Source organism: Nuphar pumila, chromosome 7 (assembly GCF_984573655.1).
Source record: "Nuphar pumila chromosome 7, dmNupPumi1.hap1.1, whole genome shotgun sequence".
Taxonomy (NCBI): domain Eukaryota; kingdom Viridiplantae; phylum Streptophyta; class Magnoliopsida; order Nymphaeales; family Nymphaeaceae; genus Nuphar; species Nuphar pumila.
In genome coordinates this window covers 42,417,654-42,489,742 of record NC_143255.1, presented here as the reverse complement: position 1 = coordinate 42,489,742, position 72,089 = coordinate 42,417,654, and the positions used below count along the sequence as shown (strand labels likewise).

Sequence of the window (72,089 nt, the reverse complement as noted above, 5' to 3'; positions counted from 1 at the left end):
ATTTACCATCGATCTCAAGAACGTAAAGGTTACCCTACAACTTACCCGCTCTAATTTGTCTTCGAGAATATAACTTCACATTTCAGATCGTAGATTAATTTACTAACAGATATAAGGTTGAATTATACTTGAGGAACATATAAAACATTAGACAAGGTGATATGTGTGGATAAGACAACATTTTCAATGTGAGAGATACGGCTAGACATTTCATTTGGGAGTTCGATGGGAGGGTAAGAAGCAAGAACGAGATAGGTAATGTTGGATAATGAGTTAGTCATGTGATGGGCAGCTCCTGAATCAATGATCCAAGATTGAAACATAGATAAACAAGCAGGTTTGGTGAGTTTACTTGCAAGGTTGGCTATACCTAAGTTGGTGATAACCATGATTTTGTCGTATTGCTTTCGAGTGAGTTGAGGTACGATAGATTGTGGGCTCAATTTCTTTTATTGGGAAGATGCAAGGTTGGTGTTGGCTTGAAGGTTGGAACGAGCATTGGGAGAACCCCCTTGGTCGGTTAGGAAAACTGTGAAGGAAGAATAATTTTGCCAACAATTCAGAATTGATTCCCAAACCATTGATAGAAGAGTTGTTGCTGCTACTATTATCGGAAGCCATGATAAGAATGTTTCAGAAATGGTAGTTCAGGTCGAGAGTCGATTCATACTGTTGTGTTGAATTATCGAATCTGGAAAATAATACATATTTAAAAATACAAGACGTCGTCCCTTGATAACGTTATCTCTACCAAATGTGCTAGGTTCTTGATTCTAGCTAAAAGCAGTTCCTAAAAATATGTGACATGATTCATGAAATGTATCTTTCCTGATATACAACAAATGATAAAAGTAAAAAAAATGAATAGTAAATGTGAATGGTAACTTTATTAACTCTCCTAACACGGATCAGGTGCAGCCTACCTCAGACAAGCCTGATTGTGCACCTCCAGCATTATTGTTTAGTGCAAAGAATCAGATTCGGCTCGCCCTTTGCTCAAACACAGATCTGATTCATCAGAATAAGTTCCATTTCCAGATAATCTGAGTGGACTGTGGAGGATCAGCTTTGAATTGGGTTCGATCTTTTTCATTGGATTTATGTTCATATCTGGATTAATACCTGTTTTCTGCTTACAAAATTCATGTGCTCAACCATTTTTCTAGATCCAAATATTGCCATAAAAAATCTAATACCGATCCAGTAAATTTATTTCAGATCTAGAACAGATTACAACTATTGTCATTTAACTCTTAGGCTATGTTCAAGAGCCTTGCAATGGGATAAAAGCATGGTTTCAGTGTGTTGCCAAAATATTGTTTGCCAATGTGTGGTGTTGCAGAGAAGAGTTGCCAGAAATTACATCTAGTCTGCCAACACCATTTCCAACGCATCTGTTCAGCAACGCCGCTGCTCCCAAACAGCAAGAGTGTTGGAGCATGGCGAAAACCACAACACAACCTCCAATTCAAAGCTCCCAAACATAGCTTTAGGGCATTATGCACCACATCATGGCATTGCTGCAGAAACTTTTTCCATCAGAATCATGATGAGTTGTTCACTTCTGCATGTATTTACTTCTTTTCATAGGAATATCTTACGATTATGGAATACTTGGAAAAAAATAATTCCTGACAATTTGCTGCCGCCTGTACAATCGATGAAAATTTCTCCAGAAAATCTCCCTCATCTTTTTATTTTGTCCAACCCAATGTAACTTGATGCTTGGATTCTTCTTTTCTTTATAGGCAAACTGGGGTTAGCCAGACCCACCACTCATGCAATCATACCATTGGGATTTGAACTTGCAACGTCCCAACACAAGGTGACGTGCACTCACTGCTCGTGCCAGACAACCGGAACTGACGCTTGGATTCTTACTTAGCCCAATGTATCACTACCATTACCATTTTTTATATTTGCTTTCAGTAATTTATAAAAAGCTGCCTAACATATTTGGTTTTTATGAAAGCCAGCAGCAATTTTTTTGGGATATACATTCAACCACCTACTTTAGTTCAATGTTTTTTAGGCACCTGACCATAGTGACAAATATCGTCAGATTTATGAAAATCTGGCGATAATATCGCAAGAAATTGCCTAAAAGTTTTAAACTGCAATTTCTCATGAGATTTTCAAAATATCGTGTGATTTATGAAAAAAACATAAATACCATGATTTAAACGCGTTATTTACATTTTAAATGACTATTTATCATGAAAAAAACATGTATTTTTATTTTTAAATATTTTTATTAATATTTTCTTATAAAAAATAATTTTTTTATATTTTTTAGTTTATTTTTTTATTGCCAAGATTTTGCCAAAAAATGCGAGATTTATGAAAAAATTTCAATTTCTTGTGAGTTTTGAAAAACGAGAATTTGCCAAAAAAAAACGTTTGTCACTATGCACCTGACTGAGGCTTAAAATGACATTTCTGTCCTTTTTATAGACCATTTGATCTTGTGCGTCCTCTTATGGTCTTTTATAATAAAAATCAAGAATGAAGGTGTTTTAGTCAAGGTCAACTGAATGATCTTGGGACCAGGGCACAACGAGCCAAGTAGCTCAAGCTCGGCTCAATTACAGCTTTGCTCAAGCTTGTTCATCTAAAAAACGAGTATGTGAAGTTTGTGCTTAGGAAAAAAAAAACTCAATTAGATAAACGATCCTCAGTAAATCAGATTAAGCTGGTTATGTATATGTAACGATACTGTTTAGACCATAGTTATCAGAAGCGCCTCCCTAAAGCGCTTCCCTGAATCAAACTTTTGAAGTGGGACGCACCACTTTTCCCTCAAAAAGGGAAGGTATGGGGGAAATTCACTTCTCAAATCAATTTCCTCTCATACCCTTTTCGTTTCCCACTCGCTTCTCACTTGCTTCAAACCTCATTTTTCCTTGCTTCGCTTTTGCTTTTTGCATTTTTCGTGTTATTATGTATCCTTCGTTTTCTCCTTCACGTTTTCTTTTCGATTCTCACATGCTTTTACAATCACTTTAAAAACGAATTCTGCTTCATGCTTTATACTACTTTTTAACACTCGCTTTCTCTTTACAGGCATCGCTTCCCGCATCTATTTCGTTTCATGGTAACTATGGTTTAGACCATAGTTACTAAGAAAGAAAATGGATACAAGAAGTGATGCGTGAAGTAGTAGAGATGCTAGTGTTAAAAAGTGGTGTAAAGTGAGAAGCAGGATTTGGTTATAAAGCAATTATAAAAGTACATGAGAAACAAAAAGAAAATACATAGAAATCAATATGAAACAAGTAGCAAACAATATAAAATCTACATGCACGCTTGTTATAAAAAAAACTATTTTTTAGAAGAAAAAGGACAAAAAATTGAAAAAGCGAGAAAAATACAAAGGAAGCGAGTGAAAATTCATTTGGGAAGCGAGCTTCCCATTAAAGAGAAGCAAGTTTCTCATACTTTGAAAGTGAGTTTCTCAAAGCTTCTTCTTGTCTTAGGGAAACGAAGAGTTTCTCACTTCTGAAGCACACTTTCGCGCAAACATGCTTTTCTATCTAGTAAGAAGCTTTTGTGAACTATGGTTTAGACAATAAGTGATTTCCTTCTTTGCCGATGAAAGAGAGGTCAGGGGAACGAGGGCCAGACCCTTTCATTTTACATGCTATCAAAATACATAAATAAAAAATAATTCTTCAACTTGGCTTGGCCTTGTAAGTTCCAAGCTAAGCTCAACCGATTAAGCTTAGACTTGGCTCGGGTTGCGTGAAGCCTTACGTCTTTGAAACATGAATTAGAAAATCAAGTGCCTAGATGTAATTACTTGAATGTTAAGTAGTTTATTGTAAATAGTTGATCTGTTTGGGAGCTTTCTTTAAATATCTGATATTTTATTCAAGCTTTTGTGAATTACTATTCTTTTTTTCTAAAAAATCTCAAGGACAGTAGGGCCTATATGGAGCCTCTCGGTATGGTAGCATCTCACTGGAGAAATATATATTACGATAGTATGGCATGCATGTGAGTCGGGCTGGTGGATAGGGATGGCAATGGATCTTGGCGGCGGACAAGGCCAACATATGGAGGATCGGAGGAGCATACACATTGTGTATAACACATATTTGAAGAGATATGATCACATACTTGTCCCTGCCATTGCGCTGATGTGAGAGACGAACAATCTCCTCAGCCGAACTGCTCTTGTTGATGAGTACAAGTGATACAGAGCATATAGAGATTCAGAATTCAGAAGTGGAGTTGGATCTCAATCCAACTCTTCAGACCCGATCTGGGCATCACTACCCAAGGTGATCCACACGCTTGCAGGACGTTCCTTGTCCTAGTGGATCTACCATTTAGCAGACGCTCGTCGTGCCCCTTCTTTTATTGTTTTGATTAAATTGTGGAATCGTATTTTTGGATATTGTATCGGCAATAGTTATGTCATGTATTTTTTTTATTTTTTTTAGGAGCTGGATTCTACGGATCCGGATAGTTCTGGTACCCGGTAGGATTTTTTTGTGGTACTAGAGGATGTATAAGGGCACAAGGGTAGATTTTTATTTTTCTCGCAAATTCGCTTCTCTAATATGTTGGTGCAGGATCCGTTTTGCTGTACGAACCAGATCTAGATCAAGATCTGTTTGCAATAATTGGGTCCTAGTTGGCGCCACATGGGTGTGGTCCATTTTGGACCTCATTCAAATCAATTTGATCAGCCCAAAGTCAAAAATTGGGTTGTTGGAGATTTATTAGATCTTGGCAAAAATGAGGCCCATGCACACTCATTTTTGGTGCACGGCTTGGGAAGGCCCATGGCCTCTTTAATGTGGTCCTTCCCAAGCAAACAATGCCTTTAATTGGGGGAGGTCGACCAAGGCTTGGGGCCTTATTCTTCATTTTGAAAATTCGTGGTCTATGGTGGCTGCTTCTTGTTGAAATTTTGAGTGTGGTTGTTTGGTGGGAGACTCCTTTTGGGTGAAGGTAGAATCGACTATCACCTTGTGAGCGTGGAGAGTAAATTTTTTAGAAGATCAATCTTGTTGTGGTTGTGCCAACCTTGGTTCGTGGTTGCTGATCTTCAAAGCAATTTTTTAAGACGTAGTTCGTGAACCCCTTAGTGTTGGTTGCTTCCCAACGACAGACATTATCCACTTCAAGCCGGATATTGTTCATTGGTTCATCGTTTTTATTCCCTTTGTTACTTTTATCACATGTATCTTGCGATTTTCATTGCACATTGTTGGTAAGTTATAACTGGATCATTGTTGTTTTGTGAATGCATGTTTAGAGGTATTTTATGTCATAGATTATCTATTTTGATCTTAACATTTTTTGGATTGTTGTGTGTGAATGAAACTTGAGTCCATCCAAGAGACGAGAATTTCTGTTACAAGATAACAGAGGCGTCTCTGATAAAACATCAGTGCCGGACTCAATGCTGAACGAATTTTCACGTTCTTTATCTTCCTGAAAAGCTAAAACAATTTTCTATAACTTTGTAGTTGAAAGTTTTTCATGATTCATTCATTTAAACCTCTGAAAGTGACTGTCAAGACGTCAAACTGACAAAAGTCCACTGTCTCTATTCTGCTCCAGAACCTTCGTAGTTGATTTTGGTATTTTTGAAATATTTGGAGATTCTCTACATGAAATTATAATTTTTTTGATTCTGTGGAAAGCTAGAATCTAGATCTACATATCTCATGTTTTGAGTTTTAATTGAATTATTATCTTTGTTTATCAAAAATATCAATTTATGTTGCTAACGATTATTTAAAGTTTTAATTCTTTTGACAATATTTTATATCATTCTGAAAATTCAAAAATTCATAAAAGATTGTAGAAAACTCAAAAAATTCTGAATTTTAGTGTTTTGGAAAGGCCTGGACTAACCTTTGTCTTGTTAGTTGTGAGTTTTTGCAAACTCCAATGTCTAAGGGGTCGAAAATCCCTTCGAACAGTCTATCCATGAAAATGATAGCCTGTTTTGGACTTGTTTAGCAGTCCTGGTTCCGAGTTCGTGGAACGGACATTCCTTCTCCGAATCTGGTTTTTACAAATTTATAGGAAATTTGTGTGAGTTGCGCACAACTTTCATTTGGACCACTTATGTCGAAGTATAATGCTTGGGTCCCGAAAACCTGCTTCTCAGAGTTCTATCCAGACTCTCTATCGTTTAAGCTTTCGCGTGCGTTTGGATCCTGGATCGTGGATCGGTGTGTACCGAGTCCACACCATACCATTGCATCATTTTGTTATCAGAGAGAGGTTTTTTGGATTCTTTAATCCAACATGATTCTTGGTGCAGTGGGAGGTCAATTTTTTGTTTAGGTACCATTCACCATGGCGGTCAAATGGGTGGTCGAGGTCAAAATAATTTTAATAGAGGAAATGATGATCGTGACCATCGATATGAGGTGCGAGATTTGCAAAGACAACTCGCTAAAGCTAATCGCTGAGTTGAAGATTTAACTCATCAAGTGGCAAAAAATGCTAGAGTTAATTATTAGTGAGATGAGCGGAGTTTACACAGTTCTTGAGGAACTCATAAAACTCAATCATATGATTCTGATGATGACTTCAAGTCACACCGACGAAGTCCAGAGAGAAGAGATAACATACAGCCTAGGAGATCCTATTGGGTTTCGGGCTTACGTTTTGATATCCCAGAATTCAAGGGAACTGAAACTCTCAAAGAATTTCTAGATTGGATTAGCGAAGTTTGTGAAATCCTTGAATTTAAGGAAGTCCCCGAAGATCATCGTGTGGGATTGATATCTCTCAAATTAAAGGGTCGAGCTGCAGCTTGGTGGCGATAGCTCAAGCAAACGTGCAGGTATGAGGGTCGTGCCCCGATTAAGCATTGGGAGCACATGAAGCAGAAACTCTATGCTCAATTCTTACCATTGAACTATCATCGAGAACTTTACTAGAAATACCAAAACCTTAAGCAAGGAACTCGTTCGGTGGACCAATACACTGAAGAATTTCATGATCTCGTTGCACAGAACGACATCCGTGAAAGTGAGGAATAATTAGTCTCAAAATATATTGAAGGTCTGAACTTCCAGTTACAAGATATGTTGAATTTCGTAGAGTGTTGGACTGTGTCTGAAGCACATCAAAAGGCACGTCAATGGGAGAGGTTCACTCAGAGAAAGACCTTGGCTAGGCCTAGTCCTGTGACTAGACCAACAACGTAGTCTCCTATGATCTCAAATGCGAAAGTTGTTTCACTCTACCGTCACCCCCAATGCGTCAAACCCACCTAGGGTTATGAGCTAGAATGGCCCGATAGGAAGCCAGACTATAACCTCTAGTTCGAGCACCCCCATCAAGTGCTATACTTGTGGGAAACCCGGTCATAAGTTCACTGAATGTTGTGGCAAGGCTTTATTCGTTGAAGGAATTCAAGAGGAAGAGGATGTCTAATTCAATCTCGAGTTTGACCCCATTTATGATCCGAAGGTTGAATCCTTTGAAGAAGAACCAGAAGAAGAATTTATTGATGAGGAAGTGTTGCTACCTGATAGAGGTAAAACACTCATCACTAGGCGAGTTTGTTTAGCCTCGATACAAGAAATGAGTGATCGATGGCTAAGAACTCACATCTTTGAGTCTATCTGTACTATCAATGGGAAAGTGTGTCAGTTCATCATAGATTCCAGTTGTTGTGAGAACGTAATTTCGGTAGAAGCCATGACCAAGTTAGGTTTGAGTTGTAAGACTCATCTCCGTCCCTATCAGATGTCTTGGCTCCAAAAGAGCATTGATATCCGTGTCGACCGGCAATGCTTGGTGAAATTCTCAATTGTAAACATCTATTTCGATCAAGTCTAGTCTGATGTGCTCCCTATGGATGCTAGTCATATCATTTTGGGAAGACCATGGTAGTATGATTGTTCTGTTATACATAATGGTCGATCTAACTCATACTCGTTCACATTCGAAAGACGAAAGATTCATTTGAAGCCATCCAAAGATTTACCACCTTTGTCTTCGACATCTTCATCTGCTTCATCATCTCGTACTCCTACTACCACCCAAATTTCTCACCCCACTTCATCCCAACCTGCTCCCTCGAAAGTTAAGCTTTCAAGTGCTTTTATTGCTAGACATGAGCTCCAAGAGGCTCTAAGTCAATCTAGCATGTGTTATTTTTTGTTCTCTGTTGATTCTGATTCATCGTGTGGTGAGTCAAAGTCTGACACCATGGATCCTAGAATCACACCCTTGTTAGAGGAATTTCGTGAAGTCTTTCCCAATGAATTACCAGATGGATTACCTCATCTACGAAAAGTCCAAAATCATATTGATTTACACCCTAGCGTGGTATTGCTACATGCCCTGCATTATCGCATGAGTCCTATGGAGTACAAAGAACTTCGTAGACAGATTGAAGAATTTTTGACTAAGGGCCACATTCGTGAAAGTCTTAGTCCATGTGTGGTTCTTGCCCTTCTTGTACCCAAGAAGAATAGAACATGGCAGATGTGCATTGATAGCCGAGCTATCAATAAAATAACCATCAAGTATAGGTTCTCTATTCCATGATTGGATGATCTGTTGGACCAAGTGATTGGTTCAAAGATATTTTCTAAGTTAGATCTGCGTAGCGGATTTCATCAAATACGAGTTAGGCTTGACGATTAATAGAAAACCACATTCAAAACTCATGATGGTCTCTATGAATGGCTCGTAATGCCATTTGGCCTATCCAATGCTCCATCTACCTTCATGAGAATCATGAATCAAATTTTCCAACCTTACATCGGTAAATTTCTGGTCGTTTATTTTGATGACATTCTCATATATAGTCAAACTGAACCTGAATATTTAGAACACTTACGTTTAGTGTTCAACATCCTAAAAAAGGAACAGTTTTATGCATCTATGGATAAGTGTGTCTTCTGGGCCACTGAAGTTTTGTTCCTTGGTTACGTGGTCTCGACGACAGGTATATCTGTTGACCCTTCAAAGGTTCAGTCGATTCGAGATTGGCCGGTGCCAAACTCCATTATTGTCGTTCATAGTTTTCATGGGTTAGCTTCCTTCTATAAGAGGTTCATTTCACATTTTAGCAGTATCGTTGCTCCGTTGACTGATTGTATCAAAGGTAAAACCTTTCAATGGAATCCAGAAGCTCAACAATCATTTGAGCGTTTAAAATCCTTTCTTTGTTAGACGTCAGTGTTAGTCTTGTCTAATTTCGAACTTGCTTTTGAATTGTCATGTGACGCATCTGGAGTAGGTATAGGTGTTGTGTTGAGTCAAGAAGGTAAACTTGTGGCCTACTTTAGCGAGAAGTTGAATGAAGTCAAACTGAAGTATAATACCTATGATAAGGAATTCTATGCTATAGTTAGGGCATTAATACATTGAAGGCATTATTTGGTGCATCGAGAATTTATTCTCCATACTAACTACGAGGCTCTCAAATACATCAATGGTCAGCATAAGTTGAGTGCCTATAGAGCCAAATGGGTCGAATATCTGCAAGAATTTACATTCGTTGTGAAACATAAGGCAGGAAATGATAATGTTGTTTTTCTTCTATCAACCATAAAATCATATGTTTGGGGTTTTAAGGAATTCACATCATTATATGAGTTAGATAGTTATTTCTCAAAAATTATTAATGAAGTGAATAGTCATTCTCATGACAATTTATCCCTGGTTGAAGGATTTTTATTTAAAGGCAATTTGCTTTGTATCTCAGACTGTTTCCTAAGACAACATTTGATTTCTGAGATACATAATGAGGGACATTTTGGTCAAGACAAGATAATACATTTGATGTCTTCAACATATTTCTGGCCTCACATACGAAAGTATATGAATAGATTCGTGGAAAAATGGCATACATGTCATATCGCGAAAGGAAATGTCATAAATGTTGGGTTATATTTGTCGTTGCCTATTCCTGAGAAACCTTGACAAGATATAACCATGGATTTTGTTTTAGGATTACCTAAGACCTCTCATGGTCTAGATTCTGTCTTCGTGGTCATCGATCGATACACAAAAATGGCTTGATTTATTTCATGTAGAAAAACCATAGATGCATCTCATATTGCGGATTTGTTTTTCAAGAAAATTTACAAATTGCATGGCATTCTGAAAACTATCACTTCAGATAGAGATGTTAAATTTGTAGGACATTTTTGACGATAATTATGGAAAAAGTTAGGAACTAATCTACAATTTAGCATTGTGCATCATCCTCAGACCGACGATCAAATTGAAGTTGTTAATCGGTCTTTAGAAAACTTATTGCGAGCTTTAATTAATGATAAACCAATGGCATGATCTCAAATACTTGCAGAAGCTAAATTTGCTTTCAATAAATCTATAAATCATTCTACTGGATTTAACCCTTTTACTATTTTATATGGATTTAATCCTTGTTCTCTGTTGACTTAGCTCCTATTCCTATTGTTGGTCCTGTTTTAAATTCTGTTCAAGATCGTATTTCTTTGTTGCAAGATATTCATGAACATGTACATTTAAATCTTCAAGACAAAATCAGTAAGTATAAAGCAAGCTATGATAAGAAGCATCGACAAGTATTGTTTGAACTTGGAGATCTAGTATGGGTTACTGTTACTAAAGAATGTTTACCTCTTGAATTACATGGTAAGTTGACGCCTAAGCGCATTGACCTTGTGCAGTTACTGACATCATTAATTCTAATGCTTACAGGGTTCAGTTGCAGCCTTAATTCAAAACTTCGAGCGTGTTCAACGTCAAACACTTGGAGCGGTACCGTGGTGATGCTAAAGGCGAGGAGTCGACTTCGAGGATGAAGCCTTTTCAACCTGAGGGGGATGATGCAAAGCATCAAGAGATTCAGAATTCAGAAGTATAGTTGGATCTCAATCTAACTCTCCAGACCCGATCCGAGCATCGCTACCCAATACGATCCACACGCTTGCAGGTCGTTCCTTGTCCTAGTGGATCTACCATTTAGCTGACGCTCGTTGTGCCCCTTCTTTTATTGTTTCGATTCTATTGTGGAATCATATTTTTGGATATTGTATTGGCAATAATTATGTCATGTATTTTTTTTATTTTTTTTAGGAGCTGGATTCTACGGATCCGGATAGTTCTGGTACCCTGTAGGTTTTTTTTGTGGTACTAAAGGGTGTATGAGGGTACAAGGATAGATTTTTATTTTTCTCGCAAATTCGCTTCTCTAATGTGTTGGTGCAGGATCCGTTTTGCTGTACGAACCAAATCAAGATTTGTTTGCAATGGTTGGGTCCTAGTTGGCGCCACATGGGTGTTGTCCATTTTGGACCTCATTCAAATCAATTTGACCAGCCCAAAATAAAAAAATGGGTTGTTGGAGATTTATTAGCTCTTGGCAAAAATAAGGCCCATGCACACTCGTTTTTGGTGCAAGGCTTGGGAAGGCCCATGGCCTCTTTAATGTGGCCCTTCCCAAGCAAACAATGCCTTTAATTGGGGGAGGTCGACCAAGGCTTGGGGCCTTCTTCTTCATTTTAAAAATTCGTGGTCTATGGTGGCTGCTTCTTGTTGGAATTTTGAGTGTGGTTGTTTGGTGGGAGACTCCTTTTGGGTGAAGGTAGAATCGACTATCACCTTGTGAGCTTGGAGAGTAAATTTTTTAGAAGATCAATCTTGTTGTGGTTGTGCCAACCTTGGTTCGTGGTTGCTGATCTTCAAAGCAATTGTTTAAGACGTAGTTTGTGAACCCCTTGGTGTTGGTTGCTTCCCAATGACAGACATTATCCACTTCAAGCCGGATATTGTTCATTGGTTCATCGTTTTTATTCCCTTTGTTACTTTTATCACATGTATCTTGCGATTTTCATTGCACATTGTTGGTAAGTTATAATTGGATCATTGTTGTTTTGTGAATGCATGTTTAGAGGTATTTTATGTCATAGATTATCTATTTTGATCTTAACATTTTTTGGATTGTTGTGTGTGAATGAAACTTGAGTCCATCCAAGAGACTAGAATTTCTGTTACAAGATAACAGATGCGTCTCTGATAAAACATCCGTGTTGGACTCAATGCTGAACGGATTTTCACGTTCTTTATCTTCCTGAAAAGCTAAAACAATTTCCTATAACTTTGTAGTTGAAAGTTTTTCGTGATTCATTCATTTAAACCTCTGAAAGTGACTGTCAAGACGTCAAACTGACAGAAGTCCACTGTCTCTGTTCTGCTCCAGAACCTTCGTAGTTGATTTTGGTATTTTTTAGATATCTGGAGATTCTCTGCATGAAATTATAATTTTTTTGATTTTGTGGAAAGCTAGAATCTAGATCTACATCTCTCATGTTTTGAGTTTTAATTGAATTATTATCTTTGTTTATCAAAAATATCAATTTCTGTTGCTGACGATTATTTAAAGTTTTAATTCTTTTGACAATATTTTATATCATTCTGAAAATTCAAAAATTCATAGAGGATTGTAGAAAACTCAAAAAATTCTGAATTTTAGTGTTTTGGAAAGGCCTGAACTGACCTTTGTCTTGTTAGTTGTGAGTTTTTGCAAACTCCAATGTCTAAGGGGTCGAAAATCCCTTCGAACAGTCTATCCATGAAAATCGATAGCCTGTTTTGGACTTGTTTAGCAGTCTTGGTTCCGAGTTCGTGGAACGGACATTCCTTCTCCGAATCTGGTTTTTACAGATTTATAGGAAATTTGTGTGAGTCACGCACAACTTTCATTTGGACCACTTATGTCGAAGTATACTGCTTGGGTCCCGAAAACCTGCTTCTCAGAGTTCTATCCAGACTCTCTATCGTTTAAGCTTTCGCATGCGTTTGGATCCTAGATCGTGGATCGGTGTGTATCGAGTCCACACCATACCATTGCATCAACAAGCCTTCAAGCAGTGGGTGAGCAGATACCGATCTTTGTAAGCCTTCAAATTTTCACTTGCTACACCACTGCCCATCATGTAGTATATATAGGTATCCAAGAGATACCTCCGAAGGGTCACCATACATCATACCAAAAGGTATGATGCATGAAAAGAGGCACATACGAAGTGACACTTTATTTTTCAATATTCTCCCACTTAACCCAAGTATGTGAAAGTTTATGTGGATAGGTCTTAAGTTCACTTTATCAGTCCAAATTTGTTGTTATGCTAAACTCTTAAACTTTATAAGCAAACTTGATGCATAACTAACAAAAGAAAGAAAGAGAGAGAATCATATCTTTATTACCAAAATGTGATCACATAAAAGTCAGTGTACATGATTACAGAGTTTCTAACAAGCCCATCCTCTTAACATGTTTGGCATATAATCCCGGGGCCAAACCCTTAATAAGAGGATCAACTGTCATTTCCTTAGTCCCTATGTTATCAATATATACCAAAAGATTCTTTGTCCTCTCCTTTACAACAAAATATTTCCACTCCATATGCTTACAAGACGTAGTACTTTTGTTGTTATTGGAGAATGATACAATGACTTCATTATCACAAAATACTTTCAATGGTCTCCCAATGGATTCAACCACCTTAAGTCCTGAAATAAAGTTTCGCAACCAAATGGCCTGTGAAGTTGTCTCGAATAGAGTTGTGGCGCCCCAAACCCCGACCTTGGGAAAACCTTAGATTTTCTATGATTTTTTTTGAAAGGTTTTACTGAAAACAGCGGAAACAAAGTGTAAAGAATGTGGCAAGGCCGCAAGTCTGGACAGCCACAGGTAAGGACAACCGAAGTAACTAACAATGTAAATAAAGGTACAATCACAAATATAAAGGGGTTTACAACCCGACAGTTTAAGAGTTACAAAATATGATAGTACAAAAATATCAAAAATAGGGAATGCATCCCAACCAAAACCCAAAACCACTGAGACAGGATCTGCAGCTAAGTGTGGGTCCCCAAGCCTCCACCGTCTACCATCGCATCAACATTGTACTTATTCGTCACCTGCATCCCCATAAAATGGGGTCAGTCCTCTTGCGAGGTGGTGAAGAAACAACCACGATATATATTATTTCTAAGAGAAAAAACAGGAAACAGAAACAAGAACTAACAAGTATATGTGTCTGTGTCAGGTAAGTGCGTAAGTGACAAGTGAAATAGGTAACAGAGCTAAAGTAACTGTAAAACAAGTAACTAAGGGTCGTAACAGAACTGTAACAAGTAAGGTAACTGAAACAACTGCTGAACAAGTAAAGTAACTGAAACCATTGTTGAACAAGTAAAGTAACAATTACAATATGTCAGTTGTGATTGGTCTTCTTGTTACTCCTTCGGGTACACGAAGGAACCTCGCATTCTGGGAGACATGCACCCGGCATCTATTATTCAAATTCTAGTGTGGTAACCGGGGATGCTACAGACCGAGTAAACCTTATGCGAGCAGCACGCAGCTGAGAGAAACTCTCGCATAGGCAAGGATTGCAATCCATACTACTGCAGTAGTGAGGTCCCTAAAAAGGAAACCTCGACCTCCCTGACTCTGAGTGACTAGAGGCCCAAGGATGCTACAGCTCCTGTCAAAACACATGTCATAGTAACGATAAGTCACTCAGGGTTGTACCATCCACCCTCTCCAAGGTGAACCGTTTGTGAATGGGGCAAAGCAGGTTTATCTTTTTTAGGATCATTATTCAGTCATACCTCTTAACGAGGATTTTATGCCTCGTGGTCCCCGCGGGGTACGCAAAATGAGGACTTAGCCTGCCCATTCACATGCTCAGCCTCACGTGGCTAACAAGAGCACATCGCTTGTGAAAACGGTCATAACACCATATTATTTTTTTTCTAATTTAGGGTATAGTCACACGTGAGTTCACTCACGACAAAAGGGCCTTTGCCTAGAGACTCCAACCGAGTCCAGATACAAATCATATTCATTCATACCCTATGGTGTTTAAGTTTAAGTTTCAACCTTTTCATTTCATGAAGTAAGTGCACTTTGTGCACTCACCAATGCCTCAAGCAATGTACCAGTCGAGGTACACACTACTCAGTACGAGTGTCAGGATGTGCTACATGCAAAGTGTAATTAAATACCACATGCTTTCTATCATTTGCACATACATAAGGAACAAAGGCATTATACAATTTCATATCCGAGAGACAAGATAATGTGCATGTGAGTGTACAACTTCATATATATGAAATTTCATCGATTTCATCACTCAAGTAGTTGGAAACTAACTCATTAAAATTGACACTTTACGTAACATGAGATCATTCTGGTAGGGAAGACTCATGATTTGGCGTACTTATGTGTTGAAAGTGAATTTAACGATATTCCCATACGTATGAGAATTACATTCACATTCCAAGGTGGGTTGTCGCTCTTGCAGGGGAGAAAAGATGCAATTGTGACACGAAAGACCATCATACTTGATTCAACACACTTACGTGTTACTGAGGGAATTTGGGATATTCCCAACTTATGGGAATAACATTAGCATTTCCACGGGTTGGGGTGCCGCGCCCGCTGACCCGAAATGAAACATTTGACAATGCCCGAGACTCGAAACCACTTAGGCTCCAAACACATGGGGTTAGCAACAATGCTTACCTTTGGACACAAGTAGTTAACTAACGTGGAAATCGAGGACAGTGTGAGGTCCACTACGGACCTATCGACAAGAATTTTGGGACCTACGACACGACGGTTGTAAATTAAACACTATGTAACTCATACCCATTTCGGAGTGTAAAATATCTGTGGAAACACTTGGACGAAACACAAGAGTGCCACATGTCCATTTGGTCGCACCGAAACACCCAACTCGACTATATGTATATATATATCTAAACGTACATATACACATGTATAAACATGTTACACATGTATATGCACACGTGCTTCAGTGCACACAGCTAGCCAATTGCTTGCAACCAAAAACCCATACTCGGGGCCTTCAATGATTGCAAAGATGAGAGGTACAAAGTGATAAGGTCTGGCCATTCGAACTAGACCAAAACTGTCCTTTCGCTGCACTCAAGGGTCATGACAAAGTTAGTTGGTCACCGGTGGTGACAGCAAGCTAACGGTACTGAGTCTGCAAGGGATCCGGGTGCAATGGCACCTGGTAGCCTAAGGCTGCTATACGACAAATGGGTAAGTGTGCGGGTCTGGTCATGTAGGCCAGACCAGGCTGGTGATATGGCTGCATTCAACAGCCACATTCAGCCTCAAAGTCACCGGTGGTGACAACAGCCAAAAAAAAACTAGTCCCAAGGTGGCAATGGACCCCGGGTGCAAGTGGCACCCGACGATCCCATGGTGATGGCCACCGAACAGGAGGTACATGCGTGCTGGTCTGGTCCTCTGGACCAGACTGCATGCACCAATAAGGGTCCTGGTCTGAACCCACGGTTCAGACCAGACCCTTCGTCGGACTGGGTGAGCCCGAATCGGCTGCCCAAAAACCGAAGACTAAATAGAAAAATATATATATATATATATATATATATATATATATATAACCTGTGGCACCAAAACCGGTGAGAGTGGGCTGGACCAGACATAGGTCTGGTCCACTGAACCAAACCAAGCTGCTGCGAAAGGAGGGGTCTGAATCCACGGTTCATACCAACCTCCACGCAATGCAGCAAAAGGGATACAACAACCCACAACAACAGCTCACCCTTGGGCGGCTGCCTTATGGTCAATGCTGAAACGCAACAAGAGGGGCTGGGGTCTGGTCACTAGGACCGGACCCACACGGCTTGACATAGGTCTGGTCTGAACTCTGGCTTCAGACCAGTCACATAGGTTGGTGCCTCAGTCCCCCGAAACAGGGCCTAACCATGTGCCCAAAACCCCCGGGTGACCCGATGCGCCAACTCAAGCAACCACAAACAAAAGTAAAAACAAACACAAAAAAAAGGAAGGGTAACACCAAAGGGCCAGGGGCCCTTTTCTCTGTAATGGAGCCTGGTCACGCCGTGACCCAGGCCAAGGGGTTGTTGTGCCAGTCCCAAACGCATTGGGATTGGGTTGAACCCAGCACACTGAAGGTTCAAAGAGGGAGGTGGCGGCTGCAGCGCACCAGCTGCAGCACGCCTGCACTCAAGGGGGGGGGGGGTGCCGAGAAGAGCTGAGTGCATCTGGACGAGCTTAGCTCGGTCCAGTGCACCCCAGCAAGGCCACCAAGCTCCCGGACGCGCCATCCAACCAAGCAACAAAACAAAAAAAGTAACGACAAGAAGAGAGGTCCATCAAAATGCCAACGAAAGAAAAAAGAAGGGAAGCCTAAACGCACATAGCAAAACAGTGCAAAAATAACAGTGAATCAATGTCAAAACGAAAAGAAAAGAGCTTGTTCTAACTAATCCACTAATGGAGCATGCATGCATAGATGCATTGGCCCCTCGGTTTCATGAAGTACGAAAACGACGTGTAGAGAGTGTTGAACCTTCACCTTCAGAGCTTGAATGAAGGAGGTCACGACTGCAATGACGTCCTCCAATAAGGTTGAACCCACGGCTGGGAGGAAGAGAAGGGAGAAGAGAGTATGGGAGAGAGAGAGAGAGTGAAAATGGACTTTGAAAAAAAATCGCCCCCTCAATGGGGTTCTCGATTTTTCCAAAGAGGCTTTAAAGGGGGTAGGTGGATGATGGACGGTGAGGGTTAGCCTCACCAAGATGAGGGGCTGGGAGTGGGTTACGGTTCCCCACCGCCGCCCAGCTCCTCCATACAACTTGGAGGATTCAAAAATCCTCCTAAAAAAATATTGAAAATGCCATGGGGTTGCTGCCCCATGCATCCAATGAGGTTCTTTCAAGCCTCATAATGGCTCTTCCCTCTTGGGAAGAGCCCTTGGGATTTCTTGAATCCCAAGGCAAGGGCTCTCATAACCCACGCACTCCCCAAGGGGGAATGTCGACCCCTCTAGCCTAGTCATCTACTCCTTTTTGGTTACTTTATTAAAATTATCACACTTCATCATTTCTCTTTTTTTCTTTTCTTTTTTTTGATTGATTTGGGTAGGGCCAATCGTGGCCCTCCCTTAGGATTTGCTTTTGAGTCTCTTACGAGACTGCCACTCATCCAGCTGGTCAACGTGACCAGCTGGTTTCATGGCCATGGTTGTCCCAAGGCCATTCTGAATGGACGATCATGGCCTTGGTTGACCTTGACCAACGAAAGAACTATTATTTATTATACCGATTTCATTTTTAAATGGATTTCAAATATTTTTCCATCATGTATATTCATTTTTAGTTTATATTATCAATGTAATTAACATTTCAAAGCTACCCAAATGAAAAAATCTCCATTACGAACGAATTGGGTCTCGTTTAGGCCCTTGCTAAGTTTCTAAGCGATCTCTCGTAATTCACATGCACTGATAGGGTTTTTTCGTCGTTCGGACCTCAAATTTGGGATCAATCACAATATACGTATTATAAACTTGCCCTAAAAAATTTGGAGGTTAACTCGCTATAGATTTTCCTCAATTGCCTTTTTTATGTAAAATTACGTGATTTGACTTGTATCTCTATATAGGCTTAAATACAAAAATTGCCAATTTCAGCAAAAACTCTCGATCTCAACACAATTTGCATAATATTACCACAAAATAAATCATTGACCTTATAAGAGTTATGAACTTAGCCTCCATGGTGTGGGCAACAGTAGTGGACTGCTTCCTACTCCTTGAAGAAATCACACCACCGACTAGCAGAAATATGTATACTGTGGTAGACTTTCTATTGTCAGGACAACCTCCCAGATCTACATCTGAATAGCCAATAACCTCAGGGTGGTCTATCTTTCTGTAGGTTAACATATAGTCCTTTGTCTCTTGCAAATAACGCATGATTTTCTTAGCAGCCTTCTAGTGAGCTAGACCATGATTCGACTGAAATCTGCCAAGAACCCCAACTGTAAATGATATGTCAAGGCGAGTGCATGTCTGAGTGTACTGCAAGCTACCGACCACTGATGCATATGGTATCATGGTCATCTGTCCTTTTTCTTCTTCAATCTGTGGGCAGTCCTTAAGGCTCAATTTATCCCATTTTAATATGAGTGTCGTAGTAGGAGCATAATGCTCCATCTCATATCGCTTGAGAACTTTATTAATATAAGTTTTCTGAGAGATACCTAGTACACCTTTAGACCTGTCTTGACGGATCTCAATGCCAAGAACATAGACAGCCTCTCTCAGGTCTTTCATTTCAAAATGGAAGGATAGAAACTGCTTGGTTTCTGTCAGCATATTCTTATCGTTGGTTGCAAGTAAGATGTCATCCACATAAAGTACCAGAATTATGAACTTACTTTCACTTGTCTTGAGGTATACACATCGATCAACGATGTTTTCAGTGCATCCAAAGGTCAAAATGACTTTGGTGAACTTCATATACCATTGACGAGAGGCTTATTTAAGTCCATATATTAACTTTTTCAACTTGCAAACCAAATGATCTGACTTACCTTTATAGAAACCTAGAGGTTGTTCCATGTATACCTCTTCACTTAATTCACCATTTAGAAAAGTTGTTTTTACATCCATTTGGTGTAGCTCTAAATCAAAATGAGATACTAGGGCAAAAATAATCCTCATTGACTCTTTAGTCAAGATAGAAGAAAATGTCTCATTTTAGTCAATGCTCTCCATTTGAGTGAAACCTTTATCAACCAGCCTTGCCTCATACTTTTCAATATTGCCTTTAGAGTCGCTTTTGGTCTTGAGGATCCACTTGCACCCTATGGGCTTAATTCCTCTAGGCAATTCGACAAGGTCCCATACTTGGTTTTTAGCCATAGAGTGTAACTCTTCTTTCATGTCCTCTATCCAAGATGAAGATTGCTCACACTCAACAACTTCCTTAAAAGAAGATGGATCCTCAATATCTATAAAATCATTGAGCTCCTGTAGATACATTACATAATCTAGATGGATAACTGATCTTTTAATTCTTGTGGATCTTCTGACAGGTGAATTAACTTGATCAACCTGTGGATGCTCCTCAGCATGATCCACAAATGGTTCTTCTTGAGTTGGTGCATCACTAACTGGATCAACTTCTGTTTCATCATTCGAATGAATAATGAAAAGAAGTTTTAAATTTTCAGGTGGAGTAACTTTATCCTGAATTTCCTCAAAAGAGAGATTTTACAATGCATTTATACTAACAAAACCATTTTCTAAAAATCTTGTTTTATCCATTTCTACTATTTGTGGTGTATGAGATGGACAATAAAACCTGAAATCTTTTGACCTTTCTGGATAACCAATGAAGAAACCATTGATTGTTCTGGGGTCAAAAGCCTTAATGTGGGGATTATATAATTTTGCTTCTGTAAGACAACCCCATATGTGCATGTAACTTAGACATGGTTTCCTACATTTTCATAACTCATAAGGTGTTGTTGAGATAGTCTTAGTAGAAACCTTGTTTAAGACATGTACAATTGTTCACAGAGCTTCACCCCACATGGTGATGAGTAGTTCAACATTGCATGTACCATTTCTTTAAGCATACACTTTTTTCTTTTAGCTACACCATTCTGGTATGCACTTCTCGACATGCTGTACTGAGGGACTATTTCATCTTCCCTAAGAAATCGTGCTAATGGTCCTTCTCATTGTCTCATCTCAGTGAAACGCCTATAGTACTCGCCACCTCGATCTGATCTTACTATTTTTATTACGTCTCCTATTTGTTTCTCTACTTTTTTCTTGAAGTCTTTGAAAACATTATAGACTTCAAAATTTTTAAATAACAAGTAGAGATACATGTACCGTGAGTAATCATCAATGAAGGTGATGAAGTATCTTTCTTCTGTATGGCAAGGAGAGAAGGGTTCACATACATTTGTATGAACAATTTCTAACTTGTGGTTACTTCTTTTGGTACCTTTCTTGTATGTGTTGGTTTGTTTGGCCTTATGCAATCCAAAGACAGTTACTTAACTGTGAAATCAATGGATTTAAGAATTCCTTCTTTCATAAGTCGTTGGATCCTATCTTTAGATATATGTCCCACGACGACAGACACCGATGGTCGGCATTTTCATGGCGATAAACAAGGGTTTCAACTCCTTAGTGATGGCCGACAAAAACCCCTTTCATTCGGCGATGATCTGCCAGTAGACCCTGACGATGGCAAAAACTCTCAGATGTCGCATGTCGTCTGATGGCAAAAGCACCCCCCTCCTCAGCGTCAACCCGTGGTGACTCTGAATCAGGCGATTTCGACGATAAATCCCTTCCCTCCTCTTAAAATTTTTTTTTTTTAAATGCAGTATCCCGATGATGACTGGCAGTAGATGCCGTCGATCGGGACAAAGGAAAGGAAAAAAATTGAGCCAAGTCACCGACTCAGGTCTCAAACCAAAATGGTTTGATTCTCGAGATGAGTGATCCGACCTAGTTCAGTAGAACCGGGTCTCTATTCGTTTCGGGTCCAACTGGATCCGACTCAGATAAAAAAGGATTTGAGTCATAACCAGCTCCAGAAATGGACCCAGTCTGAGTCATGGGCACGCCCAATTCTTATTTTTTTCTTTTTTTGTTTTAACAGAAATATAAAGAGGAGAAAAACAGAGATAATGGGGAATCAAGGCTCTGATACCACAATATGGAGGATCGGAGGAGCATACACATTATGTATAATACATATTTGAAGGGATATGGTCACATACCTGTCCCTGCCATTGCGTTGATGTGAGAGACAGACGATCTCCTCAGCCGAATTGCTCTTGTTGATGAGTATAGGCCTTCAAGTAGTGGGTGAGCAGAAACCGATCTCTGTAAGCCTTTAAATTTTCACTTGCTACATCACTGCCCATCATGTGGTATATATAGATATCTAAGGGATACCTCTGAAGGGTCACCATACATCATACCAAAATGTATGATGCAAAGGAAGAGGCACATACGAAAGGACACTTTATTTCTCAATACAACACCTTTGTCCCGTCTCAAAATTCTGCCCTCTATTCTCATCTCCATCCCCACATGGTTTTTTATTTTAACCTTCATCCTTGCCTCCATCCTCGTTTTCCTCAATCCATTGCCATTCCTAAAGAAGGATTGAGGACGAGGAAGGGGCAGCGCAAGGTGGGGATCGAGAAAGAGACGGGGCAGGAGAAAGCGTAAGTCCATCTCCACCTTCATCCCTACACGGTTTTTTATTTTAACCTCCATCTCCACCTCCATTTCTGTTTAATGTTTTTCATTCCCGATCCAAACAAAATGAGACAGGACCCCATTTTCCCCCGGTCCACTGCCTTCCCTACGGGTGGGGTTGGACATGGCCAAGACAACCACTCCCATGTGTTGAGCTGCACTGCCATCACTCCTGACTCTTTGTTTGCTTACATGCTTATCAAGGTAGGGGTGTCAACGGGTTGGGTTTACTCATACCTGACCCAAACCAAACCCTATAGGATCCGGGTATGGTGACAAATAAAAAGATCTGATTAAGACCTGAGTTCAAACCCGAAGGTCTGATTAATACATGGACCCGAGTATAGTTTATAAAATTTTATACCAGACCTGGACTCAACCCGAGTTTCACAAATTTTCAATGTAAAAATAATAATAAAAAATTACTTTACCGGGTCTGGTTCATGTAGTTTTTATCGGGTCTGGGTATGGTTTCTCTTATAGTAGACCCGATTAAACCCAGTTTGAACCCAATACCATACCCAAAAATCTGGTCCAAGTCTAATTCTACCTGGATCCGAACCAAACCCCAACCGTTGAGACCCCTTCTGCAAAGAATCTTATCATTCTTTACTAAATATAATAAGTTGAGGTCATCCTTATTTTGGTGAACCAACTATTTTATGGTTGGGCTGGCAAGTGATAACACCCAATTCTTTTTTCTTAGAATTAAGCAATTGGAGTGATGGGAACCTCCAGTCAAACCATTCCTCACTTTTTCCAAAAAAAATCTATGAAAGATAAGCCATTATTCAAATTTCCAATGCTGGTAATACATAAAATATTCAGAGAGAGAGAGAGAGAGAGAGAGAGAGAGAGAGAGAGAGGGGTTAGTGAGTGATGAAAAAGCCAAGTAAACCGGTCTCAAACATTGGTTGAAATCATTGCTTCAAGGCCCAAGAGGGTACAAGCTTCTGCATGTGGTGCAGTGTCAAGGCCAGTGGGTTTGGACCAAGAGACTCATTGATCCTTCCTTTTCAACATCTCGTGTATAGAGTAGGGGTGACAATCGGGTCGGGTTGGCGGGTCAGAATACCTCAACACGAACACGAACATGACCCATTTATTAAACGGGTAACCCAACACAACACGGTTAAGCCGTTTAATAAACAGGTCAGGTCGACATGACACGACGACTCATTTATTAAATGGGTCGACCCGATAACATAGACATTTTTGTTTACGATTTGGTTTGGTTCGGACTATTGGTCAAACAGGAGTTAGGGTTAGATAAGTTAATATATATATAAACGAGTTGCGGGTTGACGGGTTTGTATAAACGGGTTGGCGAGTTGGCATACCCCTAATACGAATATGGCCCGTTTAATAAACGGGTTAGGCGGGTCCACCCGTTTACAACACGAACCCGTTTAAGCCAAACCCTAACCCTAACCCTAACCCGGCTAAGAAACAGGTTGGCGGGTCGGGTCCGATTTTGCCACCCTTAGCATAGAGCATGGCAATAAACAGTGATTAATGATAAAAGAAGACTGGTGGTCACAGTGAAAAGGAAAACGCACAACTTTAAATTTTAGAACACAAATCTTGAAGGGTCCTTTCCTGCCTTTAAATGACATAAACATCCCTACATTGAACAGTGAGTGCCATCTGCCTTGCTTTAAATTCTTTATCATAAAAGCTACAAAATTTCCATCAAAAAATAACAATTCATGAAAAGAAAAGCTACAGAGTTGTGTTGGACAGGCATTGCTTTGCTTGGCCATACACTTAAGCAGATACCATTTCACCGGCATTGGCTAAAGTAAACGTGAGCCAATCCCTTTAGACAGTGTTGTCAACATAGTTGCTGTAAGCGGGATACCAAGTGCTTCTTTCACACTTTTAAAACTTTGTAAAATACTGGGTTTTTCTAAATGAAATCAAGCTTTTATTGATGTTAAAAATGCACTTTTCAATTTTTCATGTTAGAAGAATTGTTTCTCTTTAGAAAATTTGCAAGACCTATATGATAGGCATTATTAGGGTTTTTACTTTTTACTGGCTTCCATTATCACATTTTCCTCACTCCCTTATGCTTCCAAACTCTTTCATGCTTTATACATTAAGGCATTGACACTCATTTCTTACTTTACGCATCGATTTCTTTTAAATTTTTAGTTACAGAGAGAAGCCCAGAGCTTGGTAGTAAGCAGATCATAGATCAACTCTCCAAGAGGGGAAAACTCTATGTCTAGGACCCTCGCTCCCATGACCTATGCTAGGCATCGGCTTGTGCAAGAGGTGATCTCAAGACCACAGAAATCACTCTGTTGTGCCCATTTCTTACTGTTGTAACTATGCTTATGAACACTCAGCCTAGTTCATCAGCATGTGATATGTTTGGATTCTAGTGAGTGCCTTACATTAGCATCTGCCAAAAAAAAATCATTTGTGCTAAGCACACAACTAAAGCCCTTCATTAAACAGTTGTCAACTGAAATGGGCCTATGTGTTCATATTGCTGCATCTGGAAGCCATTTTGGTAGGCTTTTCTGATACCATACAACCAAGAAGGTCTCTGGAAGTTGTTGGTTCAACAAAGCCTTTCTGAACCAACAACGTCCACAACTGGGCCCAGGCACTAGGAAGCGGATCAGGTCATGCTCTGACATCGTGGCCATCCGATTTGCATTTTAAAAAGTTCAAAAGTCAACAAAACCACGTGGCATTCATCCAAAATGCAAACAGACGGCCACGATGTCAGCATGAGCAAAAACGCTCATGTTCAGCATGACCTGATCTGCTCCCCAGGCACTAGGTGGGTTTTGCCCGGATCACCGTCAAAGGAAACTTTTGTCATTTAAGAAAAATGAAAGACTATAATAGTCAATTTGTACAATAAGTGTTTTTACCGACCATTTTGGAGAGCGAGAGAGAGAGACCCTTAAGAAGAGGAGAAGAAGGAAACGATCGCAACGGCGCAGGGGAAGGGGAGGGGCGTCAGGATCGAATCGAAATGGGTACTCTTCATACATGGAGGAAGGCCTATGGGGCGTTGAAGGATTCCACTAAAGTTGGTCTGGCTAAGGTCAATAGTGACTTCAAGGTACACTCCTTTCTCTCTCTAGAAATTTTCATCTTCCAGTTCGTAATCCAGGTCTTTCTCTTGGTGGGTTGTCGTTAATCTCTTGGATTTGTTGTTGGTAGGAAGTGGATGTTGCAATCGTCAAGGCCTCCAATCATGTCGAGTGCCCACCAAAGGAGAGACACCTCAGGAGTGCGCTTCTGCTTTCTGGTTTCCTGTTTTAGTTTCGATCGGTTTTTCTTTGTTGGTGATCGATTTTTGATCGAGAGTCGATGCGTTTTTATGATGGTGGTTGCAGAAATCTTGCTCGCTACATCCCAGCTACGGCCCCGGGCCGACGTTGCCTACTGCATACACTCACTTGGGAGAAGATTGGCCAAGACACATAATTGGACGGTGCGATTTTCTTTGTTCTTATCAATTCAATTCTTAGTTTTGTAGTCGGTGATGGTCGATTATGTGTTGAATCAGATGTTTGTTCGGTTGATACGTGCCACCATCTAGTCGTGTGATGGCGTATGAGTGCTGCTGTTTGTCATTCTGTATGCTTATAGATACAGATTTTATGTTGTTTGTTCACAGATATTCTCCTCTCTTTTTTTCTTGGTAATTCTATTTTAATCGTAACCGATGCAACTCTGTCAAATTTTATTCCTTAACAGCTTTCACATGATTAAAATCTATGGCTCACCCTTTTGGTTTGATGTTCACGCTATTTCATGTTTGTTGAAATTCTGGTTATTTTTTCAAAGATGAATATAATATCTAACTGTGTTTATGAGCGGCACCTAGATGTACATATTTTGACAATATTAAGTGTTTCTTTGTGGCAAATTGTGTGTAGGATTCACTGGGCTAATCCTGAGATGGTATTTTCTTGTTGTGATGGCTTTGTTCTTGCTCGATGTAATTCTGTACTTGAAAAAACAAGACTTTGTGCATCTATATTTTGTGTATCCTTTTGCCTATTTTGTCTGGATCGTTTTGCATAAATAGGCCGTGCTGCTATACTCACACTATATATTGAAAAGTGACTTTGCTCCTTACTCCCCTGTTGCTAAGAGATTTGAAGGTGCTTAAGTCTGGAGTTTCCTTGCTTTCGCCTTTAAACAATTCTAAACCTTTTGGATGGTCATATGAGAAGTTGATTAGATGACATATAATGTGTCCATTGACAACTTATGTTCTAGAGGTCTTGATTTGTTAGTTCAAGAGAGGACGATAGTGTTTTTTGAGATGTTTCAGGTTTGCTTTGGGAACTGGACTTTTTTTTTTTCAGATGATAGAGTCATAGACACAATTTGAGATGGCATTTTGTTTGAGCCCTTGTTTTGTCAAACTCATGGTTGATGAGATGCATCTTTTAATGTGTTTTCCTGTTCTGGTGACAATTGGTGGCATTTTGCAGGTTGCATTGAAAACATTAATAGTTATCCATAGGATGCTAAGAGATGGTGACCCTACTTTCAGGGAAGAACTGCTAAATTTTTCACAAAAGGCACACATTCTCCAAATGTCTAATTTCAAGGATGATTCAAGTCCTATTGGTTAGTGAAGTAATATATATATATATATATATATATATATATATATATATATATATATATATATATATATATACACTATTCACCTGTATAGGAATACATAATTGGCATAAATTTGTGGTTTTGCACTTTCATTTTCTTTTTCTTTCCCAGCTTGGGATTGTTCTGCATGGGTTCGTACCTATGCTTTATATCTGGAGGAAAGATTAGAATGTTTCAGAATATTGAAGTATGATGTCGAGGCAGAGCGTTTAAGGCCTGGACAAGGGCAGGAGAAGGTACACCTGTTAAATATTGCAATTCCTCCTATTTGTTCTTAGATTTTTGCTAATTTTGGAATTACATAGGTCCGATTATCACACTTCTTGAGTGGCAGGGTCACAGCAGAATAAGAGACATGGATAGTGATGAATTATTAGAGCAGATCCCTACCTTGCAACAATTACTTTATCGTCTTGTTGGTTGTCGGGTACTTCTTACGTTTCATCTTCCATATCTTACTCCATCCGTCACAAATGTATAATGTATTCCTATATAAGATGGGTGCTTTTGCACCACTGAAGCACCCATGTCAACACGGTGCAGTGTGGGTGCAACACTCAACACGGCTTGTTGTACAGGTCAACAAGCATCAGGTGCGATCAATTGGCACCCAACCATTGTTTTCCAATTATCAGCACTCTCGCACCCAAGGTTTTTGAAATTGCTATATCGCATTGTTCACACCCGCACCTGCACTATGTGTTCTTTCAGTGTCGTTGGTTTCTAGACATCTGTAGTGGATTCATAATGGTTTCCAATGTCATCTTTCCAGCCAGAAGGCGCAGCTGTTGGAAATTATGTGATCCAGTATGCCCTATCTCTGGTAAGCAATACATAATCTCTTCCAGTGTAAAATGCAATTTGGGTAATGCTTGTCTTTTGTTGAGCTTAAAGTTGTATTTTGTATCTTTCTATTTGATGCCCCCCCATAAAATTGATTGAGCGTTATGCTTAAAAGTCCACATACTTCTTGAATTTTTCTGATAAACCTCAAATAGCATTATATCAAGATAGAAAATTTTCTCTACAGAGGAGTGCATTGTTAGTGAGAAAGCATGAATCTATTGTAAAAGTGAAAGTGATGTATTCTTGAGATGGTTAAGACTAGGAATTGGCTTTTGGGTCGTGGTTTTCTGATGAAAAAATATGATTTTATGAGCCAAGAAAATATCGCACATTATAAGCCATAGATTTTTCAAGGCTCATAAAATCGTTCCTACCTTTCATAATCGAATGATCCAAGAGCTGATTCCCACTAACCAAACCATGTAGATCACATGTGTAAGGTTATTCTCATGAAAAACAAACAAAAAATAAATAAAGAAATGACATGTTAACCCTATCTATCTATCTATATACATACATATATACATACATATATATATATATATATGTCCCATTTTGCTTTTTCATATATTATAATTTTTTTATTTGTCTTAAATTGGGACTATTGCCATGGTTTTTTATGATATGTTAAGAAGATATGCACTTCAGCTATAATGATGCTGGTTACTTGATGAACTTGCATCTCTGTACCCATCAAAGATCTTTGCCACTGGTACAGTTTTACCATGGTGTTACAGACCGCCCTAGGCCACCTAGGAGGACCCGATTCCCACGAACCGTCACCTAGATCTGGATCCGATCCAAGGGAGCCATCCTAGAGAACCATTCTAGAGTCCCCATTAGTGGAGACATCTCAGAGTCCTAGCTTGAGCATGACTGAGGGATGCCCCTCCTTGTGGGAGTCCTACTTCACTTAGGATTTTCTCTCTCTTGAATTCATTATTGCCTTGGACTTTTAATTCTTAGGTTGCTATTTGTTTTTAGGACTCCTCGTTAGGCACTATAAACATGTGTGATTATTCTAATTTTTAATCAATGAAGTTTATTGAGTGAATTCTCCATTCTTTGTTTTTGTTCTTGTTTCCAACCTCGAGGAATCAAAATTCTCCCTCCACATGCCCCAACCTTCTTTCCTATGCAGGACACCGGCCAGGAGAGATCAACATTCTCTCTCCTACCTGCTGACCCCCCTATTGGGACTCATGTTCAACCCTTGTCCTCGCCTAGGCCTGTCAGAACCGCCCCTTCCAGAGGCCGGGTCCTGACACATGGTAATGGCTATTACAAGCTTAGCCGAGTAGGAGGGTTGGAGTAAGTGGCTAAAATATGTCAACCTTTGCCACATCCTATGAAAATGCAGCCCATATGGTTTGGATAAGGCTTGATCGTGACTATGGCCCCACAAAAATTAGTGATTATACTACATATGCACATGGGTCACCTGTTGTCTGTGTAACCGGGACACGTCAAAATGGTTGGTGTACCCGTGTTGACACGCGTCGATACAGGGGCAGGTACCGGATGCAGTGCGGGTGCGCCGTGGGTCGGGTCCCACACTAATCCAGTTCAGGTCCAACCCTGACCCAAACTATTTTTTTTTTGTTCGATGTTGGTGAAATGTAGAGAGGAAGAAGAAAAAGGAGGAAGAAGAAGAAAGAGGAAGAGGAGGAAGAAAAAAATAAAGAGAAGGAGAAGGAAGAAGATGACGAAAGAGGAAGTGGAAGAGGAAGAGGAGGAAGAAAAAGAAGTAGAAGAGGAGAGAGAGCATACTAAAACGTTCTTCCTCTTTCAATATGCCAGAGAAAGAGAGAGAGAGAGAGAGAGGCGGTGGGGCTGGGTCCTCACTTGGCCCCTCCTTCGTCATCTTCGTCTTCTCATTCTCCATCGTAGAGAGTGGGGAAAAGGGGTTACAAAATACCCCTTCCCTTTTTATATTAAAATTTTCATTCCCCCTTCCCCTTTTTTCATAAATTACATTTACAAACTTTTTTTAAAATTTTTTTAATATAAACGTTAATATGGATCCACATATGATCCAGACCCAAACTCTTTTCTCTCTCTTTCCCTATATATAGCCGTATCCCCGTACCCTCATTTTTTAAAATTTCCATGTCATACCCTCCGTACCTGCACCCGCACCTGTACTCAGGTGACAGCCTGTTTTTTTTTTCTTGTCTCTGATTTCTATTGAGAGCACAAAGTCTATTTTATTGTTCTTATTTGTACTGGGCCGTACATCTTCCTAAAATTATGGCCTACCTGCCAGGATTTGTGCTTTATTGTTTGTTAATCTAACCCTAGCGGAACGATTCCACTTATCAAACTTTTTTTTCTGTAGTTCTGTGCTACTGAATTTTTCTTTAACATGATTCTATTTTTACTATTAAATTGCAGGTCCTGAAAGAAAGCTTTAAGATATATTGTGCTATAAATGATGGTATTATCAATCTTGTTGATAAGGTACACTAGTTCTATTGTGAGCATTGTTATATCTTTGTCAAGTGGCTCTTCCTGACCCGGTCTCTTGTGATGGGTTTTTTCTATTTTGTTACAGTTTTTTGAGATGGCCAGACATGAAGCCATGAAAGCATTTGAAATATATAAGCGTGCTGGCCAGCAGGTTGTGTTTCTGTTTTGCTTCTTTATTTTTAGGGATGAAAGTATTAAATGATCCTTGTCAATGCTGAATGTTATATTAGATAGTGGTGTTTCCATACAAAATCATCATTCTACATTATTTTAAGTTTTCTACAGAAATTAATGAGAGGACTTTGGTTTTTGGTTTCAGGCTGAAAGCCTTTCTGAATTCTATGAGACTTGCAGAGGGCTAGAACTTGCTAGGAATTTTCAGTATCCAACCTTGAGAGAAGTATTCATATAGTGACATCAGCATGAAATCAAATCCTCATGAGAAAATTCTTCTTTTTTTTTCTTTTGATAGCTTGGCATTCAGTGTCATATTCCTTTCACTTCTGCAGCCACCGCAGTCATTTCTTGCAACTATGGAAGAATATGTAAGGGAAGCACCACGAATGGTTTCTGTGCCAAGAGAGACACTAGTAAGTGTCATTAGTGAATTGAATTTATATTTATTAAGTGATATTGTTTAGATAAAAGAACAATTTCTTCATGTTCGATGGCTAATGATGGATGTATTGTTGCAAAAACTGTCGTATTCTAGATTGGACTTTCTATGCTGGTGCATTTTCACATGCTCTTCATCCCTAAGCTAAGTCCAACTTTAGGGGGATTTCCCACGTGTGAATAACTTGGTAGCTTTTATTACCCTGTGTCTTCCGGGTTCCTTAGCATGTCACTGAGCATTTTTGTATTTCTGATGCATATTCCATGGGGGCCTTAGATCTTCAAGAATATGTTTAAATGAATCCTACATAATTCCACTCTGCTATCGTGGGGTGAATTTAACAAATTCTCCAGTCACCAAATTATCTATATAGTTCATGCTTTAAATTCATGAAGTATCCTTTAAAAGTTGATAATGTATCTGATTTCTAAGATACTCTGTGATTTTGTATCATAACTTTATATTTTCCTTTTAGTCTTTTACATTTTATGAAATTATGATGTGATTCTCATGGAAATTTTTTGCTCAGGCATACTTTTCCTAGTTTAACTTTTAATTTTTTCTCTTGAACCCTTTCAGGTTATCTTTTTGTTTCTACATTATATTGCAAGAAAAACATGGAACTTTTCAATACTGCACTTCATGCAAAATTTCTAGGTTGTCTTATTCTCTGTGTTCATTCACATGGGTTTCACTGGGCCTTTCTAGAATGCTTAAACAAAGTTGTCTTGTCTGCCTTGCAAACTTTCCACAATTGTCCAGTGGCTTCTTGCTATGGTACTATGTAAGGGCATGTGAGGTAATGGAACATACCAGAACAAAAGGATATCCATATCTTACTGATATGTAAAGCGAACAAAGTCGAAACAGAGTTGAACAGAAAAAGCACAGCGATCAATGTAACTTTTCTTGCTTCTGTATTTTGTTACCATGTCCAGACCCCATGTTGTCCTAACATGGGCAAAAACATTTCGCATCTATATCAGAAAAAATCTCAAAGATTTCAAGATAACAGATGTCTTTTATTCACTGCTATGAACTAACATATGTAGTCAAAAGCATGGTTGCCAGTTGAGGAAGCGGGAGCGGGAAGCGGGAGCGGGAAGCGAGGCACTTTCAAAATTTTAGGAAGCGGGGAAGCGTGGGACCACTTAGGAGCGATTCGGGAAGCGTCTCGGAAGCGACCTAGGAAGCGTCTCGGAAGCGACCCAGGAAGCGTCTCGGAAGCGAGGGGGAAGCGAAAAAAATAAAAATAAAAAATAAAAAATAAAAAATACAAAAAATTTGAAAAAACAGGGGAAGCGAGGGGGAAGCGTGGGGGAAGCGAGGGGGAAGCGTGGGGGAAGCATTGGGGAAGCGTGGGGGAAGCGCGCTTCTCATTAAAGGGAAGCACGTCCCCCATTAAAGGGAAACGCGTCCCCCATTAAAGGGAAGCGCGCTTCCCAAAAAAGGGGGACGCTTCCCCCCACGCTTCGGAAGCGCGACGTTTCGCGCTTCGGGGAAGCGCGCTTCCCCTTTTAGCTAGGCGCTTCCGGTAACTCTGGTCAAAAGCCCCGACTAGGCTAGTCCACCTAGTCGGTCTAGTCGTAAGTAAAATGCCTAGTTTTTGCCATTCCTAGGTGGGTACCTTAAAAGGTACCAATTTTGCCGACTAGGCACCGACTAAGGCGCATTGGCGACTATGCTGCATCCGCCTAGGCGCGAGGGCAGTTTAGTCATTTATTATTTCTATATATATTTTGTTATTTTTTTGTATATATAATTATATATATGTGTGTGTGTTTGTGTGATTTGTTTGGTGAAATCATGAAAACATGCTTAGTTATTATATTTATATATGTGTGCGTGTGTACGCTACTTTGCTTTTGGGATTTTTTTGTGAAACATTGAAATCATGCACAGTTAATTTTAATTGATTATGTTTTTTATATGTGTGTGTTTGTTTCTGATGAACTTTTCTATAAAAGCTTGAAAGCATGTTTAGTATTATGAATTAAGTAATATGTTATTTATATATGTATGTATTATTGTGCTTCTGGGAAAGGTTGAAAGCATATTTTGTTGATTATACTGAATATGTTATGAATAATTGAATATATATATATATGTGTGTGTGTGTGTGTGTGTGTGTGTGTGTGTGTGTACAATTATATATATGTATATTCTGGTTATCTATATTAATATATTTTGTGAAAGCATGTGTAACTTTGTACTTTTGTAATGAAAACATCTTATTAGTAAAAAAATTAAACATATTTTTATGTATATTTTGTGTACTTTTTTATATTTTATTTCGGGTACGGACTAGTCACGCCTAGTACTCGACTAGTCTTTTTAGGGGTCCACCGACTAGGCACTGCCTAGTGCTTTTGACTACATAGGGTGACTATATATATATATGTGTGTGTGTGTGTGTGTGTGTGTGTGTGTGTGTGTGTGTGTAATTATATATGTATATTCTGGTTATGTATATTAATATATTTTGTAAAATCATGTGTAATGTGTAATGAAAACATCTTATTAGTAAAAGAATTAAACATATTTTTATGTATATTTTGTATACCTTTTTATATTTTAATTGGGATACCGACTAATCCCGCCTAGTCCTCGACTAATCTTTTTAGGGGTCTACCAGTTAGGCATTGCCTAGCGCTTTTGACTACATAGACACTAAGTGATTTTTCCTAGATTATCCAAGTTCATCCATGAGATGAACCACTGCTTGCATTTATCGGCTGTCTACAACAGCTAGGGCAGCAATGACCCCCTGGCTCCCATGTTTAGTGACAATGGCATTTGACTTGCTTCTGTATTAGCATATGGATTGGGACTTTAAACGACTCTTCTGCTTCATATTCTGTGATGCAAATAAATTTTATATATATATATATATATATATATATATATATATATATATATATATATATATATATATGAGAGAGAGAGAGAGAGAGAGAGAGAGAGAGAGAGAGAGTTGAGTAATTACTAGCAGCTTTAGGATTAGGATGTTCTGTAAATTTGTGCATGTACATGAGATGTTAAGCATTTTCAACTTTTGATGCCTTAATTTTAAGGAGCTACCATATTTTGCATCTTGTAAAGGTCAGATTATGCATAATTTAATGAAGGTATTGGTACTGATGAGAAGGTTTCTCTTCCGTTGTTTGATTAAACTTAACCGCTGAAAAAATGCGGTAGTATTTGTTTATGGAAACACAATAACATAGTATAAGTAGTGATGCAGTCTTGAACTTGTGCATATGCTCAGAAAATTTTTGTCTTCATCTCTTCCGTTATTGCTTTTCTACCACATGACATTTTTTGAATCAGGAATTTCAGGAAAGGCTCTTTTTGACTTACAGACTAGAAGTTGATTCTTCACCTCACGAAGACAAAGAAGAATCTGCAGAAGAACTAGACCCACAACTACAACCACAACCACAATCACAGTCGTCTAGTAACAATGTTAATCCATCTGTTCTTGATCCTAGCAATGTGGATCTACTTGTAAGTCATGTATTTGTGACTCAATAGTTCTAACTAGCTATCAGCATATATTTTGATCATTTTGTTTCTTTTGAAGGGATTAAATGTTGACGTAAATTCTGATGCATCTGCAATTGAGGAAAGTAATGCTTTAGCCCTTGCAATAGTTCCATCTGGTAAGTAATGTCACTGAAATTTCGAGTAATTCATTGTAAAGGGCTTATTCTTTGTTCATCATCATTTTCATTATTTATACTCTCTCTCTCTCATATATATACTATATAATACATAGGTAATTCATCGCATGATGCTGCTCGAATGCAAACAAATGCACAAGATCCTACTGGATGGGAGCTTGCACTAGTTACCGTTTCTACTGCAGGCAACAGCAGCTCTATGCCTATCGAGAGAAAATTGGTGAGAATTAACTTTCTTTATTTCAGTGTCTTGAGATGATTTTGCTACATTAAGCATATGGTCGAATGAAATAGTTGGATGGTTAGGTTGCCTCTCAAAGGAAAAAAAGATGGTTTTTGCATCTGGCAACTTATTTAATCTTCTTCTAAGGGTTGTGCTTATTAGAATATGAATTGGATATGGATCTGATAAAGGATCCATATCCATTCACGAGTTTTGTTTTGTACTCTAATGTAACATGTGCAACTAATGCAGGGCACTTTTGTCTTTGTAAAATGATTATAACCCTATTAAGACTAATGAAGTATTACTGCAGCCATTAAGGAGAATAGTGGCTGCCGATTCCAAACAGAGAAAAGAAAATCCGTGCTTTCTCTCTCCCTCTCCTTTTCCTTTCCCGAGTTATGCAGGGGTTTTAACATGGTATCAGAGCAGCGGCGACAACCCTGGGCATAAAGGTGTCTTCTTCGAGAACGCGAAAGGATCTGCACCTTTTGGCCACGCCTGCTCCTCTGCAAGTCGACCCTGTGCCTCTCTGTCACGCCTGCTACTCCAGCGACTCTCTGTCACGCCTGCTATCTTCTGTAAGTGCAGACGAGTTCACAAAAGCCGAGCCCAAGAGCCGAGTTTCTTCAATCATCTTCAGTCGAGCCCAAAAAGGTGAGTTCAACCCTGTGCATCTCTGTCACGCCTGCTACTACCTGCGCCTCTCTGTCACGCCTGCTGTCTTCTGCGACAGATACTGGAATCTGTCTATCACGCATGCTGTCTTCTGCTTCTTCAGACGAGTTCACAAAAGCCGAACCCAAGAGTCGAGTTCCTTCAGCCGAAACAACTTGTTTTTGCTGAGAAAAGTCTATTTTCTGTCTTCTAAACAGGTCTTTTTCTCTTCTTATCTTATCTCACAACTTGTTTTTGCTGTCTTCCATTTTTGCCCCATCATCTCCCAACTGTGTCATTGTCGTGACATTGTCTTTCTCTGTGCCGATTTCTGCCAACTGTGTCAGTCCAGTTTCAGCCACTAGTGTCATTTTGTAGGGTCATTCTGTCAAAAAAAAAGAGGGACTGTCAACAAGTCTACAAATGGATACTTCATTCAATTCGGGCCTTTCTTCCAGTTTTCTGGGGCAGCTAGTTTCGGAAAAGCTAACTACAAACAACTATCTTACTTGGAAAAGGCAAATTGCTCCTTTCATTCGTAGTCAAGATCTTTCAGGTCACTTGGATGGCTCCACCCCAATACAACAACAACAACAACAACAACAACAACAACAACGCCTTCATCCCAAACAATTGGGGTCGGCGATATGAACCAAAAAGAAAATCATTTTGGGTCCTCCACATGAATCCTTCTCCAATCATTTATATCCAATGTCATGTCCTCGGTGAGGTTCAAAGCATTCATATCCTTTCTTATCATCTCATATCATTTCTTATCATCTCCATCTAAGTCTTATTGGGCCTACCCCGGCCTCTTTTAGCTAATAGATTTTCTCATTTCTCCATCCTTCTAACCGGAGCATCATTAGGCCTTCGCCGAATATGCCCAAACCATCGTAAACGATTTTCACTCATCTTATTTTCAATGGATGCAACGCCTACCTTCTTACGTATTTCCCGTTCCGAATCTTATCTTTTAGGATGGCTCCACCCCAATGCCTCCAGAATTTTTCACAACCGAAGCCAAAGAGGATGGAGGATCGCAGAATATTATTCGCAACCCTGCATTTGTTACTTGGATGAAGCGTGATCAGACCCTCGTCGCGTACATCACTTCCACATTGTCACAAGAAGTATTGATTTCCCTTCCTGATGATTGTACATCCAAAGTTTTGTGGGAGGCTTTAGCTCAGACCTACTCTCAGATATCAGAGGCTAAAGTGTTGTTTCTTAAACGTGAATTTCAGATGTTAAAAAAAGGGGGCAATGAGCATTGAATTCTTAAATCAAGTCAAAAGCATCAAAGATCAATTAGCCATGGTTGGGTATCTAGTGTCAGATAAAGAAAAGGTACAGCAGACACTGAATGCACTGGGTTCAGAATATCATGTTCTTGTTACATCCTTATTATGCTTGCCTACGTTGCTCAACTTTGAGGAATTACGCGCCAAACTCTTTCAGTATGAGATGACACTGAAAAACATGTCTGAAGCTCCAACAGGATAATCATCTACGCATGAGATTCTTGCCACAGGGGTGATAGCTGATCGACCACGAGGAGGACGTGGCAGAGGCAAGGGAAATCCAATCCAGGGTGGACGTGGGTTACTACCTACACTAAATTCCACTGTTAGTTTTTCAAAAAATGTTCCCACATGCTATCAGTGTAACAAACGAGGTCACATCAAAGCTAACTGCTGGTTCAACCCACAAAATCGAAATAGAATGCAAAACACTAGAAATGTTGGTACATCAGGAACTGCAGGTACATTTCGGGTCAGTGATGATGCTAAGGATCTTCTACTATCTGCAATGGCCAGCTTGAATCTGAAGCAAAATGATGATGGAATATGGTATGTTGACTCTAGGGCAGCAACCCATGTGACCTGCAATGCAGGTAAGTTCTCTACTTTGACTCCCTATTTTGGAAAATCTAATATTGTAACTGGAGATGGGACTCACCACCCTATTTCAAACATAGGCAGCGTTTTCATTCCTTTGTCTAGGTCATCTATTCTTTTATCTGATGTTGTTCATGCACCAAATATAAAGAAAAATATTGTCTCTGTTTCTAAGCTTGTTGATTCTACCAATTCATCTGTAGAATTTACTCCTACTTCTGTCTTTGTCAAGGATCTTCAAACGAAGGAGATGTTCGCTAAATGAGAGCGACGTGGAGACATGTATGTCTTTAATGAAGATCCTGCCTCCAGTATCATGAAGCCCAAGTCTGATCCCGTCTCTAAAAGCGTCCTAAGTACATCCAAATGCAATAACTTAGATCTCTGGCATTCTCGTCTTGGTCATTGTAGTCAAGTCTTTATTGAAAAGTTAGTGTCAAATAGTTTTCTTTCAGAGTCTGTTTCACCTTCATTGAAGGATAAAATATGTCCCAGTTGTCAGGTTTGCAAAAGTCATGTACTTCCTTTTCATCAAATAAATAAAAGAGCCTCTATGCCCTTTGAGATAATATGTTCAGATGTTTGGGGCCCAGCCCCCAATCCTTCTTCTTCTGGAAGTAAATATTATGTATCTTTTATTGACAGTTTCTCTCGTTTTACCTGGATGTTCTTTATGAAACACAAATCAGAGTTTTTTCTCATTTTTCGTCACTTTCATGCCTATGTTAAAAATCAATTCTCCCAAAATATTCAAATTCTCCAATGTGATGGAGGTGGTGAGTATTCCTCCAAAGAATTTTTAGATTTTCTCCAAAATAATGGGATGCATCGTAGAGTTTCTTGCCCGTACACTCCACAACAAAATGGAATTGCTGAACGTAAACACAGACATATTGTGGAAAGTGCAATGAGTATGATACATGGGAGTAACTTACCCATTAGTCTTTGGACTGAAGCTTTTCACACTGCCACTCATGTGATAAATCGTCTTCCTATGCCTATTCTTGAAAATCAATCTCCCTATTATGTTCTCTTTAGTGCACATCCCGATTATAATGAGTTACGAGTTTTTGGATGCACATGTTATGTACATATTGACAAATCCATGAGGACTAAGTTCCAGGACAAAGCCTCTATTTGCCAATTTGTAGGTTATGCAGATGAACACAAGGGTTACAGGTGCTATGATCCCGTCAATAAGAAGATAAGAATTTCCAGAAATGTTGTTTTTGATGAAAATAGTTTTCTGGGAAAAGAAGCATACGTCAATCGTGAACGTATTGGTGCAGTTGCTGATTGGTATGACCCATGACTTAGTGCTGAACTTATTTCACAAACTGCCGAACATACTACTTTGACCCCTGAAAGCACACATGGTGAGACGGTTTCGGATGATGCATCACAAACAGAATGTCTGAGATACAAAGGTAATGTGTATACCAGGAGACCCAGAGAGCGAACAAATGTACCTGCTGAAGAACACATTGCATTGTTTGATAACAGAGAAGCACCAAGAAGATCAGGCAGGATAAGGCATCCTATTGAAAAATGGGTTAGTTATGACAACTTTTCTATGGACTTTCAAATTTTCCTATCCAAGATTGAAAAACACGATGAACCACTTGGTTTTCATCAAGCTATCCAATCCAGCAAATGGATTGAAGCGATGAATGAGGAGATCGAGGCACTTCACGAGTGTCAAACATGAGAGATAGTTGGCCGTCCTCCAGATAAAAATGTTGTTGGTTGCAAATGGGTATATAAAATTAAATATAAACCGGATGGTAGTATTGAACGATACAAGGCACGTCTTGTAGCCAAGGGTTTCACTCAAGAATATGGTCAGGATTATGATGAGACATTCAACCCAGTGGTAAAAATGGGAACTATTCGCATTATTCTTGGCTTGGCAATTGAACATGGTTGGACCCTTAGTCAACTTGATGTTAAGAATGCATTCCTTCATGGGGACTTAAAGGAAGAGGTTTACATGGAGCAACCTCAAGGTTATGCAGAGGGAGACACAAAAGAATATGTATGCAAATTAACCAGAGCCTTGTATGGTTTGAAGCAAGCTTTTAGGTCATGGTTTGAAAGCTTTTCCTTAGAAATTCAGAAACATGGTTTCTTTCGTTCCCAACTTGACCATTCTCTGTTTATATACAGGAATAGTACCACTGTGGTTTTCTTACTCATATATGTTGATGATATTGTGATCACTGGTAATGCTCTAGACCACATTAAACAAATTAAAGCTTTGTTGAGTATGCGGTTCAAAATGAAAGACCTTGGGGAACTGAGATATTTTCTTGGTGTAGAGGTGGACAGACAAGATGAAAAAATGTCATTAACTCAACACAAATACACTCTTGATCTTCTGGCTAAAGCAGGAATGACAGATTGTAAACCTCTACCCACACCCAATGTTGTCAACCAAAAGCTCAGTATTTGTGATGGTGAGTTATATCCTGATGTAGTTAAATATCGCAGTTTAGTGGGTATGTTGCAATACCTTACTTTTACTCGACCAGACATTGTATATTCTGTTAATCAAGTGTCTCAATTCATGCATGAACCAAAGACTGGTCACATGGATGTTGTTAAACGCATCCTTCGCTATCTAAAAGGAACGGTGGGTGATGGATTCATATATATTCAATCTTCATGGAAGACACCAAAACATGACATACTGGCCTATACAGATGCAGACTGGGCAGGAGATCCAGATGAGAGGAGGTTTGTTTCAGGATACTGTGTTTTCATTGGGAGAAATCTTGTCTCATGGAGTAGCAGAAAACAGAAGGCTGTGGCAAGATCTAGCACAGAGGCAGAGTATAGATCTATGGCAGCTGCCACAGCAGAAGTGACTTGGATTAGGCATCTACTTACAGAGATGGGAGAGGATATCTCAAATTTGACACTTATGTGTGATAATAGAAGTGCTATACAAATTGCATTCAACCCTATTCATCACAGTCGGACTAAGCATATTGAGATTGATCAACATTTCATCAAACAAAAGATAGCAGACAAAGAGATTGAACCAGTTTATGTGCCTTCAGAAGATCAAGTTGCCGATATGTTTACCAAAGGTCTTACAAGTCAATGTTTCTGGTATCTGAAGAACAAGTTGCACATGGTTCACTCCCATGCACAACTTGAGGGAGGGTATTAGAATATGAATTGGATATGGATCCGATAAAGGATCCATATCCATTCACGAGTTTTGTTTTGTACTCTAATGTAACATGTGCATCTAATGCAGGGCACTTTTGTCTTTGTAAAATGATTGTAACCCTATTAAGACTAATGAAGTATTACTGCAGCCATTAAGGAGAATAGTGGCTGCCGATTCCAAACAGAGAAAAGAAAATCCGTGCTTTCTCTCTCCCTCTCCTTTTCCTTTCCCGAGTTATGCAGGGGTTTTAACAGTGCTGAACTTAGCTTGAGAGTTGCATATTCTTTTTTATTAACAACATACTGAAAGATGAGTCTGATATGCGTTTAGGAAGTATCTGCTATGTCAGTTTATATATGTGTTTCTTCAATCTGATACCTAATACTTTACATCTTTAACTTAGTCTGCTATCTGTCTAGCTTCTTACTGTTTTAAGTGAAACATTTCCCATTATGTATGATCTCTTATGGTATAATGTTAAGTTCTAGTTATTAACTTGGGTTTGTTCTAACTTCAGTGCTATGTCACATGGGTGCGGGTGCGGGGGCAGGGGTGCGGCACTTTCAAAAAACTTGGGTGCGAGGGTGCGGCGAAAATATAAAAAATTATATATATATATATATATATATATATATATATATATATATATAAAGTCCAAAAGTTGGATATAAATAACCCTGGGTGCATTGACTGCACCCAGGGTCAGGTTGACCGCATTGGGTGCGGGTGCGGCACCTAGTTGGAGAGTCCCTGTGACATAGCTTCAGTGATAATTATTCCAGTACAGTGGATGGCTTGCCAAATTAGTACGATTTTCATTCTTTTCACTCTGCATTAATAAGATGATTTACTTTTTGGAAAGAGTGAAGCTGGTGGCTGTGTAACCAATTGTAAAATTCAAGGTTACAAGATTCAAAGTTTTCATTGATCTTCACATATTATGTTGTCTTGGGCTCCATTTGAATCTATTTATAAATAGGTTCTTGCTATTTATATTTATTTTAATAGTAACTTTTTCTGTCCGAAGCTCTATTTTACCTTTTAAAAAAATTGGTAAATTAAAAATAGAAACCACCTTTTCTTTTTTTAAGAACAAAGCGGGATCCATTTTTCTTTTCTATTGCTACTTATCTTCTCTAGTTCTTTCACCACCACCCGTTCTTTTGATTGCTGCCACCACCACCACCACCACCACTTTTCCTTCTACCAAAACCACCATCACCACTTTTCCTTCTACCAAAACCACCATCACCACTACCCACCACTTTCCCTTATTTAATACCAAGCTCACCACCACCATTGTTGACACTACCATTTTTCTTTCTTCAACATGAAGACCACCATCATCCCACCAACTACAATACCAAAACCATCAAAATCCCTCCATAAACATCAAAACCACCACCATCACTATGCCAATTTAACATTGCTGGTAAGGAGGTACCTTGAAGTTATTGATGCATAGGAACTTATTTAGCACTGCACCTATTACTTGTTCAATATGGTGAAAGAAAAGATCCCATATAGTTTTGGTGCGTCCAATATGAGATGCCACACGGATTAAATGCTCAGATATGTGGATGTGGAAGGTAGTAAGCTATCACTCTGCAAAACCAAAACATCAATGAAAACCCAAACCTGAAGGCTAGCCAATTCCATCTGACCTAATCCAACCCAAGTAAGAATGGGGATTTCTCCTGGGCGCACAAGAAAATGGTGATGTTGATCCCATGATGCAACTGAAAGGGCATAACAGCATACAAGAAAGTGGTACAGCTGGATCTTATGATGAAATTGAAAGGGAATGAATAACAATTTTCTTTCAAATAATCTACTGACTCCTTTGTAGCTAACTACAGCACCATGATAGGGAAATTCTCCAGACTCCTTTGTAGCCAACTACAGCACCATGATAGGTAAATTCTTCACATTCAAAATAACTTGAAGTGGTCTTTCTCAGTCTTTTCTTTTTCTTTTTGATCAGTCGTGACGGACTGAAGGCATGTACTCCCACAAGTATATCAGTTCCACAACATCAGCATATGACAAGGATAATTCAATAAGCACAAGGACTAAAGTTCTCAAGATACTGAATCCTTGGTTCGATTCACACATCCTTACACATTAAATACACATATTATCAGCATGGGATTACGACTATGACAGTCACACACACAGCCACTTAGACGAACAAGTAGACCTTCATCACGAAAACGTTTTTATCAGAAATGTTTTTGGTGTTTTTCATACTACATGTAAACTACATATTTTTTTTCTTTGTTAGGATCTAAACCGACCCAGCCCAATGGGGTCTGGTCAGGCTGTTCCTAGGTTGATCAGAGTTTCCTCTCATGACTGGTTTTGACCAATTGGCTATGCCCAAATTATCCGATTAAATTTCATAGTGCAAAATAAAAATCAGTTTTTTATTTTTTTTAAAAACTCCACGATCTTATACATGTATATGTACATATACATATCAGTACATATGTGTATGTAGATGTACTTTGTGTTTCATGTTTGTTTTTTAACTAAAATTTGCTCTCTCTCTCTCTCTCTCTATATATATATATATATATATATCAAAGTTCATCTTGCATCACCCCTACCTTGTTGTAGTACCCCATTTCTATGGCATATTGCAGCAACATAGGACAAAACTGTGATGCACTTGGATTTAAGATCCATTTTCTTGTATCATATTAGAAAGTCTACAATGAGAAGGATCTAAACTTTGCTATGCCTCTCTTCAAGATGACAGAGGGTAGTTTGGAAGTATGAGTTTTTTGAACAGTTCTATTATGACTTCTATAGTTCTTTGTAACTGAAGCATGAGACATCATGCAATTACTTTCTTGGAGAAGCTCACATTTTCATTTGCCCAGCTAGGGCTGGTAAACGAGCCAAACGAACCGAACAGGGCATGTTTGGGCATGGCTCGTTTACCAGTAGATTGAAATTGTAACTGCTTGTCTTTGTGTTTATTCGAGCCGAGCTCCTTGAATGAGATGAGCCAAACATGAGCTGGCTTGTGTAAAAATATTCCAGGTTCTTTATACATGGAATATATATTTTTATATATTACACTTAAAATATATATTTTATATATTACACTTAATAGTTCATATTTTATGTATATATTTTATATGCATCCTTATCTTTGTATGTATATTTTTATGCATTCTTCTTTTTATATGTTAAAATATATATTATACATAAAAAATATATATCGTTTATCTATACAAGCTCTCCTGAGCCGAGCTGAGCTGAACACCCTGTTTTCGGGCTCAATTCGTTTAATCTTAACGAGCTGCTCATGGCTCGGCTTGCCAGCTATATGAACCGATCACAAGTTTCTGAAGAGCTAAACCGAGCCAAGTCACGAGCTGCTCGGTTCGTTTACCAGCCCTAGCTCCCGCTACTGATTAGCTTAAAAAATGATGCTTGAATTTACTGTCACCTTAGGTCATATTTTTCATGCAATTTTCTTGGGAAATTGCTGAGCTGACATCCCTATCCCTCCCTTCCCACCATGAGCAAAACAAACATCAAATCATCATGGTGGGAAGGTGCTATGATGGGAAAAGTGTTCCCACCAGCTACCACTTTTCATGTGCAAATCCTTCCATATCTCCCCCAGTATGAAAGCATTCACATGGGAAGGCTGGGTGGGCAGGATTGTTTAGAAATCTGTGCCCTTCCTCATGAAAGGCCCTTCATTTCCATGGGAATGAAGGCCCTTCCTTTATATGGAAATGAAAGCCCTTAAAATTTTATGTGCAGTTTGGGCTGAAATTAATGCAAGTGGTTCTATTTTATAGTACCTTCATCTGATGATAAGGAACTCTTTTGATTTACATATCTCAACAGATTATATGTCCTACAAACATGATCAATAGTTTTTTTTGCTCTATAGGTAAGTTATATTAGTGCCTTCAGTATTGGCTCCTCTACAGGATGTATTTTGTTGATGTATTCCAGTCTAAGTGTTTGAATAAATGATGTATGACAGGCTGGTGGCTTTGACAAACTCACACTTGATAGCTTATATGATGAAGCAGCGTATAGACAACATCAGCCTGCTTATGGGGTAGCTCCAAATCCTACTTATGGAGTGGCTCCAAATCCATTCGCATCACAGGATCCATTTTCTTCCTCGAGTGGAATAGCACCCCCTTCTGGTGTCCAAATGTCAGCCATGGCTCAGCAGCAGCATATGATGCCGTCCAATCCCTTTCTTTATTATAGCCAGCAGCAACAAGTGGCTGCAAATCCGTTTGGTGATACTACATTTGGACCCATCCCAAATAATCCTTCACATCTTCAAAGCAATCCATTTGGAAATGCAGGCTTGCTATAGATATTGAAAATATTTGTGCTCGCTATGTAGATGAGTCTTCCTATTCATGCCATATTTGTTTTTCCTGATGCAAATGGAAACCATTGCCTTTCGGACGAACTACACAGTTGCAGATCAATTCTATTAGCTTGTTATGATCTGTAAGATCTTGCTCTGCAGTTTGCACATAATGCAACATAATGTAGGCCTATAACGTACTTCTCATTGGGTCACAGCATAAATGAGTTCTCTATTCTTCTATTTTTGAATTGTACCTCACGTTCTCTTTGTCCGCTATATCCACAGCACTGGTGAATGAAGTTTTCTATTGTCAAGGCATGTCTGTGATTGAGGCCGCATCGACTCTGCTAATGTCTCCCATCACAAAATCACCATTTTCGCATAAAAATTTGTCGAAAGCTATTTGTCTTTGATATAATGCCTTGTGGATGTTCGGGAAACTTGGTGGGCAGTCTTAATCCATAGGAATGTTCAAATTTTTTGGAATTAGAACTATCGGTTCATGTCATTGCTAACTGCATCCTCACTGATGTATCTTTCTTTCTGAGGTTTATGGTGGAACTGTGATGCATACTGGCTCAGGCCGATCTTCAGGTCCTCATAAGATCTTTTCAATCTTTGTTGGTTGAGCTCGCCTCGACTGCCCCCTTTAATGATATTGAATAAGATTTCTTTTCTTCTCAAAAATTGACATATAGGACGACTTTGAGGCCAGCACAATCAAACTGCGGGTGCGTGAACGCACTGTTTCCACACATCTCGCTGGACACTGGTCGGACGAGGGGTGGAGGGTGGTATTAAAAAAAAAGTGTTGGGACAGTGTGTCCTGTGTGTTGGACACACTGTCCTATCCAAGCTTAAGCAATCAGTCAAACACCCCGTCAAATCTCAGCAATCCTTTAACCTTATGTGGCCAGGGGCGTAGCTAGGATTCATGTGAGGGGGGAGGGGGGGGGGGGGGGCAAACAGGGGTGTAGCAAAAAAAAAAAAATTTTGTGTGATAGTCTGGGGTTAGTGAGCAGCGCCCCCGAATTTTTTTTTTTTAGATAAAATAAAAAATGGCTACAATTATTAATAAAAATCTATTTCATATGGACAAATCAAACTATTTGCTGCAGTCAGGACTGGGCTACAAAAATGGATACAAATCTATTTCATATGGAATCAGGGCTGGGCTAGGACTGGGCTTTTAAATTTTTATTTTTTATTTTTAACTGGGCCTGGAGGCAGGACTGGGCTACAGCTTACGTCCACTACCACCCCTGAGCCTTTTTTTTATTGATTGGAATCCATGCTAAAGAAGATGATGCCTTCTTAAATAGAAGTCTACTAAATTTACATGGAGTCTATTGTATACAATATGACGTCTAAGAGTAAAATTACATAACTACTCCACATTCCTCCAATAATATCTTCATGATCAAATTAAGAAAACATAAGAAATCTTCATTCATATGTTATCACCCGAGTCCATTATCCCCAACACCTAAATTGAAAGATAAATACATTACATCACAGACAGCAAGTAGAGGCTAAGAAACAAACCCGGACCAACACTTGGCCCGTACACTTTGATTTTCACACCAAAGTATGCCTTACTCGTTTTATGAAAGCAAAGTTATGACTGAATTCATCCACATGCCAAAGCTTGGTTTAAATTACCTCCTACCAAATATCAAACTGAAAAGGAGGAATATGAGGGGCTGGAGGAATTGTCAGATCTTCACTGATGTGTTCTACGGGGATAAAGAGTTAGGTGCACATCAACATTTTAAGTAGGAAAAATATATGGTGGTTCTGTATCATGATTCCATGCGGTGGTATATACTTGTTTGTATAGATTTAGCCATGGCATAGTTTATTTATAACATTAGAAGGATTTATCATATGTAATACATTATAAGATTTTATTTGTAAGACGATAAAAGTCCATGGCACAATTCATGTAAATAAGAGTGGTTTAAAAATAGGATAAAATATCAGATTTAACTTTAACTCATGAAAATAATAAATAGAACATGCTAAACATGATCCAACAACGAGATTTTGCTTTCAAAGCTTAGACCCTATTTGAATCAAAATCACCATAGCATTAAAAGAAGATGCCCAAGATGTTAAATGATTTCCTAAGTTCAAGTACAACACTGCCATCCCAATCAACCTTGTGAGTCATCCCTAACATGCAACAATTATAATGCTTATTTCCAACATTTTGGTGATAAATACATACAAAAAATAAATCAAAATGCAATAATTCCAAACCCTAAGAACAATCTAAGAAAGGCTAAGTTGTTACACAACAAGGATGTTCTCTATACTTTTGGCTTTAATGATGTTGAGATTTGGTAATATTTTTATTTGTGTACATTTTTCATATTCATGTTTGTGCTTATCGTAAGACAAAAGGAAAGTGATTGGAGTTGTTGTGTGAGGTACCATCTTTGTCAACTGGCTGCATGCAACCTATATCTTTGGAAATTGGATGCTCTACGTGATACTCGTTATATTATTTGTAAAGTGTTATTGTATTGCCATGTAAAGATTGATATAGCTGTGTGTATTGCCATGTAAAGATTGATATTACTATGTATTTAAAGACGTGTAGTGATATTGAAAGATGTAACAAAGTTTATCAAGTTTTGTTATTCTCTCTCTCAGATTTGCGCATGGTATCAGAGCAAGTTATCTGAGACCAAAATTCTTTGCTCCAGATTCTTTGCAGAAGACACACAATCAAAGTCTTTCTTTGATCTGGTTGGGCCAGAGGAATAGCCCAGATCTCTCATTCTGCTGAAGACGTTTGTAAGAACTGCAGACTATGCATCTTCTGCCCAGCACCATCAACAGTCACCGCAGACTGTTTCTTCATAAGAACTACAGGCTCTGCATCTTCTGTTCAACATCATCAACAGTCACTGCAGACTGTTTTTTTTTAGACTATTCTCTGCTAAATCCTTGAATTTAAGCTATCTGCATATCAGTGAGTTCTCCTGGTTGTTAACTAATCTTGCCAAGGTTGAGAAAGGTTGCTCAAATGGATCATTTGATTATTATTCAAATCCTCTGTACTCACACCATTCAGATAATCCAGGTATTGTGCTTGTTTCCCAACTCTTAAATGGAGATAATTACTCCACATGGAGTAGAGCCATGACTTTGGCTCTAAGTGCAAAAAACAAGCTTGGGTTCATGAACGGAAGCCTCCCTCAACCTGAAAAGAATGCAACTAATTATGATCAGTGGATTCATTACAATGATATGATTCTTTTCTGGATTATGAACTCAGTAAATAATGATATTAGTAATAGTGTGATTTACTCTACATCTTCATATGTTGTTTGGAAAGACTTAGAAGAATGCTACTCTCAAAGTTTGGCTCCGCGTGTTTTTTAAATCCAAAATGCTATTTGTCATTTGCTTCAAGAAACTTCTTCTGTTAGCAATTATTTTTCTAAAATGAAGGCATTGTGGGATGAGCTATCTACTTATGCTCCAATCCCTACATGTAGTTGTGGAGCTATGAAGATATTTGTTGATCGAGTTGAGAGAGAAAGAATCATGCAATTCCTAATGGGACTTAATGATTCATATCATGCTATACGGGGCCAAATTCTCTTTATGGATCTTCTTCTTAGTATTGGGAAAGTGTATGCTTTGATTTTGCAAGAAGAAAAGCAACGTGAAGTTTAGATTACAAAACCTAATGTCGATAGGTCTGCCTTTGTTGCTTTTAACTCAATTCAAGGAGAAAATATATTTCAATAAGGAAGATTGAGTTGCAATAATCGAGGAGAACGCCTTATATGCTCACATTGCCATATGACAGAACATCCGAAAAAGAAATGCTACAAACTGGTGGGATATCCTCCTGGACATAGACTATTCAAACCCAACAAAAATCAAAAGGAGCAATAAGCAGCCACTGTGACTGCATCTATGTCAAAGGCTGAAACTTCAAAGGTAAAAGGTAATGATTTTGATGAGGTTCCACCTGCGTTCATCATGGAAGAGTGTCATCAGCTTCTCTCACTTGTCAAGTCTAGTCAATCAAGTGCAAACTTTAAAGGTATATCTTCTTCCAATCATCAAAAGTCGTTGGAAACTACTTGGGTCATTGACTTAGGAGCAAGCCAACATATGACCCCCACTTTGCAAAATTTTGGTCAAATTGATTCAAGTGCCAAATCCTTACTAGTACGTCTACCAAATGGAAATCGTATTCAAGTGTCTCATATAGGATCTATCCATCTAAGTCCTAATCTTCAACTTAATCATGTTTTGTGTGTTGCCCAATTTGAATTAAATCTTCTCTCAGTCAGTCAATTAATTAATCTTTAAACTGCTCAATAACATTCTTTCCAAATTTTTGTGTTTTATAGGACCTTGCATCACATACGAGGATTGGAGTGGGTGAAGAGAGAAAAGGGCTATACTACCTCATAGCTCATGCTACTCAACCCATAGCTTTTGTCGCAAGATCAACCTTTGATTTATGGCATGGTAGATTAGGTCCTGATTCAATTTCTCGTATAAAACTTTTGAATAAGTATGGTTTACACATGAATATTGATGATGATAAATATCGATGTGATGCATGTCATAGAGCCAAACAAACACGTCTTACTTTTGGTTTAAGTAAAATTTAAACTAAATTTCCTTTTGAATTAATTCATTGTGATATATGGGGACCATACTCACAACAGTCTTTAACTGGGGCACGCTATTTTCTTAGCATTGTTGATGATTATTCAAGAAGCATGTGGGTCTTTCTCATGCGACATAAGCATGAAACAAAAGATTTTATTAATAATTTTTTCTTCATGGTTAAAAATTAATTTGATACTAATATAAAAAACATTAGATCCAACAATGGATCTGAGTTTTTCTCTCATGAAATAAATAAATTCTTAGATGAGTTGGGAGTTATTCACCAACACAGCTGTGTAGATACTCCCCAACAGAATGGGGTAGTGGAGCGCAAGCATAAACATTTGTTGGAAGTAGCTCATGCTATTTTTCTTCATGCTAACATTCCTCTCAAGTTTTGGGGAGAGAGTGTTCTAACTGCAACTTATATTATAAATAGAATACCTTCACCAAAACTTCAAAATAAAACTCCTTTTGAAAGACTTCTTAACAAAAAACCTTCTTTTGATCATTTGAAGGTGTTTGGGTGCCTTTGTTATGCTACTATTGTGGAACACAAATCTAAATTTGACTCTAGATCAAAACATTATATGTTTCTAGGCTATCTGTATGGTAAAAAAAATATAGGGTCTATGATCTGGATACCGACAACATCATCATTAGTAGAGATGTGATATTCCATGAGAATGAATTTCCATTCAAAGATATACTTGCAAAAGAACAAGGACCAGTTTTACCTATGCCACAATTAGACGACATTGATCACCAATCCCATTTCAATCCTATTTTATAAATCAATCTACCTCAAATAACTGAATTCTCAAATCAACCTTCAACTGAACTTGTGTCTCATGAGCCCAATTTGGATTCAAATCCAATTGAACATTCTACTAAATTGGATCAAATTGAATAATTGCCCTCTATTGAGCCATCTCAAATTCCAGTTCGTCGATCTACCATAACTCTTAAACCATCAACATGGCTAAAAGAGTACTATTTCTCTTTCTCGACTTCACCTAGTCCAAATCTCCATGTGATGTAAGGTAAGGTAACTAGTACATGATTTTCGATTTCAAATTCAGTCGCCTTTGATAAGTTTTCTAAAGATCATCGTGCCTATCTTCTATCTATCTCTGCCAGTATTGAACCCACTACCTTTTTACAAGCCGTTAGAGATGATAAATGGAGGAAAGCAATGGACTCGAAAATGTGTGCTCTAAAGGAAAACAACACTTGGATAATTACTACTTTGCCGAAAGGAGTTAAGCCTATAGGATGCAAGTGGGTTTATAAAATTAAGTATAAGTCTGATGGTTTAGTAGAAAGGTATAAGGCTGACTTAGTTGCAAAAGGATACTCTCAACAGAAAGAAATTGATTATAATGAAACCTTTGCTTCTGTCGCTAAACTGGTTTTAGTTAGATGTTTACTTACAGTTGCTAGTGCAAAAAATGGATTGTGTGCCAAATGGATGTTCATAATGTCTTTCTTCATAGAGATCTTCATGAGGTGGTATATATGAGTATGCCATCAGGTTATGAAGTTCAGGGGGAGTCGTTTGTATGTAAATTGAATAAATCCTTATATGGGTTGAAACAATCACCTCAAAATTAGTTTTCTAAATTCTCTTATGCGTTAGAAAAATATAGGTTCACTCGATCTATGACAGATTACTCTCTTTTTACCCTAACTAAAGAGGATGTTTATATTGCCGTTTTGGTTTATGTGGATGACCTTATACTTACTGGAAACAGTCCTACTGCTATATCACAAGTCAAAGATTTTCTAAATCAAAATTTTCATATGAAAGATTTGAGAAAGTGAAATACTTCTTGGGCATAGAGGTAAGTCGATCCAAAACTGGAATTGTCTTGTCATAGAGGAAATATACTCTTAAAATTTTGGATGAAATGGGTCTTTTGAGATCTAAACTGGTCAACTTTCCTATAGAACAAAGACATGGTCTTACATCAAAGACATGAGATCTTATTAAAGATCTAAGTGTGTATTGACGTTTGGTTGGAAGATTGATATATTTAACCATTACCAGACCCGATACAGTCTACTATGTTCACATTCTTAGCAGGTTCATGCAAGCCCCACGCTTACTGCACATGGCAGTTGCTCTTCGTGTTTTAAAATACATCAAGCTTAATCCTGATCAAGGTATTATGCTTTACTCTAACTCTACACTTACCTTACATGGGTATTGTGACTCAGATTGGGTAGCTTGCCCTGAATCAAGAAGGCCTGTTATTGGTTATTGTATGTTCTTGGGATCATCTCTCATATCTTGGAAAACTAAGAGATAGAATATTGTTTTAAGATCTTCAGTGGAATCAAAATATCGTGCCATGACAAATGCAGTATATGAAATAGTTTGGCTTAAGACTCTTCTCCATGACCTTCATGTGCATCAGTCTACTCCTGTGGATTTATTCTGTGACAATCAAGCAGCCATGCACATTGCAACATATCCTGTATATCATGAGCGTACCAAACATATAGACTTAGATTGTCATATTGTGCGCGAGAAGGTATCTCAAGGATTGATTAAAATGCCCTATGTACATACCAAAGATCAACTAGCAGACTTATTCACTAAGGCATTGGGTAATAATGTGTTTCACTATCTATTAACCAAATTAGGAGTATCAAATTTATACTCACCAGTTTGAAGGGAAGTGTTGAGATTTGGTAATATTTTTATTCGTGTATGTTTCTCATATTCACGTCTGTGCTTATCGTGATATAAAAGGAAAGTGGTTGGAGCTATGGTGTGAGGTACCATCTTTGTCAACTAGCTTCCTACAGCCTATATCTTTGGAAATTGGATGCTTTGCGTGATACTCGTTATATTATTTGTAAAGTGTTATTGTATTTCCATGTAAAGATTGATATAGTTGTGTGTATTGTCATGTAAATATTGATATTGCTGTGTATTTAAAGATGTGTAGTGATATTGAAGGATGTAACAAAGTTTATCAAGTTTTGTTATTCTCTCTCTCAGATTTGCACAAATGATGTAACAACCACCTTTGGATCAGTTGGGGACTTGACAATTAAGGTGTCAAACTTAGAGAACAGAACTGCTAACACCAACCTTCCAGTTAGCACCACTATATCCTTCCCTGGGTACTGTTTGTTGTGAGGGGTTGGTGCCTCTGTCTCTGGCCCATTCGACCACCACACCCTCTCAATCAGTTTTGCTCCTTCCTCGTCAATGAACTGATCCAGTATGAACTCGGTCAGTCGATCAAACATTTTCAGATCTTTCATTGCAAATGGTTGGTACCCACACATGAGCTCCCCCTTCACCTTGAACCTTGCAACATGTGACTCTATGATCATGTCATTCCTTGCTCTTGCATATTGATTAGGCACCGGTGGTTGGATCCGCAATGCCCCGTAGATGACCAATTTGATCAGTGGCATTGCATCAATGGCTTCAAAGTTGAGGTCCTCCTTCTTTATTGATTTTTTTACCTCTTCTGCTAATCCATGGTGTGATAGAGTGCCTTGGTTTGCTATGTGCCTAACAAACTTTGGCAAAAACAGACTAAGGCTTGCTATAGCATTAAGCCCAAACATAAATATCAAGTTATTTATTCTCTGCAATCTCGAGTGCCTGGCCCCCATAAGTCTTAAAGAAAGCATAATGTTTTTGGCAGTACCTGTCATGTTTTCGGGAAGCAGAGCATATACAGAATTAGAACGATATAACATGTAAAGGTATTAACATGTATACTATATAGAAAAGATAAAAATTAATTTGATATCTTTAAATATATACCTCTTCACTGTCCAATATGGCCAAGGAAAAGTATGGAACACCAATTCCTCTAGTGGGTGTGGGAGTTGCCCAATGTTTACACCAGAAGCAAGTTGTGGGGAAAGCCATTTCAAGTAGAGGCTAGCACCTTCTTCACCTATATTGGCCGGACCGGGCTTGAGCAGATATCTTCGAAGCAAAGTGCAAGAGAGGAAATTGAAGATGCAACTGCCAAATGCATCATTCGCCTTTGCTTCCGGCAGTTGGTCATGGAGCTTATCCCATGTTTCTTCAACCGCATGTCGGATCTCGGGGAGCGATCTATGAGCGTTGAGCTTGAAGAGGTGTTGGACATAGGACTTGAGCCTAGTGTGATTGTCCTCTGATGTGTCCAAGTAAGAAAGGACCCTGAACCCACCTGTGAACTGGGTGCTCATCATGTAATGACCACCTAGCATATTCCTAGTATCAACAAGTGTCAAATAGAGTCCTGAAGCTCTTTGAGTCTGGAAGATGACAACCCTGGGGTCACCCAGGAACCCAGGCAAGCTCGGTGGCATGTTTGTTCGGAACACCATGCCTATCAACCACTCAGACATCTCTCCTAGTGACTATCCCCATTTTATTCTCCTGAATAAGACATGGCCATACAAGTTGATATCACAACTCCCTGTAGAAAGATCTCAAATGCAATGTGTACCTATTTTATATTTAGATGTATATATATATATTTGTGCATCCTATCAACAAAGTACTTGTCTGGGCCATCAAACTAGAAGTATTGGAGCCTCTCTATCAAGGCCCCTAGATATGAAATTTGAGTTACCTCTAACATCTCTCTCAATGGGAGTTGGTCTTCCTTCTTCTTTTGAACATCACCCATTGTTACCAATAACCTCAAGAACACAAATGCAGAAACTAAGGGAATGAGGTGACTCTGCATTGGCTTTATAAAGCCTTTTGGCTTCATTGTTCAACCCAGCTTAAACATTTTAAAAAATTGGTCATTGGGCAAAGCTAGAGTGTTGGTCAAGACTGCATGGTTGCTCCCATGAGTGCCTACAAATTTAAAATATGAAAAATTGCGCCCTCAAAAAAGTCAGCCCTCCCCATGTTGTTGGTATTGATGCATGTATTCATACCAGATGATATAAAACACAATGTGGGTTGGGACTGCCAATATTGGTAATAGTTGGGCTTTCTAAAAGGACAAGTAAAGGTTGAGCATGATTTAGGCCCTTGATGCGACCATGAACCGTTCTAGATTTTTGGTCAAGATTCATGTTGAAAAGACAAGTTTGACCAAGCTCTATCATAAACAAATCCCTGCAGCATGTTCTTTGAGCTCCATGAGCGTAACTTCTTGCCATGACCCATATTTCATTCTGACCATATGTTTATCTAGATTATGGGTCTGGATCCAATAGGTCCAAGCAAGCTAAGGTTAGGCTGAACTCTACCAGTTTATTACTACAAAATCACTCCTCCCAAGGGGGTTTCTAGTTTTCACCTCCACTCTAGCTATTTTGGCTGAAGTTCTGGCAAAAAAATGGAATTTTTTTTATGACAGAAAGTTGGGGTTAGGCAGACCCCTTCCAATTATACAATCATACCATTTGGGGTTCGAACTTGTAACGTCTCAACACAAGGTTATGTGCACTAACTGCTCCTGCCAAACAAGCTGAGTCCCATTGGTGGCCAAAAAATTGGAATTGCAAAAATGATTTTTATACAAAACTTATAGAGAGGTATTCTCAGTTGCTTAGGACATGGTATGAACTTTTATTTTGTCTCCGCGTGGAAGCTGATTTGTAACACCCTGATCAAGGACCTTTAGAGTCTGAGTCTGATTGGTATTACTTCTCAAAGAGAAAACATACAGAGTTCATACAAAGGATGCATGGCTAAAATTTTTTATTTTAATAAACTCACATTTCTTACCAAGGTTTATCATTCATAACATAAAAGGAATAAACATTAAATGTTCAATGACAAAGAAATAAACTAACAATAGTTTATGATGATTGATTGAAGTAGCTGCTAAGTCACGTCCTGCCTCCGTTAGTGTACCTGTAACCTATAATTGTAATTATTTAAGGGGTAAGTCTATAATTCAGTAAAGAATAAATATAACCAATAAAAGACTAACTTACAATTACAGTGGATTCTAAGTCCCTAGTCTAAGTTTAGTTTTCGATAGACCACACAAGTTTGTAACTTTTAAATTGTTTCCTTAACTTTTTCAACCTTATTAATTAACACTTACTGATAGTTAACTATAATGTTAGGCGGCTATACCAGTCATAGCCGTCTGTAGGCGTAGCAACCCGTATATATTGTTGGTCAATTCTACATTATTGGTTAATTCTTCATTGTTGGCCAGACTATGAACCATACGCTCTTAGTGATTCCTGAATCACTAGGCACTGCAGTAAAAACAAAAAGGAAACCCCGTCAGTAGCTAGCAGAAAAATCAAGCTGAGGCTCAACATGGTTCATGTTACGTCTGAATCATAAATGAGTTTTAACCATCTAGGGTTGTTTAGAGTCCCATATATTGTGTGAATTTAAAACTCTAAGGTCATATCTGAAGCTCATTATCATGAACCTTACTCTCATTCTTAGATCTCACTTATTCTCTATGAGTGCCATTATGAAATCATCAGAACTAATTTCATTCTCAATCTTTTAATCTTCCTAGGGTTTATACTTTTATCATATTAAGCATGCAACGAGGTAGTATCTCTACATCGTTAAATCACCAACGACCCACTCTCCATGGTAGTTTTACTCTGACCGCGAACCAAATAGCCCTTTGCACAGGTCACCACTCTCAAGATTTAAAGGGTTAAGCATGTTAATTTTAATTTTAATTCAAAAAATATAACTAAACTCAGGGGACTCAAGGGCTAATCATAATTCTCATCATGATGCATGTCGTTCAAAGAGCATTAACATATATATATATATATATATATATATATATATATATATATATATATATATATATATATATATATATATTGTCAAAAATACATTTTTTCTTTCTAACATGCATGTCATATTACAACCAGCTTACACATATATTCATCTCACTGCAACTAACTTATGCCATATCATTATATGTGTATTATGCTCACACTAAACAGATACATGTTAGGTAATTAAGTATATTTCTAAACATGCTTATTTATGAGAAACAATGATAACATGCAATACAAACATAATTTATTCATAACTAAAGTTACTTATAATATCTCTTACCTCAAATGTGAATGTTGCACTCTAGTCGTAGTTGAGTCTTATATGGCTCTAATAACAGAGTCTGGTCATCATAAAAACATGTTTATATTAATAACAAATATTATTTATATTTTGTCAAAAATATTATTTATATTTTGTCAAAAATATTATCCCTCCTGAGATAGTCTTTCTGCCCTTGATTTTTGTGCCCCTGGTTTGGTCATAACCATAGGATAGACAAATTTCTCTCTGCAATACGAACTCAATGCATTAAACCTCAGTGCAAAGGTATGCATATTTTACTTAATTGGATGTCGGGTTACACACAAGGGTAATTTGGTTATTTTTACTCTCTACTATTTGATCTGACTTAGCTTAGGTAAAACCAGATTTAGTCTAGGTTTATTGAACCTAGTCCAGACCCAACTAGGTTTGGGTTCAAACTCAATTGAACTCTCAAAAAATCAATAATGGATCTGCTAACTAACAGGTGTGGATCCATATCCAGTTTTGTATAATTGGATTGGATCTAAACTATTCCAGTTGGGTTCAATTCTGTCTCAATCAAGGATAGACTGGACTGGTTTAGTTCTATCCCAATAGAAATAGACTAGATTGATTCAGTTCGGTTTTAGTCAGGAACTGAAACTGATCCAGTCCAGAACAAACTGAACTAAATCCAGTTTAGTTTCAAACTAGGTTCATAACTAATTACAAACTAGATCAAGATTCAGTTCGATCTGGATTCAAAACTTTCAGAATGGATCTAGACCTAGTTTTGATCTGGATCCAGAACTAATCCATCTAACTATGAATGGATCCAGATCCAGTTACATTTTGGATCCAGAACTTATCTGAATAGTCTCAAACTAGATTCAGATCCAATTCTGATCTGGATCCAAGATCGATCCATCCAACTCTTGACTAAATCTAGACCTAGTTTTGTTTGAATCTTGTTCAACTTGGATCGGTCCAGGTCAACTGAGAGTGCTGGTTCATTTTTAGGAAATTTTGTTTTTTAAGTGTTTTTTAAAGCCCCAAAGGGGTTTTGGTGTAGTGGGATGGGGCCTAAGCCACTAGGCAGGCTGTATAAGTTCAAATCTCATGTGCATCATCCCTTGCGTAAGGTGAAGCATGGCAACTCCCCACAGAGGTTTACCTTGCTAGGATAGTAATCATAAGTATGGCAGGCAGAGCCAGCGCAGCCAGGGCTCTGATTCTGGGGATGGTTTCTTGGTGTAAATATAAAAAAAAAGTATTTTGTAAAGCTTCATAATATATGTATGTGTGGAATTACCGCGTGAAAAGATCATATAATATGATTGCACAAATATTTGTGCATTAAGCAACTGATCGCCCCCCATCTTATCTTGGGGACATATCTTGTGTGAGACCCAAGACCAGATGGAGGCTTTCAATTTAAAGAACTTGCACCTCTTAGCGGAGCCCTTGTGTTCTATATGAGTTTTACAGATAATGCTGAACTCATTTTTCAGTTTGCCTTTTTTTTATATATACTCAAGTCGTTTGCTCTTGTGTTCTATTTGACATTTTCCTGTTATAAAGAAAAATATGCATGTTTTATACATATAATTCATGGATTTCACATCAAATTCTATTTACTATTTGTGTTTTATATTACTTTTTTTTTTAACTTATGTGGAGGGTACACCCCTTTGTCACCGACCACATATTGACAGACCTCTTGTTGATAAACCCCTTGAGGTTCCTGATGCCCATTGGGGAGTACACCTATCTTCGACCTTGCTGCAAGGATGCCCCCTTAGATTCCAATCTCGTGACGTCCCGTCGATCTAGTGATTTTACATGTTGCCGCTACCATATGAGAAGAGCCCTTCCTAACCCCAGTTTTTTTTATATTTACATGGAGGAACTGCCTTCAAGGTCCTAGCCACTCTGGCTCAGCCTGCCATACTTAAGATCACTGTTCTGGCAGCATAAAACTATGTGGGCATACCCCTTGCTCCTAGGGAGTCGCCACTCTTTGGCTTATGTAACGGTTGATGCCCATGAGATTTGAACCTAAACTGCCTGCCTAGTGGCCTAGGCTCCATCCTACTAAGCCAAACCCCTTTGGGGCTTCCTAACCTCAGCTTACCTATCATAGAAAAAGATCAGAGCTCTTATGGGAACGGCTTATACTATGTTATGACATGAAATTTAATTAGTGAATTATCAACATAGGGCCATGTTCGGAATGCATTGTGATTATGTATTTTTTTTTAAGATCTTGTGTTCGTAAACCACAATCACAACACTTCCTTAAGATTAATGAAACATGGGAAAAGTACAAGTGATTATGATCGCCAATGATGATTGTTTTTCCTTGGAATATTATGAAAGTTGGTCAGCAAGGATTGTTTCGACCAAGGTTGCCAAACTAGGAAGTGAAAGCGGAAAACGATACGGGAAGCGGAAGCGAGAAGTGAGGCATTTTAAAATTTATACGAAGCGGGAAGCGAAGTTTTAATTTAAAAGCGAAATATGAATAAAAAATGAAGCAATATGGAATCAAACAAGAAACAAATAAAAACTAAAATAAAATTGATTATTCTTATATTTCATGTTTTTTCTATAAAAGAGTTAATTTTTTGTTAAAATCTAACAATGATGGTTACCAATTTAAAGAAAGTACATGGAAAGTGAGTGAAAGCATAAGAGAAAATACATGAAAAAGTTGAAAAGAAACGTGAGAAAAGCATATAGCATGCATAGACCATGTGTATGAGAAGCATAGAAGAAGCGTAGGGGAATCGAGCTTTCCATGAAGTTTCGGAAGCGAGGAGTATCGTGCTTCCAAAGCGAGTTTCCGGGAAGCGAGTTCCCCACCCTAAGAAGCTTCCGGTAACTCTGGTTTTGACCGTAACAAAAGCTAAAATGCGAAAGATTTACAAATTGCTTTTTATATATTTTGTCTGCTATGTATTAATGAGTAATTGTATAATTACACCACAATTCTTAATTGATCTTTTAAACTCATATTAGTTTCTTGTTGCTCATTGCTTAGCAATGAGCTTAAAAGTCATTATTTTTTTGCTTAAATTTTCTGTCATTTCTTGGTTTGGCACCACTGTTAGTAACATGCTCCACTTATCCTGGAATCTGTTTTTATCAAATAGATGGTTATCTTACAGTAAATTCTCATATCTGTTTATCACCCAATTTCCATTCATTGAAATTGAGAAAACCCTATTGATTTTCATATGTAAAAAGGTGCAAAACAGGTCTGTTTTGACCAAATTCTAACCTACATGGAACCAGGTGTTGAACTGGACTGGTAGGAGGACAACTATCCAACTGGGTTGAGGCGAGACACGAGTCCGTCTCAAATCGAATCGGGAACCAACATGGTGAATGGGGAAAGGAAGCGTCCAAGGGAGTCTTAGACAGTGGGTGCTGTAGGCACCCCTTACCGAAAGCGTGTTTGACTCCCCAATTTTTTTTCGTAATCCGTGCCGACCAACCTCATGTCTCAGAGCGGGACGGTTCCGTGAAGACAAAGGAACGATGGTTGCTGACCACTTTAACTTTTCAAATTCAAACTTAAGCTTTGTCGTCACCGACTCGGTTCGGTAGCTAAGCGGCTCGGACCAAACTAACTTGGTCTCTTTAAGAACTTGGGTACTCCGTAAAACCTGAGCAGATGATCCACTGGTTAGTGCTACAGGTCCAGCTCAGTTGGCATCGTATTGACAGGCTAAGTTTGACTCAAATGACTCTGAGAGTTGCCTTTGTTAATGAGACAAACCAGTAATTCTGGTCTAATAGGACGGTGTTCTCCAATTAGATGAACCGTTCTCGGTATGCTGGACTCTGAAGTGATTCAGAAGACAAACTGACAAAGGCAACTCTCTCTCTCTCTCTCTCTCTCTATATATATATATATATATATACACAAAAGTAGGCTCATTTATGATAATGAATGCAACTTGGTGAGTGTTAATGACTCTTGAATGGAAACAATTAAAAAGTAGGTTATGAACACATGATGATGATGATGGAGGTATTAAGAACATTTAATTTAGTGCTACTGATCTATTTTTAGACTCTTAATAGTCAATAGGACTCATCTGTTAGGGAACAATCAAATGCCATAACACACAGAGACAAGTATCCAACCCTTTCTGCACTTGGTGAATGTTAATGACTGAATGAACACAACTAGAAAGTAGGAGGTTATGAATAATACATCATTGATGAAGGTATTAGTACCATTTAATTTGGTGCTACTGCAGTCTTAAGAGTCAGTCAAGGAACAATTAAGAGTCAGTCAGTCAGGGAACAATTAAGAATGCAGTCTTAAGGTATTAATACCAATTAAGAGTCAGTCAGTAAACAATCAAATGCTAACACAGAGAGAGAGAGAGAGAGATCCAACCCTCTGTTTGTACACTTCTCCACAAACATTAGATAGTAACAATTAATCAAAATGTTCAAGCAGAAAAATGGAAGAAAAAAGAGGACTCAAAACAACTAATGACTTAAGCATTCATTCAGAACATATAATTCCTAAACTAAAATTACATCTACTTATTCACAGATGCATTTAGTAACAGACACTCCTCTCCAATACTCAAAGCAAAAATTTACACTTGGTTCATGTGTTTCACTGTTATAAGCAAAAGAAAAAAAATAAAAGAGAGAGAGAGAAAAGAAGAAAAGAGGCGACCGTCATAACATGGGCAAAACAGCAAGCACCAGAGCCAGAACAACCCCATACCAAAACCCGCACATACAACACGAACCACTCGAGCCCACCACCGAACCATCATGAGCCATCGACTCAGCCAGGCTTGCAGCAATGCACCCACCAACGTCCAATTTGACCAAACCCAGAGCGACCATCTCCGAACCCAGGCACAGACCATCATTCCCACTGAGCCTAAGCTTAGTTCCCAACCTCTCCACCATCTCCTTCACAAACGGCACCTCCCCACTGAGCCGATTGAAGCTCAGATCAAGGTCGTGAATGACAGAAAACTCACAGAACCCCGAGGGTATGGACCCAGTAAGACCATTATGCTCCAGGGATAAGTAGGTCAGGTTCCTCAGGGTAGCCATTGAAGCAGGGATCGAGCCAACGAGCCCAGTGTAGGCCAAATCAAGGCTGACCAAGCCGCTCGTCTGGGTCCACACATCCGGAACCGACCCTCCCAAAGGGTTACCCCTCAAATGTAGGTCCCTTAAACCCTGCATCTGTCCCCAAAACAAGGGAAGCCCACCACTGATATTGTTGTAGCTCAGCACCAACATCTCCAAACCCTTCAACTCCCCCAAAGAGGAAGGGATCTCACCCGAGAGGTTGTTGTAGCTCAGGTCCAGCTTCGACAGCTTAGAAACCAGACCGAGCTCTGCCGGCACCGGTCCGGAGAGGCGGTTATGACTGAGGTCAAGGACGACGAGCTCTGAAAGGTTGCCGACGGCGGGTGGGATCGGGCCGGAGAGACGGTTGCCGCTGAGGTCGATCTGCTGGGCCTGGGCGAGGGAGGAGATGGTCTTGGGGATGGGGCCTGAGAGATTGGAGCCGGAGAGGATGAGGCGGCGGAGGCCGGTGAGGTTGGCGAGGTTTGGGGAGATGGTTCCAGAGAGGGCGGGGTTGTCCTCGAAGACGATCTCCTGGAGCTGGGGGCCGAGGGACCAAAGAAAGGAGGGGAGGGAGGTGGGAGTGGTGAAGCAGCGGTAGAAGAAGAGCTTGGTGAGGAAGGGGAAGCGGGAGAGGGAGGGGGAGAAGGAGGCGTTGGTGGGGTGACAGGGTGGGTTGTTGGAGTAGTCGGAGACGAAGCCGAAAGAGAGCTGCACGACGTGGAGGGAGTCGCCGAGGGGCTCGCAGACGACGCCGTGGGGCCCGGCCAAGCACAGGTCGTCGGGGTAGTCGGAGCGCCACGACACCGAGGGGTTGAGGGCGGAGAGGACCGCGTACAGATGGTGGGTCTCGTCGGGATGGAGCAGGAGATCGGCGGAGGAGAGTGAGAGGAAGAAGAGGAAGGAGAAGATGAGAGAAGAGGGAGACATTTTCTTTCTGGTCTCTTGTGGATTGGAGAGAGAGAGAGAGTGGACGCAGATTTAAAGGAGAGAGGAGGGTGGGCCTGAGAGGGGTGTACGGTAGTGTCGGAGAGGGAACAAGATGCTTTTTTTTTTTCATGGATGAGAGAGAGAGACCGTTATGGCTTAACTGTCAAGACGGCGCATTTGGCACGCGCAAGGCGGCATGAGACGGCTATGCGTCAGGTGGTGGAACAGAGGCACTGTTTAGAGAGAGAGAGTATGTATGTGTTTAGTTGATTCGGATTCAGATGGGATCGTCCTTTCTCACCAAGCAGAATTTGGTAGCATTGTTATCTCTCTCTTAAGAGTTTGGTTAATTCGGATTTAGATGGGATCGTCCTTTCTCACCGAGCAGAATTTAGTGGCATTCTCTCTCTTTATCCTTATCTTGGGAAAGCCGTCTTTAAATTTATCTTGTTTATGGACCTAATTTCGCCGTCATGAGGCCCGCTTTTTGGGATGACTTTGATAGGGTTGTCGTTTCCAACGTGGATTGTCACCTTCTTATGGGGGATTTCAATTGTTTGTTATCTATCCATGACTTTAATAACCTCGTAATTCATAATCCCTCTATGCGAGGTTTCCAAGACTTTGTTCATCGACATTTTCTCTACCCTATTCTTTTAACCGGGGAACGCTTTTCTTGGTTGAATATGCGGTCTCGTCCGTGCTGTAGGATCCTTGATAGGGTCTTTGTCACCCCCCTAATTTATTGGACCTTATTCCCGACGTTAAGTGTGTGTTGTTTCCTCTCTCTATCTCGGATCATGGGCAGATCATCACTCAGTGGGGGGATGACTTTCAACCCACCAGGAGCTTTGCGTTTGAAGAATGGTGGCTTCAGAAGCCAGATTTTCTCTCTGTTATTACTAATTCTTGGAACAAAACTGTTGATGAGCATTGGGCAGCGCTCCGGGTTCAAAATAAGCTTTCTCGTCTAGCTAAGGATATCAAAGCTTGGCTTCATAGTCGTAAGGTGGAGAAATTTCAGCAAATGGCCGCATGGGAGCTAGAGATTTTTGCGTTGTATCAGTATATGTCTTCTCCTGACTCTATTTCTTATTTGCAACTTCTCAGTCTCCAGGCCAGGTCCTTAGAATTAAATATGCTCTTGAAAAGCTGGAGGGTTAAAGAAGAAATTCGTTGAAAGCAAAGGTCTAGAGTGAAATGACTTGCGGCTGGTGATGACAACACTAAATTTTTTCACTCATATGCTTCTCATCGTCATAGGAGGAAGGTTGTTCATTCTATCTCCATTGAGGGTGTTTCTTATCTCAATCAACACGTTATTCCGGCAGTCTCGCTATACTTTAAGGACTTATATTTTGCTTCGTTAACTGCGGAGGGTGTCCTTGGCAATATCCTAGTTGGCTCAATTCAGCCTGAGCAAGCCAGATCTATGCAAAGGAGGTTCTCTGACGATGAGATTTTTACGGCCATTAAGGATCTGTCGGGTTGGAAAGCGCCTGGCATTGACAGATTTCATGTTGACTTTTTTAGAATCTTTTGGGACTGTGTTAAATCAGACGTGGTGAGCATGTTTGATGAGTTTCATCGTAACTCCAGACTGCCTTATCATTTTCATGTTGCTATTATTTCACTCATTCCGAAAGATGATGAGGCCGTTGATATTTCTCGATTCCGTCTAATCTCAGTTATGAGTGTTCTCTATCGAATGTTTGCCAAGGTTTTGGCGAATAGGTTGAAATTGGTGGCTAACCAGATTTTTTCAGACTCTCAGTTCGCCTTTATCCGTAATAAGAGGGTACAACACTCGTTCATCATGGCGTCCGAGGTTATTCATTCCTTGCAGCATAGCGGTCAACCTTACTTTGTCCTTAAGTTAGACTTTCATAAAGCTTTTGACTCTGTGCATTGGCCATTCTTATTTCAAATGTTAGCAAACTTCGGTATTGGCCATCGTTTTTCTGGTTGGGTGAGAGAGCTGGTCTCAAATGCCCATGCCATGTTAAATATCAATGGTATTAGAAGAGACTGGTTCAAGCTGGGATGGGGTTTGCGACAAGGGTGCCCCCTATCGCCTTTGTTGTTCAATGCAGTTGCTGAAGGTTTTGTGGTCTTGCTTAAGCGGGCTGCTGTATTGGATTTCATTGAACCTTTGCAGGTTTCCGACTTCCAGAGTCATATTCTTACTTATGCTGATTATATGATCATTTTTGGTCGTGCAAATGTTCAACAGATGCTTAGGTTCAAGCTTATCATTCAGTTTTTTCTCTCCCTATTCGGGCTTTCTCTAAATGAGACCAAATGCTCTATTACCATGTTCACTGTTAATGCCAATATGCTTGCAGCTGGAAAGAAAATTTTTAATTGCACTATTTCTGACTTGCCTATTATGTACCTGGGCTTGCCGTTACAAGTGAAGCGCCTCAATTCAGCTGCTTGGGCTCCGACGCTTCAAAAAATGAAGCACAAATTGCTTTTGTGGCAGTCGTCTTATCTCTCCATCGATGGCCGTCTAACCTTAGTCAGACATGTTCTTTCAACTATTCCAGAATTTTTCATGTCTATGTTTGTGATGCCTGTGAGAGTAGAGAAGCAACTGACACGCTTGCCGACAAGTTTTCTATGGTCTGGGTGTCAACTCAAGGGTAAGCGTCATTTGATTGGTTGTCGTTCAGTGGTCTTACCTCGACGTATTGTTGGTTTAGGCATTCCTGTGCCCAGACTGCGAAGCATTGTTCTTGTCGCCAAGCAATGTTGGTTGGCCTACCAACCGGATAACCCTTGTGCTAGTTTGCTTCTTGCTAAATATGGGGCTCTTACCCCGGTTCGTCTGAAAACCCGAGGTTTGACTGTATCGCACTTGCGTAAATCATGATTGAGGGCTTTAGCCTACTTTAGAGACCATTTTGAGGACTCCGGAAATTTTGGTCAGTGATTGCAGTGGGCTTTGACGCCAAGCGGAGAGTTTCTCACACAAAAAGTCTATAGATCGTTGATCCCGTCGGGGGCTGATTGGTTGCCCGAGGATGTGCTTTGGGCGAAGGGTCCTTCTCCCCGTTCTCGAGTCCTGGCTTGGTTAATTTTGCATGATAGGATCCAAACCCACAGTAATTTAAAGAAGTGGGGCATTCAGCTCCCGAGTTGGTGTGTGCTTTGTCAGGCTGCTGAAGAATCTATGTTTCACTTGTTCTGGTCTTGCCTAATATTTGTGGAAATCTTTAGCAGGACCTGGAGGCATCCGAAAGTATTGGTTAAGGAGGAGTCTTTTGCGCTAGATCTGATCTTGGGGCCAGTTTGTATTAGGCGCAGCAAGAGGTGGAGGCTCATCTGGCGGACGTGGTTGCTTACTTCTTGGTGGTTTGTTTGGATGGTACGAAACGACGCTCATTTTCGTCATATTTCACTTAACACTCATAACCTGGTGCATAAAATCTTGGTAGATGTTTATGCGATCTTGCGTTTGCATCTTAGTGATCTTTCGCTCTCTCCTGCTGACGCTACATTTCCTTTGCTGCAATCTGGGCAAGCGGCTTCGGCGTGAGCCCGTTTTATATGTTCTTTTCTCTTGTGCTTTCTTTATTTGTTTTTAGCTTTTGCTCTTGTTCAGTTCATGGGTTCAACAATTTGTTGATCTTCATGAGTGGTAATGTTGAATTACTTTGGGCTCTCTCTCTCTAAGGGGTTTGGTTGATTCTGATTATGATAGGATCGTCCTTTCCCACCAATCAGAATTTGGTGGTATTACTCTTTACTATCTCTCTCTCTCACCGCGTTTATTTCTCTATTTGCTAATTTTCTCAGCTTGGACGAGCTTCTCTTTAAGTTCTCTCTGTAAAAATATCAGGTTAGTGATCTACACATGTTTTCTCTCACTACACAGTCGGAGAGGGTGTGTTTTGTTTGCCTCTCTCTTTCTCTCTCTAAAGAGAATCTCGAGCCTGATGCATGATCATGATTTTGTTTGCTATTGATTGAGACCCCACTGACAGGGCTGCTGTATGTTGGTTAGGCTGTGCTAGCTAGCAGGTGTGCAAAACGAGCCAGTAATCAGGACTTCACTCGGGTAGCCCTGATGCCCTGCGGTAGGAGGTAGGACAGCACTGGATGGGCCCACAGGGAGAGACCATGCAGAGTCACATCTGTGAAAGGTGAACCAATGGGCTCGGTGGAACCAACCCAGTTTTGGTGGATTGGACCTTCAAACCTAGCCTGATTCGCATTTTAATGAAATTCTGCTTTCCCTTCATTGAAATGGGAAAGACTTTGATTGACCCAACCTTGACAAGCCTGTTTCCTGTCAAATCACTAAAAGAGGCAGACCTTGATTGAGCCATTCTAGTTTCCAATGGACCTGATTTGACTTGGCTGGGGTTTTATCAGACTTGACTCTATTTTGATTAGACTCCTAGCCAAGTTCTCGGCAGTAAATGCACAACCAGATCTACTTGCTCCTATCTCTCTGAAAACAAGCATTATTACAAAAAAATTTGCCATCTTCTCGCTTTGTTCCTTTTTTCTCAAACGGGAGACAGACAATGGTAAACATGGATTTCTTAAAAATATGTTACGCATATCTTCAGCTCTTTTGAGAGAGAGGGAGAGTATTGTATAAATGAGTAGAATCTCACTTATTGATGAGTTCTTTGGTGGGTGTATTAAAAGCCATATTTTGATAGGTAGATTTTGGTGCAATCGGCAGCATTCATTTTATTTTTCTCAAAAATATTTTCTAATTTAAACTTAATTTTTAATAAGTTTAAATTAGAAAATATTTTGGAGAAAAATTAACATGTTCAAGATTACATTATGATAAATCTATCCACATACTTATGTTTACTAGAAATGCTTGAATAATGCTCAATAATACCAACTGTGTTTGTGTACAGTACACATGCACACCAAAGACAATATATATATATATATATATATATATATATATATATATATATATATATATATATATATATATATATATATATATATATATATATATATATATATATATATATATATATATATATATATATACTCACACATTTGCATCTGAGTCAAGATCAAGATAAATCTGGGCCTAAATATGATTCACAAAGCTGACCCAATTAAGGTACAGCTTGGGGTTTGTTGTGGGTGTAGTTTTTGCAGGTCACTCACAAAAGGGTGCAGCTTTTACTGATACTTTTAGGGGAAAGGAGACTGCACCAACATTAAATTATACATTCCTTAAAGCACTTTCCCACACACCAAATGATTAAAAGCTGATAAAAAAAATTAACCCTAGAATTTTCACCAAACAAAAAAGTTACCACAGTAAAACTAGTGCATTTTGGTAATGTTGAAAAGCTGATTAGTGTCATGGGGGAATGGAGAGACATCTTGCATGGGATGAAAAAGAAGTACCATCTATTTAGGGTGGGGTGTCCTACAGTCTCTCTGAGCCACATCTGACAATGGAGTACCAGGAATGACCAGCGTCTCCAATTGGCAGGAGTGGTTGGAGATTTGGTGCACATACCTTTTGCATGCTCAGACCTTGTCTCTTCCCCCTGCCCTAATTTTTTAGGGTATGCACTCCCCACACACAGTCAAGTAGCCCTAGGTATCCACATCCTCTCACACCATCCCTTACCGGAACAAACCCATGTCTTTTTTAGGTCACATTGAGTTCGGCTCTGATGGGAGCCGGTATGGGTCCGAGTAGGTTATTGTACGGGACTTATTCTTCACACCTGACTACCTGAGAACGTTGATCCAGCCTACTCGGTCAGGTTTAGATGACTGGACCGTGGCTTTCATCATAGCCACAATGATCGCCGATATTTTTGAAATTTTATTGTGATATTCTCAAGGCCAATGTTATAGTCAAAAACACATCTCGAAAAATATTGCAAAATTTTGAAAATATCACGTTTTTTTTACCCGATATTAAGATGATAGAACCATTTTTTGCCTACTTTTGTAAATTATTTATATTTATATTTTTGTTTATATATTTTGTATATTTATGTATACTGATCTTTTCAATGACAGATCATTTTCCTAAGAATAAGATTTTTCACGATGCTTTTCTTAGATTTTGTTCAGTGGGGTGATATCCCATAAAATTGTGTCAGCCATTTAAATGGCCAATAACATTTTAGTTTCTTAAAAAAAATCACATTTTTTACCATGATATTTCTATTTTTATCAGCCATATCTCTAAATTGGTCATTGCTAGCCGTTTAGACCCTCTAAATGCTTTTTATGGGCTTTGATTACTAGCCATCTCTCTCTCTCTCTCTCTCTCTCTCTCTCTCTCTCTCTCTCTCTCTCTCTCTATATATATATATATATATATATATATATATATATATATATATATATATATATATATATATATCAAACCCTCTCTCATTCTCTCAATCGCTCAGCTCTTCTCTCCTCTCCTCTCCTCTCCTCATATATATATATATATATATCAAACCCTCTCTCATTCTCTCCATCGCTCAGCTCTTCTCTCCTCTCCTCTCTACTACTTCTCCCACAAGTTTGCATCTTTTCTCTCGTGTGCTTCTTAGAGTTTTAAGCTCTTTCTCATATCTCCTGCGACGTGCTTAGCTTATACAAGCTTTCTCTTTAATGCTCTTCTTATAATTTTTTCTAATGGACTCTGCCTAACCTAACCAAGTGGCTATTTAATTAAGGTGGTCTATGTCGAGTTGCTTAGTCCCACCCCAGTGAAGGGGGTAGATCAATTTTTGTGAAAAGACAAAAGCTCAATTGTATCCTATAAATAAAGTTGTACAAATACCCATTGCACCAAGGACTTGATCTTAAAAGATGCATGCCTTCGAGTGCACTTAGTTCAAGCTCTTGGTGAATATTTTTTCAAGACACCCAAATACAAATCTTATAGCAAGCACTGATCTGTGTTTGAATCCAAATTTATAAGTCCAATTCTGATTTAAAGATATCTTTCTATCTGAATTCAAGTACGAGAATAATGTATCAGGTTCAGAATGTGGGAGTAATTGAATAATGACCGAGCCAGGCTCTGCCGATCGAGAAAATAAAAAGGAATTAGCCAGTTAGGTTAAACTTGGATCATGTCCAACCTAATCTAGACTGAACAAGTTAAACAACTGTACCCAGATCTATATGGATCCAGCCTTACCCAACCCAAAACATGAACCCGGATATCAGGATACTAAAGTAACTTTTAAATCGTATGAGCCGAGTCAGGAAGATTGGCTCCACCAAGCCCAGTCGAGTCAGACTTAGGTTTGCATTTGCCTGGTCTCTTTTTTAGAATAAAATGATCGAGAATCTCATTGTCTTATCTTTTCACGTTTTCAAAATTTTACGAAAACACGCTTATGTTTTGAAATATTATAATACACGCTTAACTTTTGAGAATAGCTTTGTTTACTAGGCGTATATTCGTTATATCTCAAACGAAACAGGCGGTGTTTGAAAATAGACCAAAAGTGAGGCGGGTGTTTGTAAAATTTTCAAACTTTTTTTTAAGCTGATTTTTAAAACATTCACCGACGGCGACAATGGCTGGTTCAAAAAATGGACAAATCAGTTGTCGTGCGGTGAGTCTGTCCCTCACCAAACCCCAAAACGGACAGAGCAAAACGAGGTCAGAGGAATATGTTGGTCTCATTGAGACCAGCATCATCCTTATATATTTTAAAATTTACATATGTAGCATTTTTCAAGATTTAAAAAAAAAATATTCTAATTTTCCTTTATGGGAAAAATCTTTTTAACAAAATTGGTGACATCTCCCTGGGGTCCAAGGGTAAGCCCAAGGAGTTTTACGCCGACATGAACAAAGACCGTAAGTATGGCAGGCTGAGCCAACGCGGCTAGGTATCTGACTGAGGTGGTTTCTATATGAAAAAGGATTTGGTACGGGCTGGACTAGGGATGGCAGTGGGGCGGGGCGGGGGACAAGGTCTCCACCCCCGCCCCGCCTCAAGAGTAGAACCTCCATCCCCGCCTCCATCCCCGCCGGGGATGGATTTTAACCTCCACCCCCGCCTTCATCCCCATTTTATGTCCTCCATCCCCGGTTCAAACGGGGATGAGGTGGGGCGAGGCGGGGAAAAGTGGCAGGGATGTGGCGGGGCGGGGATGAGGCGGGGATTGTGGCGGGGACAGGGCGGGGAAAAGTGGCAGGGATGTGGCGGGGCGGGGATGAGGCGGGGATTGTGGCGGGGACGGGGCGGGGTGGGGAAAAGGGTACGTCCATATCCCCGCCTCCATCCCCGAACGGGGATGGATTTTAACCTTCGTCCCCGCCTCCATCCCCGTTTCATACTCTTCATCCCCGGTCCAAACGGGGCGAGGCGGGGCGGGCCCCCGCTTTCCCCCGGTCCACTGTCATCCCTAGGCTGGACCATGCTTGATGAGACAATATGTTCGGTTCTGTAAAGCAGATCTGGTTCGATCCAAAAAAAACTCAAAATTGGACCCTAGATCCAGTTAGTATGGGAGTATCTAAGATACTGGATTGTTGCGGACGGATAAGTGCTATTTGCTTTCATGTTGAAACAGGAAAAATAGGTTGTGTTAGACTTGATTCTAGCTAGTTCTAAAAACGGATCAAATATATTCGGATATCCAATCTGAGTCCTACATGTTATGTTGATTTGGATATCCCTTAAGTAGAATCTGAATGTTTATTCTGATTGGATTCAGATTAGAATTTTAATTCGGATCTGGAATTGATCCAAATCAAAATCTAACCTGGTTGCATTTTTTACATGTAATGGTTTGTTTTATTTATTTTTTCCTATTTTCTAGACTCTGTACTACCACATGTATTTTGGATATGGATTTGACCTTACCTCATTGGATCTGATTCGGATTAGGTTCTGAATTTGGATTCCAATTTTGGCAACATCCAGCCTGAATCCAACCCGTTTTCATTCCTAATCCTAGCCCAACTAAAGAAGCAAATCAGGTCATATTATATACAACTAATTCACTGGTTATATTCAATCCACACCACACAACTAAGGAGAGTAGATGAGGTCATATTATATATAACCAATTTACTGGTTATATTTAATAACCACCACACATCTTTTCGATGGAGGTGAGACCCCAATCTCAGGGATCCCAAGTGATATGTAACTGAGACTGGTTATATATAGGGGTGTCAATGGGTCGGGTTTGACCCAGACTGGACCTGTAACAAACCATATAGGGTCAGGGTTTGGTGATAAAGAATGAGGTCTGGTTAGCATATGGAGCTGGGTATGGCTTGTGAAATTTCATACCAGACCCAGGTCTGACCCAAGTTCCGATTAAGACCCATGATTTTTCAATATAATAAAGATTAAAAAATATTATTTTACTGAGCATGGACTGGTTCTAGCTCATATAATCATTATAGGATCCAGGTATGGTTTTTCTTATGAAAACCCTTATCATGCCTAGGTCAGGATCTGGTACCCGCACCTCAAAGTCAGATCCGGGTTCAGACTCACCGGAGTCAGAACCAGATCTGACATGTTGACACCCCTACTTATATATACAATATTATCACCACATCGGATCTCAAATCCGAAGATATATGCTTCCCCGATTGCATATTTATATAAGACTCAACCACCAACACTTGAAATCTAATCTTCTTCAACAATTAGGGCTGGGAAACAAGCCGAGCGGCTCATGGTTCGGCTCAGTTGGGCTTGTCATCAACTAGTTCGTGTTCAGTTCATGTAGCTG

General features: G+C 39.3%; 2 protein-coding genes across 4 annotated transcripts; one reads left to right on the top strand and one right to left on the bottom strand.

The window, feature by feature from the left end:
- Positions 1-25,004: 25,004 nt before the first annotated feature.
- Positions 25,005-44,983, top strand: LOC149832071 (putative clathrin assembly protein At2g01600). 3 transcript variants are annotated; one of them, XM_090014303.1, is made up of 15 exons: positions 25,005-25,176; positions 25,278-25,347; positions 25,454-25,551; positions 26,564-26,702; positions 26,853-26,977; positions 27,076-27,168; positions 27,514-27,564; positions 29,982-30,047; positions 30,142-30,207; positions 30,376-30,456; positions 30,566-30,646; positions 34,003-34,179; positions 34,256-34,334; positions 34,451-34,575; positions 44,327-44,983. In XM_090014303.1, exons 1-15 carry the CDS (start codon positions 25,087-25,089, stop codon positions 44,672-44,674), a joined length of 1,689 nt encoding a protein of 562 aa, XP_089870429.1. In that variant the 5' UTR covers positions 25,005-25,086; the 3' UTR covers positions 44,675-44,983. The 3 variants fall into 3 exon arrangements, with proteins under 3 accessions (XP_089870429.1, XP_089870431.1, XP_089870432.1); XM_090014305.1 differs by having other exon boundaries at positions 34,012-34,179; positions 44,327-44,924; XM_090014306.1 differs by lacking the exon at positions 30,376-30,456.
- A 7,344-nt stretch (positions 44,984-52,327) lies between these two features.
- On the bottom strand, positions 52,328-53,692 carry LOC149832070 (allene oxide synthase 1, chloroplastic-like). The gene is made up of 2 exons (XM_090013149.1): positions 53,115-53,692; positions 52,328-52,964 (listed from the first exon to the last, which is right to left on the bottom strand). Exons 1-2 carry the CDS (start codon positions 53,690-53,692, stop codon positions 52,328-52,330), a joined length of 1,215 nt encoding a protein of 404 aa, XP_089869275.1.
- Between the last annotated feature and the right edge of the window lie 18,397 nt (positions 53,693-72,089).

Bases quoted from the DNA above. Each gene is read 5' to 3' on its own strand.
- LOC149832071 (XM_090014303.1), top strand. From the start codon at position 25,087: ATGGGTACTCTTCATACATGGAGGAAGGCCTATGGGGCGTTGAAGGAT. The intron at 30,208-30,375 runs GTTGTGTTTCTG...TTTTGGTTTCAG, and splicing joins ATAAGCGTGCTGGCCAGCAG to GCTGAAAGCCTTTCTGAATT. The intron at 34,576-44,326 runs GTGAGAATTAAC...GATGTATGACAG, and splicing joins TGCCTATCGAGAGAAAATTG to GCTGGTGGCTTTGACAAACT.
- LOC149832070 (XM_090013149.1), bottom strand. From the start codon at position 53,692: ATGTCTGAGTGGTTGATAGGCATGGTGTTCCGAACAAACATGCCACCG. The intron at 52,965-53,114 runs GTATATATTTAA...GCTTTCTTTAAG, and splicing joins CCATATTGGACAGTGAAGAG to ACTTATGGGGGCCAGGCACT.